This window comes from Lytechinus pictus, chromosome 13 (genome assembly GCF_037042905.1).
Source record: "Lytechinus pictus isolate F3 Inbred chromosome 13, Lp3.0, whole genome shotgun sequence".
In the NCBI taxonomy this organism is placed as follows: Eukaryota; Metazoa; Echinodermata; class Echinoidea; order Temnopleuroida; family Toxopneustidae; genus Lytechinus; species Lytechinus pictus.
Window position 1 is genome coordinate 8,860,376 of NC_087257.1, and position 72,089 is coordinate 8,932,464.

At 37.4% G+C, this 72,089-nt stretch overlaps 1 protein-coding gene across 1 annotated transcript; it reads left to right on the forward strand.

Annotated features, from left to right (window-relative positions):
* Window positions 1-2,894: 2,894 nt before the first annotated feature.
* LOC129274971 (mucin-2-like) lies at window positions 2,895-46,012 on the forward strand. The gene is made up of 13 exons (XM_064108961.1): window positions 2,895-3,395; window positions 6,589-6,831; window positions 7,510-7,615; window positions 8,572-8,694; window positions 17,546-17,774; window positions 19,776-19,855; window positions 21,516-22,077; window positions 23,160-23,360; window positions 25,469-25,570; window positions 29,531-29,788; window positions 31,928-33,412; window positions 35,420-36,906; window positions 43,558-46,012. Exons 1-13 carry the CDS (start codon window positions 3,376-3,378, stop codon window positions 43,576-43,578), a joined length of 4,917 nt encoding a protein of 1,638 aa, XP_063965031.1. The 5' UTR covers window positions 2,895-3,375; the 3' UTR covers window positions 43,579-46,012.
* Window positions 46,013-72,089: the final 26,077 nt, after the last annotated feature.

Here is a 72,089-nt window from a genome sequence, read left to right on the forward strand (position 1 = left end):
TCAAATCTTACCTCATTAAGCAGTCTTCTTAATTCCATATCCTGTTCTCTCTCACTGTATTTTGCTACTTTTTTTTCTTTCCAATGCGCTTAGAAACTGTTGTATTAAGCGCTATATAAATGTTAATTATTATTATTATAATTATTATAAAAACAAGTGATATGAGAATAATATTGAGAAAATCAGATCCAAATTAAAATTACTGGGGGATGCAATCAAAGTAGAAGTACATCGCAGGCAAATAAGATAATGGTAGGAAATGTCATTCATATAGGTAAAAGTAGAATATTAATCACTTTGAGATAGCATTATGAAGATTATTATCTTGTAGACTTTGATAGGCTCTTACCAACTAATGTGTTTTAGTGACGCCAATCTGTACTTTGAGTCAGTTTGTGTTCCATACGTTAGGGTAATAAATTTCAATTTTTGGCCAGAAAATAATTTCTTCTTTTTATTGAATAAACAACTGAATTTGTACATTTTCTTCTTTGATTGGATTGTTATATGCTTGAGACCAACTGTCTAGACCAGCTGCAGATACATGTAGGAACCAGTTGGAATCTTGATGTAGATTTAAATTCTTAAGATTTAAATAATAATGTGTAAGATTTATGTCTTCAAATCTAAAATGATTCAAATCTCTTTGAATAATCCATATCGAGAGTTCAACTTGTCACTTGTCACACTTGATATGGACTGATCTAGACGGAACGTATTATGGTATCATGCTCGGTGTCCGTCCGTCTGTCTGTCCGTCAGTTAACTTTTCCTTGTAAACACGATTACTTCAGTTTGACTTAACCTAGGCTCATTTAATTTGGTGTGTATGATACTAGCATGGATCCCAGGAAGCCTATTGATTTTGAGGTCAAAAGGTCAAAGGTCAAGGTCACACTGACATGTTTTCATCTTACCCTTCTGAAGTCCTTGTTAACGTGATAACTTTAGTTGAACTTCACCTAGGCTCATATAATTTGGTGTGTATGATACTAGCATAGATCCCAGCAATTCTATTGATTTTTAGGTCAGAAGGTCAAAGGTGAAGTCGCCACCTTCCACTTTTCTTGCTTGACCAATAACTCCATTTTCTACAGGCTGGCGTATTATGTGCTCACATTAGCGACACTCTTGTTAAATATATGTGCATATCATTAGGCTAGGGGCACCTCCAATGTTTAAGTAGCGATATTAATAAAGATAAAATAACCTGGGGAAAACCACAAGCAATATATTGTGATTGTCATTTTAGCAACGTAGAGCAAGCAATCCAAAGTCTGAGTCTATACTTCTTTTCTTTCTCTGATTGCTTTTCCGTCTTAAACAAATCCATGTATTGTCTTTTTGCTTAATGGTTCAATTGTTTAAAATTGATGAATGAGATTGAGAATGATCTTTATGACTTGATGAGCTCTACGTGACATGTTTCACTCTAAATTTCAAGTCGAGTATTGGATTCTTTAAAGATTAACTTTTAAATCTCCATAGATTGAAAATGAAATTCAATTCTTTTAGTTATATATTCAAATCCAGAAGGTTTAATTAAAGGGAAAGTTCACCATGACAAAAAATTTGCTGTAAAACAAAAGAAAAAGTAAAAAACAAATATTGGTGGAGACGGTTTGAGGAAAATCCATCAAATATTACAAAATTTATTGTCGACTCTTTTTTTTATTTGTGATGTCATATGCAAGCAGCTTTCCATGATGTAAGAAAGTCAATGAAATGTAAGTTTCTCCCCCAAAATGGTTTTGATTGTTCCTTCAGTATATCAACAGACAAACCATTTCATACCCACTCCTGAAAGGAAGCTTTAGTCAAACTGAAATTTATGTAGGCCAATTTTATAATACATAACATATGAGGCAGCTGTTCATTTATGATGTCAAATATCATAATTTTAGGATTTAACTTATTGGATTTTCCTCAAAACTTCACCAATATTTTTTTTTCTGGTATTTTTTTCAACAAACTCTTTGTCAGGGAAAACTTCCCCTCCCTTCAATATTTTTTTTCTTCCAGTAATGATAAAACTGCTTTGAAAATCCAGAAGTAACTTGATGTACATGTATTCTGGGAAGTCATGTAAATACAGTCACCGTGAATAGAATGAATAGAATGAATAGAACAGATTTTAGATTAACGGTAGGTGAGTATGTGAAGTGCTGTGGCATGGTTTATAATTCTTACCAAGCTTTCTGCTGCAGTATGTAGATTTGAAGCTCAAATACTCAGCAACCACTAGCAAGTAGGGGAGAAAACATTAGGTGGTTTCAAACCGCCTCGATCATAAGAATCCCCGTTAAATTACGAGAACTTTTTAAGGCTAAAAAATACCCATTAATTATTCCTGCATTCACACCGCCCCGAAACACACCCTTCGGGATAAGTTCCTGAAGTTACGAGCATGCGCAGTATGGTCTGTATAAGCAGGCAAGGCGCGAGATTCAAAATCACTAGCCCAGCAGCCACCCACGGCACCCGCGCCCAACAACACGCTGGGCTCAAAGTTCCCGTAAATTGCTTTCACATTGCCAAAATACCTGCGACCTTGGAAAAATCCCTGCGAAAGTTCTCGTAATTTCGCCAAGTACCTACTATTTAGCGGGTATTTTCTTTCGGGGAAATTACGCGTAGTTTGCTTTCACATTACCAAAATACCTGGTATTTTCTGATCGGGGTAAATTTCCAGATCAGAGAATACCTGGAACTGACGAACTTCGAGGCGGTCTGAAACCACCTATTGAATTGAAATCCCTTCTTTATTTGGTCTTTTGTATTTGAAGACCAGTCGTTATTGTTCCTGTCTCGTTTGCATTCTCTATTGTTCAGTCCAGCTCTTTTCCTATATACAAGTCAATAGAACTCTGTACTCCTTCGGAGCTGCTGTATATATACACAGGCCCTGCATTGTTCTGTGGGAGGTGTATTCTTTCGGGGTCTTAGACTGATCTCTTGATCAGAGTGGGCAGGGCAATAGTTTTCACTATCGACTGGCTCTCCACCATGTTGTTTGCTACGGATATATAAACTTGTGGATTTCTGCTTGTGTTGTTGGCAGTGCAGGAACATTCTTGAGTGCTGTTTTTCACCTTCAGCGAAATTGGTTGGATAGGGTTTCCAACGCTCTACTACGCAGTATCCCTGCCAGAAGGTTTCTTGATCTTGGTTTATATTTTGAACTAGCTCACGGCACTTGGAAGCATGGGTGACATTCTAGACCGGGGTGTCCATTACAGGAGTTGTTGAGACAGGGGAAAGTTCAAGATTGGGCTTGATGATTGCCTGTGTTGGGTGCGGACCTCCTGCAGCGTGTATTGAGTCGTAGTGCAGCATGTTAGGAGTGACTGAGAATTACAAGCATTTTTAGAAACCATGGAGTGCTGCTTTCCAAGGTCAGTATTTCGGTATTTGGTTATAATACCTGTGTCCTGAAATGTAAAGCTCAGCGATTGATCATAGCTCTGATTACTATGATTGATTGCATTGATGATTGTGTATAATCAATTGTTAAAATCAGTGCCACAATCAATTGTTAAGTTTAATGTTACTGGGGTTTGGTGTTGTTTTGTTTAAATTACATTATTGCTTTTTACTTTTGGTATATGCATATGACATTCGACTTCATACATGTATATCCGGTGCTGATTACAAACTTTGGCATGTTATGAAGTTTACATAGTTTTGTTTTGAGAAAGTAACCAGCTCCACATGACTTTCTATGAAGCTAGACTGATGACTTGTCTGAGATATAACCAATTTTCTTCTCCCATGTTGAAACATACTTGGGAGCGAATTTCCCAGAACTATGTCTTATCATCAAATTTGACTATAAACACACAATGTACTTTGCATCCAGAAGCTTGTTTACAATAAAGAGATTCGATCTTCAAAGATTGGACTTCAAGATTTGCTGATCAGTGGGAATAATAGAAATGATTGAGAATTGGATTATGTACCCAAACAGGTATGTTGCATATATTTGCAACTTTATGAAAACAAAAGAACTCTTGAGCTTACTTATCTCATACTACTACATGTAGCTATAGAAACTTCTCAGTGAGGATTAATAATGTCTGACCTCTTAAAAGGATAGGCCTATTGTATATTGGATACATGTGTATTTCAATGTGGTTCAAACCAATAATTGAATTAAGTGGCCATGCCTCAATTCATCTTCTTTATTGAAAGGCATCGTTTGCATTAAGTGTCATATTGTGATTAAAGATACATTGTGTTAATCTTATACCAGGATTAAGGAATTAGGATTAAGAGAAGATAAGTCCTCCACATGAATGGAAAGAGTTGTTATGTATGTAATCAAAGCATATAGGCCTATATACCTACTGTGTATTGTTTACAACATTAAAGACTTGTAGGTCAAGTGATATTGATCAAACCTTCTTGAACTTGTTTCTGTACACAATACAATACTACACATTGCATCACATCGATGCATCACATCAAGTCTATGTCAAAAGAGCTCTTGCTCACTGCACAAATGTAATGGCATTATTAAAGTCAATAACGTAGATCTTGTAGTAACCTACAAAATGGGTGTATAGGCCTGTAGCTTTTGGTTGTTAGTATTTGATATAGGCTTACATGTACATATAGTTCTAGTATTTGGACCTTTGACCAAGAATTATACTGAGGTATGTAGCCTTCTATAAACTATCCAGGTATATAAATTGTATCTGAAAGATAAGACTTTTGGACGTCACATGTACATGCAAGTATTTTTATTGGGGAGGGTTAAAATAGGAGCCAGGGTATGATTACCAAGTATCAAGCGCAGTAGAAATACTGTACAGCTGTCCTATATTATAAATGAACCATAATATTATTATTATATGATATAATGGTATGGTATGTAACTGACATTTTAGTCCTTTCTCTGAACATTCTTCTTCCCTATCTTTGAAATAATTTTGATCCCTTTTGGGGTGGGGTCACTTGAAAAATAATTGGAGGAGCCGCCCCCCCCCCCCCTCCCTTGGCACCGGCCCTTGTGTAAAGTTATATAGAAAATTCAATTTGCTTGGACCAAAACAAAGTTGTACTCAAGTCATAATTTGTGCAGGAATTTTTCAAAACAAATATTATTAAAGCAATTTTATGCTACATGTAATAAGGTTATCTGTTTAGGGCAGGTGTATTTGCTATTCATACAGAATACAGGTCATCATGTATTAAAATGTCCATACTGAATTGGAAATGATCCAATTGACATTAATGACAAGTGAGTGTCACTGTGTAGAACTAGACATACTCCACCTCTATGTAAATGTTTGCACAGTCATTTCACATGCCAAAAAAGAGTTATTTAAATGCATGTGATGATTAGCAATGATTTTTTTTGTCTGAAATTTACATTTCAAAGCTGGCATCATACAATGTATAGTTACACAAATGCAAAAGTGAAAATTGATGCTCAAATTTCTTCAGACTATTTTCAAGTGTTTATACATTCATTTAAAAAACTTGACATTTCTGAATGTTATTTCAGATATACTTCTAGAGCTGACTCAATATAATACTAGCCTCCACATTGTCTCAGAAGTTTTGTTAAAATATTATTTGCATTGTCTGAAAAAAAATAGTCAGCTAAGTGACCCTTTGTTTTTCTGTGTCTTTTCTTAAAAGAATCACAAATTTTATATGATTTATCTAGATATTTACCTGATTCATGAAAATGATGGCTATTGATTTTTTTCAATTGGATGTTCTTGTAATGTTATGATTTTCTTTTTACAATTTAGCTATTAATATGGATACTACTGGGTAATTAAATCTTATTTCTTTGTGTTCAGGTCCAAGAAGTATATTCCAAAGCATCGCTCATTAACAACCCCCCATGGCAATGGAACAACTATATCTAATAATGAGGTGTTTAATTATAATGCATAGAAATTCATTGTTCATTGTACATATATCTACATGTAAGTGCTTATAGATTTATTACTACATGTACCCCCCCCCCCCACCCCGATATAAAAATTTAATCAGTCATTCCCGCACACAACTATGCACATCCTCCACTTCCTGGGAAGTATTCCAGCCAGTTGCCATTGTGGCGCTCACGATGCTAGACAAGCTACAGTGACCATCACATACCAGGTACCCATTTAGCACCTGGGTGGAGAGTGGCAAAGTGTGGATTAACGCCTTGCCAAAGGATGCTAGACCGCAGTGGGATTCTAACACACAACCTTCTGATCACAAGGCAAGAATCAGAACTGCTATGCCACCATGCTTCCACAAAGTCACCTGTATAGTTTAAGACGAGCAGAGTAGTATCTATTAATAGAGCCCAGCAATGGATCATTTACCGAATCTAACGTGGCCACACCCTCCCCCTCGAATAGTCGTACCATATGCCTTATTGGTTAAACCATGTACTATTCCTTTTTTTTCAGGTCCAAGAAGTCTTTTAAGACACACGGTATCCCTGAGCCTGCGAGTCATACCAAACCATCGACCATTACCAGAGCCCCGCCCAGCAATGGATCTACGACCCAGTCAAACGTGGCCCCACCCTCCCCCTCTGCATGTTTATTAAACCACGTACAATATCTTTTTTTTCAGGTCCAAGAAGTCTTTTAAGACACACGGTATCCCTGAGCCTGCGAGTCATACCAAACCATCGACCATTACCAGAGCCCCGCCCAGCAATGGATCTACGACCCAGTCCAACGGAGCCCCACCCTCCCCGTCTAATAGCCATACATCGTCCGGTAGCGGAGGGGACGTATCCCGGACTGCGGGGCAGAGAACACTTGAGATAATCTTGCCAGCCGGTAACTCGGTCACAGCAACAGTTGATGCAAAGTAAGTTTAAACCATTTTTGTTTTTGTTTTGTTTTGTTTTTGTTTAAACCATGCTTTTGTATAAAGTAACTTTCAAAATGATTAGATTTCAGAAGAATACCATATACATGTATCATAAATAGCATTTTGTGTGAAAGAAACCATCTCTTATACCTCGGTCACATTTGTTCTACGGCAGCTGTACGGCGAGTTGGAAACAGCCATTTTAACATTTTTTTGTAATAGCTAATATACGTGATCTGAATAAAAATGGATAAAACGACTGTTTTCGACTCGCCGTACGGCCCCCGTCGAGCAAATGTGACCGAGGTATAAGCTTGCAGTAAAGTCGGGTTCAAGAAGAAATGGGAGGGGATATGCTTTTTTTATTTGCCATAAAATCATTTCTCTAGCATTGTGTGGAAGTAAAATTTCTGGATACATCTATGACTTATGATCGCTTAATAAACAAATATTCAAAGCGCCTTATTCGGATGTAAAAACAGAGTAAAAAAAAGGATGCAAATGCTGAAAAATCAAAATATCATACAGAATCAATCATTTAAAATTGATGTGTATACAGTCAATGCATATAAGATTTCATGAGAATAATGGTTTTCCATTGTAATTCACGCCACTGAGCCTTTATCAAAACTCTAGACGGGCTAATCTTCAAATATTTCTTCCGATTGTGTGTAGATTACAAATGATGGACCTGCTAGTGATGATAGCAGCCAAGAACAAGCTGAACCCGACAGGTCATGTGATCATCTCAGCCGCCGCAGACAGAACAGATATCTCATTGGTAAGGATTTGACCTTTGACCCCCAAGCGATCCCTTGGCCTGGGCACAGCTGGTAGTGATGGAACACTCCGAAACATGAAACATATCCAGGGATATAAATAAATGTTTGTAGATGTGTGGTTGAGGTCTGGGGTTTCTGAGGTTTCCTGAAACAAGATACTGTAGTGAGTGGTTTTCACTGAAAAGTGTTATAAGCTACTGGAAATACTTGCCTCTGATTGGCCGAGAGCAAATTTGTAAAAATCATTTGTTTCTTGGAACCCCCTCCCCCCCAAGTTCTCTTTTGGTGTGTAGTAATTAGAAGTGATTAAATGGCTCTTTAGGCTTCGAACTCGGACCACTTTTCTCCATATTAAAGTTCCCAATTTATAAAAATCACTAAATATTTGTTTCTTGGGAATCTCCCCCCCCCCGCCTTCCAGTTCTCTTTTGGTGTGTTGTTCTAAATAGAAGTGATTCATTGGCTCTATAAGCTTCGAACTCATACCACTGCTTAAGGTTCAAGCTCCCAATTCATTTCAGTACTCATTTCAATGCACATGAAATATATGTAATCTGGCCACCAAGAAAAAAAAATAGTGTGGGGCCTTGGAATATGGGTTGTGAAAAATCACCTTTATTTCCTTTAACTTGGTTTCTGCATTAGAGATAGATATTTATATAAGGACAGTTATTTTCTATGTCAATTAACATTTTTTCCTTCATTTTCTGAATTCCTGTAGTTCTTTTTAAAACTTGACCTAAAATGGAAATTCCATTTGGTCTTAGAAATTGTACACAGCAAAAACGTAAATTCCATTTTTGCTAAGGTAATTCAATGAATTTTCACACGAAAAGCAAGGAATCAAAACACATTTTCCATTTTGATTCACCAGTGAATGAAAAAACACTATCCCTATGCTTGTCAATTAAAAAACGATGTGTGTAATGCGAATATGTGTTGTATTTTTATTCAGTTCAAAGCAAGCCAGCGGATCGGTGAGCTTGATACAACCAAACTGCAAATTGTTCCTAAATTAAGCAGAGGAGAGATCATGTCCATCCGAACGTCAGATAAAATGAAAGCTGCACAATTTGAGGTAAGGACAACACAATTTTTTTTAAGGCGATTTTTGAAGTAAAGTGTAAAATTAAGTGGGAATAGGCAGGAATGCCTTTGTGCAAATATGTATGCAAATGGCCTTCCTACATGCATAGGCCCACATTTTGAGAAAGAGAAAACAAGAGGAAGAAAAAAAGTTCATCATTATTATTATTATTTGTTTGGCGTCACCTGTGCCTGGGAGGCGAAAAGCGAACTGAATCACTATGACCCGCAGGTCTCTCCTCCCGATATAACTGATTGGGGGGAATGCAGGTGGACCACTACACCGGGGTTTCCCCCTACTCTTATACGAATAGTGCAGTGGGTTCTTAACGTGCAAAGGTGGTGAATCTCCTCTACATGGGGCTTCCATTTAACATCCTATCCGAGGGATGGAGTGTTTGCCATTGTAACATAACCTGCATCTATGAAACATGGGAGAGATGTTTACACACAACGCACTGACTTCAGTCATCCGCCCGGGGTGGACTCGAACCCACGATCTTTGGTTCGACGGGCAGACGCGTTACCGACTGAGCCAACACCGCTCTAAAATTTTCTTCCTCTTGGATCTCTACACAAGTCCTGTCCAGTGGAGGGTACAAGATCTGGATTTTGGGTTAAAAGACTCCAGGGCCCGTATTCTAAACTCAGGTTTAACTTAGACCATAGTCTGACTCTGTGCTAAAATTATGGGAAGCCAAACGTGTCAACATTTGTTCACATGGTGATATGTTTCCTATTTTTACTATGATTTTCCTAATTCTGTATGATGGTGAAGGCAATTATCTTTTTCATCCTTCCCAAACAGTTAAGAATGATTCGTGAGTCAAATGAGCTGATGCTATGAACCTTTACTGTTAGAGATTTATGGCACAATTGGCTATCCATAGTTAAACCACACAACTTTAGACCAGAGTTTAAATTAGACCTGACTTCAGAATATGGGCCCAGGGTCCCGTTTCATAAAGGACTTGCAACTGTTGTTACTTTGCCATTATGGCAGCTACCATGGCAACCTTGATTCTGATTGGCTGCTGAGCCCTGTTGCCATGGTAGTTGCCATTATGGCAAAGTTACAACGGTTGTAACTCTTTATGAAACGGTCCCCTGATCTCTGGCAGTGCGTGGCTCTGGTAGAAGGGGGCAGACCAAAAGTTGTTGCAACCTCTCGTCCTCCCCCACAGTTGCAGGCAGTGTCTCCATCCCTGCTGTTGCCCCATTTCTGCATAAGGACTTTGCACCGTCCTGTTCCAGACCTTAGGCAATGAAAGATCTTGCCAGATTGGCCATTCCTCACTTGAACCAGTGGGAGTGATTCGCTAGGTCCATAGGAAAAGATAAAAGTTCATCATTCTGATTATTGATGAAGTAGTGAGAAAATACAATCATATTCTGCTTAAAGAACTTTGTACATGACTAGTATTCAAGCCAGGATAATAATTTCCATGTCATTTGGAAGCATACTGTAGATGCACTTTATGTCATGCACTATGCGAGATCTGTGTTATTATTTTACTAAAAGTAGGTCTCTTTGTAAAAATATAAGTGTATCACGATTGTTATCATTGATTATCAGAGCAATTCACTCATTCATCAATACATTACAATAGTTGAAAGAAACGCGGTTACAGTATTTCAAATCAAGTGCATGTAGGCATTAAGGCAAAAATACCACCATGAACTGTTTGCCATGTGAAGTAGGTCAGTTAATATTTGCCTTTATCATCAGTAGGTGCTCCGTTGAATATAATATTCAGGGCAAATTGAAATTCAGTGTTTGCTATCCTGGTCGATTGAAATAATAATGATAAATTGAGAAAGAGAAGGAGGTGTTCACTAGTTTCTGCCCCCCCCCCCCCCCGCCCCCAAATAATATTTAAAAAATAATGATAAAAAATGAGAAAATGAAAACTGAATGCAACTTTGGTGAAAGGCCTGTATTGAATTACAAAATGTGAGGGTAAACATGGTTATTTATATGCTTACAGTTAAAAAAAAAAATAATTATGATAATAGACATTTATATAGCGCCATCTATCTAGAAGTATTCTATTCCTAGGCGCGATGATATTATTATTACCCCGACTTTAGCTCGAGCTGCCTTTCAGCGCTCATGCATTCAAGGAATTAATCCTGCCGGGTACCCATCTACCTCACCTGGGTTGAGTGCAGCACAATGTGTATAAATTTCTCGCTGAAGGAAATTACGCCATGGCTGGGGTAAAATAAGTACATGTACATTAAAATTGAAATATGTGTTAGATCTCCTCCAAGAGACTCGGTGATTTTGTTTTTCTCTCTCCTTACTTAGTGCATGTGATGATGATGATCCACAGCATTTACATTGCACCATATTTCTGTTAAAAACATTCATAGGCACATGTGACTGCTTAGTCTAATTAATTCAGAATATTAAAAAGACGACTGCTATTAAAAGAATATAAAATACAAAAAGAAGAGTATAAAGATAATTTAGGCTACATGTGTGCTGTAAATGTTCCCCCTGACTTGTCAACAACAATAACAAACATATTTTCTTTGGTGCATGAATAAAGACATTTCCGATTTGAAGAGGAATGTCACAATTTTAAGAGCATGTCCTTGATGGAACACTGAATAAAATATTTTTCTTTGGAATATGTTCTTTACCCGCACGTTAACTGATTTAGCAAGCAATGACAAACCTGTGTTTACGTACCAATATCAATCTGTTTCTAAATTTTCACCAATCTATTTTCCTCATGGGACTGGAGCCTGGCAAATTCTATAAGCCATTTTGTTTTGAAGGATATCCTAGCTAGTACAATGGCATTCCAACACACCCCGTAGTAGAAGTTTAATGAATACTGAAAAATTGTTTAATAGTAGAGGAAGTGGAAAGGGAAATTTGGAATGGGTAATTGTTTCATTCAGTAGAGGAATTATGATATGATGATGGATAACGAGAAAGAGAAAAAGAGAGGGGGGAGGGGAGGGGAGGAGAAGGGGAGGGGGATAGTGTACCAGTAGATAAAAGGAAGATAGGGAGCACTGGCGAATCCAGGGGGGGCACAGCCGGCCCGTGCCCCCCTCCCTTTGAGAAGCAAAATTAAAACTTGTAATGTAAAAATGCCGTTAAAATAGAAGTGTGCTATATATGGAAATATGGTAGAGACAATGATACAGTGAAATTAACCCCCCCCCCCTCTAAATAAAGGAAGGGGAAAAAATACAGGGACATAGAGACAGACAGTCATTTAGAGACAGAAAGACACAGAAAGTCAGAGAGAGAGAGATGATAAAGTAATAGAGAAAAAGAATAAAACATACATACATTAATTTTATGGAAAGACATACGATTAGGAATATAAAGAGAAAGAAAGAAAAACTTGACTGGCAGAGATACAAAGACATAGGAAAGGATAGTGTAGTTATTATATTATCACCATTTTTATTTTTACACCTTTTTTTTTTGGGGGGGGGGTTGATAACTTGCACTTATGAGAATAAAATGTTTGCAGAAATGTTGATCATATGTGTTATTTGCCTTTTATTTGGCATTGTATTCTTGCCAATAGTCAAGTTGAGTAACACCTAACTAATGATATGTGCATAGGCCTATATGGGCCTATAGTCTCACGCAGTTTGTGAACGTGTTTGTTGTGTGCGGCTTGTAGCTTTCAAGGCTGTATTAGGCTAGTCCAATCTGTCATTACTATGGATTGAGGACAATCAAGATTAATTCGGATGATCTCTTTCATTGCAACATATAGACGACAAATGCTCATAGATCATATATCCGGGGGGGGGGGGTTGTTTCACAAAAATTTAAGTAGGAATTATGGGGCACTGCAAGAAACTTGCGATCAATTGTCACATTTCTATTTTCGGTCCCTAAATCTGATCTGTAGATTTTAAAATTGCAATAGAACATTTGCAATTGATTGCAAATATTTCCTTGCAACACCTTAAATTTCCAGTTGCCAGCTGTGAGGTATAAAACGCATCTCCGCATCGGCCAAATCATGCTAGGTGAGGACACACACTACTGGGCAATTCCATAAAATTTTCAATATTTTTGTAATGTACATGTATCAGACCCCCATTTTTCTCAAGTCTTACTTCACTTCATAAACTGACCAAGTCATGGTCCTTTGAGAACATTACAGGCTGTCAAAAGAACAAGAAATCAGAGACAGAAAAATTTCTTGAAGGTCCCACATATAGGGGGTCGGACGTACATATTTATGGAATTGTCCTACTGCATATTCAGCCATAAGGTGGTGCGTTACGTATCGTTCCCGTCGGCCTTTAAGCACGACTTTAAGTCACACTTAACTCTTTGTGACCCCCCCCCCCCCGATTGCCATGACCATGCTGACGTACATGCACAGTGAAGATCATATCTCTCCCCTGTACTACTGCATTTCATTTGATTAATTCATATCTCAAGGTATTTGTGTTTAAATACATCACTATGATTGTAAGGCCAGGCATTGAATCTATTCATAATGATGAATAAGACCCATAGCACTCGATAGATATCAACATATACAGTGCGTCCCATAAAAAAAGAAACCAGGATTCCCATGTCCTTTTTCTTCAAAGACAAATGAATTATGATATTTTATTTTTTACATAAATTTATAATCATATAATTCAATTATTCCTCTTTGTATTGATACCTAATATGAGACGAACACTTCACACATTAACAAGCAAGACGAGTTTGACATTTTTTATGTCAAAACCAGGTTGCACAGAAAAATTGCACAAGATTGGTTTGTGATACGACGACTGTGCTCATTCAACAATTGGCTCATTAGCATTTCTTTTGTATTCTTTGTTAAGTTTCTCTCACTGATCCCTGAAATGAGAGCGGATTCAGATTCACATGTGAGTTTCTGCGCAAATCGTTTCTGATATGCCTCAATATCTATTGTTTTTAATCTGCCATGTGTAAACGATTTGCTAAGCTGTTGGCTTCAAATTAGAGATGAGATTTCACTCTTGCCATGAGTATCAGATTTATAGTAAAAAAATATTTGATAATTGTGAAATCTATCTTTGAAAACGGGTTTCCTTTTTTATGGGATGCACTGTATAGGGGAAGCTGAGCAAATGTACAGTGAGATTGAATGAATAAAGATGCACCGAGAATACAAATAAAAATCTTTCAAACTTTGATTTTGTTATTTCCCCAAACACATTAATTCATAATTTCAATTGAGTAGACCTTATTATTCATGTATTCTTTTTGTTGTGTATTTATCTAGGCCACCATACTATAAAGTTTACTTTCATTTGTAAAGTAATAAAAAAGAACTATCTTTATACACAAAAACATATTTTAATATGTTGCAAATTCTGGCAGTAATATGAAATATCACACATGTAGACAGTCATTGTGATACTTGATCTGCATTTGTTCCAAACAAAAATCTGGTTGATATTAATAAAAAAAAACATATTGCCTGATTAAACTTGTCTAAAATTGTCTGCTTTTGATGAAATAATAGTATTAATTTCCAAGCAAACTTCAGAAATTGGTAAAGGATATAACTCATATCATGGTCAAGCTATACATCAAGGTTTTGTTTCATATAGTGGGTTCCATTTCACAAAGACTTTATAATGACAAATGCACAATTTCTGTAACAAATTCACTTTCAGCCAATCAGATGGATGGATTTCAGTAGCTCTAAACTGTTATTGCAGATTTGTTATTTTATAACGAGTTTTATGAAACAGCCCCAAGTGTAAAAAAAAGTCCTAGACTTTGTCAAGGAAATATTAGACTAAGCAACTTGTATTAATGGCCTTTGCAATGAGGCACTCGACAAACCTATGTTCACACGTGACCATCCCATCATAGATTTTAACATTTGACATTTGATAGCTCTCAAGTGAGCAATAATCAATATTGATGGGCATTCAATGCTACATGTAGGTTTAATGGAATTGTGTGCTGTTTTTATTATTGTTAAAAAAAAACAATTTACATACAAGAAGCAGTGTTTGAACCAGTACACTGTAATGTCTGCAAAAAGGCATTTTGAGCTAGATATAATACTAATTGCTTAATTTAATATGAATATAATCAATATTAGAGGGCCTTCGATGCTACATGTACATGTAGGTTTGATGGAATTGTGTGATGCTTTTATTATTGTTAAAAAAAAAATCATTTACATACAAGAAGAAGTGATTGAACCAGTACACTGTAATGTCTGCAAAAAGGCATTTTGAGCTAGATATAATAGCTTAATTTAATATGAATATAATCAATATTAGAGGGCCTTCGATGCTACATGTACATGTAGGTTTGATGGAATTGTGTCCTGCTTTTATTATTGTTTAAAAAAAATTCATTTACATACAAGAAGAAGTGATTGAACCAATACATCGTAATGTCTGCAAGAAGGCATTTCCAGCTGAATATAATTTTGATTGTGTCAGAATGAGGACACCCCCCCCCCTTCCATTGATTGCATCGACTTACAGCTGATCTCTTTTGTTAACCAGGTCTGTTTTTCAATTGAACTTAGAATTTTTTATACTGGTATTCAAGTTGCAGTCTCTCTACCAAAGTGTTCATTTTAGTGTTTAAGTACATGTATATATATATATCAATTATATCCTTATAGAATAATAATATAAATCAAGGGCCGTGGAATGGTTTTGAAATGGGGGGGGGGGTGGGGTTATGGGCTAACCATATAGAAAGTCACAATAAGATGGTAGCTTTTACGTTTTGATAGATATTTATTATAAGAAAGAAGGCGGGGGTGGGGGAGGTAAAGCCCAGCCCCCTCCCCACACTGTTCCACTGCCCCTGAAAATGACAGTTGTGTGAACTTCACTCTAAACTGTGTTAATCACCCATGGGATTAACTGAACTCGTAGGGCAAGTCCAATCCCTTGTTTGTATTAGGTTGCTACGGATATCACACAGGGGAAGTTTAATCTCACACTTGATCTTGAGTGATTAATATATCCCTTTCGAACTTAAAGCAATCTTTTAAAGGGTCTTTCGCACCAAGATCATTGTTGGATAAAGAGAGCATCAGCTGTAGACTGCAATGAGCGGATTTAATCTGAGGCGATGAGAGTTAGAGCTCACATTGTCTTCTCTGTTGTAGTAGTAGTATGTAGATCTGTGAATGTCCTTTAATTGAAGATATTATAGAAGTGGACTCTTCAGACTTGAAAGTGTGGATACATTTGACTTGTATTGTTTGGAAATTTATTTCCGAGAATAGACAGGCTTGTAGAAGACGGTGGAATTTGAGACTGCTTTCTTTGAAAAATTATTGGAATTGCACAAGTAACTCACACATGATCTTGAGTAATATCCCTTTCACTTTATAAAGCAATTGCTAAGGGGTCTTTCGCACCAAGATCATTGTCGGATAAAGGGAGCCGGCTTTATAGATTTCATTGAGTGGCTTCAGTCAGAGGTGTTGAAAGTTGGAGCTTACATTATCACCTACTTTTAGTAGGTCTGTGAATGTCTATTAGCTGAAGATTTATTTGGGGGGACCATATGTCTGAGAATAGTAATTGTGGATGAAAACTGGAATTCTCACGTTTTGTAACTACTGGACTGTAAAGGCTTCAAAGTTGCTGCCTGTGGATTCTATAAATTTAACTTGTATTGTTAGGAGATTAATCTCTGGGAATAGGTACATGTGTAAATGTGACCTGCGGCTTAATCGTCACCTCATCGTATTAGCGTCTGTTGAACAGATCTGCCACTTTCAAGCCATATCTTTGGACATAGATTATTGGACTTTGAAAGTCCTACACTGTGGCCATTGGAATATATATTTCCAGATTCATTTGACGTCTATTGATCAACTATGAAGAAGATTGTCTTGTGTCCCTGTGGAGATTTTATGGGAGGAATATTAGCCCATCCTTCTTATAGGGTAATATTAATCTGTGAATTCAATTCTAATTTACATGAAAATGAAAATAATGAAAATCTGTATCTTATTGTTCGAAATAGAAATCTGAAAAAGAAATACTTCGAAAATTAATTTTGTCCAATTGATTATGGGCCTGGCAGCCACTGAGCAGCGCCAGATTGACGTTGCTCTATCCCGTAAATTGTTAAACGCCAAACAGGGTAGCAGCAACTCCCATCTTTTAACGTCTTTTTTGGTCTGACGTGACCGGGCCTTGAATTCCCACCTCCCAGTTGTAAGAAGGATGCTCTAGCTGAGCCAACACAATATATACATTGTTTGATTCATCTAGTTTGTTTTTATTCTGATGTTAATTGTGGGAGGGGGTCGGTCTTGACTAAAATCATGAGGATTGTTTTCAATGAGCTTTCGACTAACCTGAATGTACAATTGTATATGTACATGTCTTTTGGCAAGACATAATTCTACATATTCCACACTTGACACAGGTGAGGTAAATGGGAACCGGTAGGTTTTAATTCCTTGCATGAAATGCTTGTGCGCTGTAAGAGACTTTCAGGGCTAAAGCCAGGGTAATAATATCCAAAATCCTTTGGAAGCACCCAGAAATGCTTGATGATAATATGATATTCTCTATAAAAGGCCTGGGGGGTGTTTCACACCAAGTTAAGTATGTTTTAAAGTCTTGGTTAGTGCTGACGCGCACATGATATGTACATGCAATCTCATTGATTAATATGCAGTAGCGCGCCCCCTCTTAGCCTAATTTGACCAATATGGTGATACCTTTTTTCGGCACATAACTAGACATTTAAGTGCAACTCCAAGTCAATACTTACCTCTTTTTGAACCTTCCCTCCCCTTGGATGTTATTGTTTAGTGCTGTATTGATACTCTTTCTGACATGCCCATTTCCATTTGTTTTTTTTCCAGCAAACTGTACGTTTAACAGTGCTTTCTGGGAAGAACCACAAAGCCTTGTTTCGAGTGAATCCCGAGAAACCTATCCAAGACTTCTTGCCGCAGGTATATGAGGAGAGGGGTATCGAGGCCCACGAATGCAGGTTACGGCTCGTCAAAAATCCGGACGAAGATATCGATTACTCAAAAAGCCTCAATTACTATGGTGGGGTCAACGAACTTGTCCTTGTTGATTTAAGACGTGAGTACTTTCTTTTTCCTTATATCTTGTTGTTTATTTGATTGTAACTTGACCGAATCTGGATCCTGTTTAATGAAGGCTTGTTATAGTAACAAATGGACACTTTCTATAACAAATTTACTATCAGCCAATCAGAATGAAGGATTTCAGTAGCTTTTAACGGTTATACAAATTTGTTATTATAACAAGTTTCATGAAATGGGTCCCTGGTTACTGCTATTTTTTCTTCATAATTTTATTGTTTACTATTTATTATAGTTATTTTTCTTGTTATGTTTCCTAAATAAAATGTATATAATGATACAAATATTTGTAATTCTGTTAGAAATGCTTTTCCTTCTGTTTTGGAATTGTTGCATTATTGATTCACTCTATACACTTGGTTTGACATGGTCAGCTTTAAATTTGCATTTGAATATATATCTTGAAGTTGTGGATAGAAAGTATAACAATGACACTGCACACCCAGTGCCCAGAACATACGTCATTTACTTATCAGTAATATATTGTCCTATTCACTGTAAATTATTATTATTTTTTTTTTTTTGGGGGGGGGGAATAATAATAATAATTACTGATGTTTCTAAGTGCACTGTGTTCTGTTTATGGTTTATACTTGGGATTAAAAGAAAAGAAAGAAAAAAAAATGTGGCAGGGGAAAAGGGCTAACTCTTCAATAACCCCAATGGCAATACGTGTAAGAAAAGAAAGGACTAGATTATTCATTTAGTTTTTTTTTTGCTTTAAATAAAATACACTATAAACCTAGAAATGTATAACTGTGACAAATGTTATATATAAAATTTGAACAAAATCAGTCTTTTGATTTTACTACTATAATAGCAGATCCCCCCCGAAGAAAAAAATGAATATGACAAAATTATTTTTCTACATTCAAATGTTTATTAAAGTTAACCTTCCTTTTATATAAGAGGAATAGGAAAGCTGACAGTCAGAATTACATATTGATTAACATTCAATTTCATTCCCCTGTCTTGTATAACATAACGACAAATCCCTTTAGAGAGATTAGATCTGAAGTGCTTCCCTCACAGAATCCTCTTGTCTTGACTCGGCTCTGATACTTGAATCATGCATGGATACAGTACCGAAACCCACGCTCAAATTGCCATGGCAACGGGAGATTGTATTCATCTGATCAGCTCAAAGCACCTGCTGAATCTGTCTCTTTCTATGTCTAAATCTATTTGTTGTAGATTGGAATCCATGCTGTGTTACGTGATCTGAATGATAGAATCCATGTTTTTCTCTCCTTTACAGTATATGTTTGCATCCAGAGCCCTGTAACAGAAACCTCAGCGATTAATCGTGGGGTTGATTTCTACGATTGATTGCGTTGCTTTACATTGTGTATGATCAATGATAAAAATTGGCCCCACTATCAATTGCTAAAATCTGTTTCTCTCACCTCTGTATATAAAGGGAGTTCTCGCTCAGGGATGTACGGAGGATTTCAGAAAAGAATAAATGTTAATATTTAGAATTCCCGTCAAATGACAAATAACAGCTGCATGGTCTTTGTCGAATACTTGGCAGGTATTCAATTTGATACTTAAGCCAGAATATTAAAGGAAACCAAAACCCAAGAAGAGAATCGATCTTATTGGAAAGAGTAAAATGAGAGGAACAATTAAAAAAAGTTTCATCAAAATCGGTTATGAAATAAGCAAGTTTTGGATGTTAAAAAGTCTTGTTGTACTTTCTATGGGGATCCTCAAATTGGCAAACATGCTTCAAAATGGCTGATTTTGTGGACAACCCTCCATTTGTTTTGTACACAAATTTTCAGATTTTCCTCTTTATTTTACGTATTTCACATTATCTCCTCCTGACCTTGACATATGTGATGTGAATTATATTTTCCCAAGACATATGTTGTGCTCAGAAGGAGGCAAGATGCAATTTGAAAGATTATGTTTTAAACAGATTATTAATTTTTTTATTGATTTTGTTGGGATTGCTTGGGATTTTTTTTCACAGCGCCGCCCCCACATGAGCCAGAACCTGTTCCTATGGAGAAAAAGAAAAAGAGTGTGTTTGGGAGGAAAAGCAAGAAAAAGGTAAAATCAACTAGACAGATGAATCTCTGTTTTCATAAAAATTTTATTACAAATGTGATTGTGTTAAAGGTATTGTTTAACTTTGTGAGCAGCCGATTTAAAAAATTCTCAAACCAACATGAAACATGTGTACCAGTGCATGTATTAGAACTAATAAACTCTGAAAACAACCATTATTGAGAATGAAAAGCTAAAACTACAAGGCAAACCCCGATTTTGTAAATAGGTGTCTTATAGACGCCTAAATAGTACACATAAGTGTATGGGATGAAATTAAGATGGTGTTTTTGGTCACTTTATATTTCAATTTTTGAAGCACTTAATAATTATTTTCGAACGCAATTTTTTCTGGGCTTCATTTTTGTAACATATCACAGACACAGGTGACAAGTGTGACCTTCTAGCTCAGATTTTTTAAAAGTAAAACCAATGTTAACCAATCACTTTAATGATTTTATTGTCTCATGGGTGTTCACAATCATAATTATACATTAAGAGTGATACAAGAATATCATTTAAATTAAATTTACAATCTATTATGTAAAAAAAAAATAATAATCTAAAAGTAGATTTTTTTGAGCAACAACATCAACTCCTAATTAATCATTCAAGAGTATAGTGCTACTTAGGAGAACAAGTTTATTGCTTCATTAAACCTGTCACAAAATATACAGAACTTCATTGATGTTAAATGTATAAGTGTACTGTGGCAGTTTAATAATCAAGGTGTAAATTTGTTTCTTAAAACTCTAATAACCATCAAATTTGCTGCAGTAGTACTGTCACAAAATATACAGAACTTCATTGATGTTAAATGTATAAGTGTACTGTGGCAATTTAATAATCAAGGTGTAAATTTGTTTCTTAAAACTCTAATAACCATCAAATTTGCTGCAGTAGTACTTACAATATATATGGGGCTCGTTGTATAAAACTTTTGCCATAAAAAAACTCTGGCAAATAAACAAAAACTCTGGCAAACAAAATTATGCCATTGAAAATTACACATTAAAAACTGTGGCAAAAAATTTGCCAGAATTTTTTATGCCAAATGATTTAGATGCCCTTGGAGTGTACACCAGCTTTTGAAAGAAAATTGAAGAAAAAAAAACTCTTAAAAAAGAACCAATGTAGACTGACCAATGGCAATTTTATGTCAGCTCAGTTATTACATTAAAAGTATCATGAATATGCAGGTTTTTATTAAAACTTTTCAAACAGTTGTCATTTTTTTGTTTTGAATCACTATCACATAAGTTTATCGCTTCCGGTCGGGTAATTGCATAGCCCGATCATTCCTGAAAATGGCCCCCTAAATTCCTGAAAAGTCGGGTCCAGTTTACCCGATGTTTTGCGTCAATTATCAGTCAAATATACGTGAATGTTGGGGTCCAATTTACCCCTTGCTTTTTTAAAATTATGAGCAAAATATACAAAGGGTCGGGCAAACTTGACCCGACCTTGCGGGAATTTAGGGGGGCCTTTTCTCAAATGGTCGGGTTACGTAATTGCCGACCAGATGCGATAACCCGATGTGATGGCTTAAGCCTCATAAAAATATCTTAAATTTATTCTACAAAACATAAAAGTTTTGGTATCACTGTAAACATGTGTATTTAACAATTGTTTGTATGATTAATTCAACCTTTTTCCATACTAGGGAGAAGGGGATCCGGTAACTGCATCACCTATAAAGGAAGCACCACCTCCAGAACCCACTCAAGCACAGCCACCGGTCAGACAAGCATCAGCAGACAGTACCGAGAGTGCAGAGAGCAGTACCCTTAAAAAGCGGAGACCTGCACCGAAACCTCCCGGTGTCAAGAAGGAACCCGCACAGGATGGACACTTACATGTAGTCAAACCCTCCGTGGAGGGGGTGTCGCGCTCGGCTCACGGTGTGTCCAAAAAGAGGCGAGCGCCTGCACCCCCTCCGGCAGGGGGTCCGCCCTTACCTCCGGTAGCGGAACCGACTCCAGAGGTAACCATCGATAATGGAAGCGAGTCGCCTGCCCTCGCTGATCAGCATAGACACATCTCATTCGGAGCCGCTGAAGTCATTGAATCACCCCAAGACACGCCCACTTCCACACCAACTGCCACGCCCACAGACACGCCCTCAGATACGCCGTCATCCACCTTAGAGAGGAAAAAAGATGGTGGTGATGCAGCTTCGAGTGAGGATGTCCAAGTAGAACCTGATTTTTCAACACTGGATGAAGGTAATTACAACCAATCTCATGATGAGCACACATGAGCATCTAGACAGTTACCAGTTTTTATGAACCAAATTTCAATTTCAGCATTAATAAAGGCATAATACATGTAACTTTCAATTCTATGCTTTGTTAGTTCTGACCTTAGAGATTAAAGAACTTGTACAACTCTAACTTCAATGAACTAAAATAAAGCAGTTGATATTAAAAACAGCACTGACTCTTGAAGATTACACTAGGCGATATTAAATAAAGTTATATGTAGCTACAGTATATTTAGTTGCTTGATTATAAGTGCATGTTGCTTACAGCTTTTATTTTGTACTATAGTTATACATGTAGTCAATGCATGTAATTTGCTTTTAGTATATATCGGGCCTTTGGTGTTAATATGGGATTATAACGTGTGTCTCATTTGATTATATTCCACCCAGATGCGATCACAAGTATACATAGCCCTCATTTTCGGCATGTTGCTGTATAAACACATCTTTTATTTTACTTTCATGGCCTTTTTGGTATTTTATGTATTTCTTACAATTAATTTATGATACCTGTGAAGTAAAAATTGAGTTCTGGGAAAGGTGAAAAATACATGTAAATTGTGAGCTTTCTCAATTTTTCATGAAAATAAGGAAAATTATTAGAGTAAAAGGTCCACTGAGCAAAGAAGTTTCCCTTATAATGGTAATATATAAGAAGAAACAGCTGATTACGCTTGGAAAATTTGGGCTGAAAATTCCAACAAGAATCTTTAATATAAAGTCCAATATATATCCTTTTCCATAAATCTGTTTTGTGAAAATAACAATTGGGGAAAGTTTGTGAATTTAAACTTTAAAGTAAAATTTGTTCGTCCCGAATTCTCACACTGGATACATAAACACTGTGTAATGATTCTGTTAGTTCACAATTAATGACCAGAACTTCCAGTTTATCTACAAGCCTTGCTATTTGACCTTTTGGCAGATTAAAAAAAAAATGGAATTAAAGATGTCAAATCAGAGACAGGTATTTATTTTCTGAAGTTGAAAGAAGCTTCCCGTTCAGGGCCCATTTGCATGTGCATGATTATTTTCATTTCCCAGTTCTCGACGAAGATATCCCACCACCCCCCGCCTATGCCCCTCCACCACCACCGGTGTTTGACCCCCCTCCGCCCCCCGAAGAGCCCCCCTCTCCCGGGGAACCCAAGGAGGATGTGGAGAGGTTGATCCAGGAGGGGCGCTTGACGCTGTCCCCGGGGGTGGGGCTCGAAGGCAATGATACGCCCAGTGAGTGTTCCTCAGGTGAGATGGCAGTTAATCTCTGTTTGTAAACAAAGTTTGTTTGTAAACAAACTTTAATCTCTGTTTGTAAACAAACTTTATCTCTGTTTGTAAACAAACCCCAAGTCATTTCTTCCAAATTATTCCACAAGTTATTTTTTTTCATCACCTCTCTTAAAGTACTGTGACTCTTTATTTAACCTTGCATAGTTGCATTAACTTTGCTTTAATATTGATATACTTATTGTTATACTTTCCTAACACAGCTCATTTTATTATGCATGAATGTGTTTAAAAGATTTTCCCTATTATGCCCTGCGTCTTTGATGTGTGTCCTCTTCATGATTGTAATCATTCTATTGTGATGTAAACTGTGTATGATATGATGTGACGTTTAATTTATCATCGTAGCCCTCTAAGACTGTCGATGTTTCATCTCTTATATGTATATTTATCGTAGCCCTCTATTAGGATGAAGATGTTTACTCTCTTCCGTGTCTATATATTTTTTTATTACAAGATACCTTTTTAAAGGAAAATGCCTCTTTTATTTTTAAGTGTTATGTGTTTCCTTCAGATCACTCAAAGTGAGAAGAAAGATTTTATGAATAATATCTTTAAAAAATAATGTAAATCCCTGAGGCATGATGCTGCTTTCAAAAACATTTTGTTTTAAGATTTGTGTTTGTATTCAGAGGCTTAAAGAATGGATGAATACCATCTATTATTTTACTTACATGTAGTTATTCTTAAGTTGCATTAACCGCAATAGTGTAGTTATTTTCAAGTTGCATTAAACACAGTATGCATGTTCTAATTATTCTTTTTAAAACTTGCTTCTGTTTTAATACGTGGTTGCTTATCATGTATGTTCCCACTTCTTGATGTTGATGTAACCTGAATGAGAAGCTACTGCGTTAGTGTAGAATGCTGTCAATATTTATTGCTCTACTGCTGCTCCAAAGTTGATGGCTACTAACATGAATATCAACAGTGTTTTCTGTAATCTTCCCTGATAACTATTCCCTTCTTTCTACTTACATTATAATCATAACCTTGTCATAACCATACTACCCTGTAATCACAACCGTTTGGCGATTTCAAGTTTGGTGCTGACCTTTTGGTGTTGGTGTCCAAGCTCATAGCCAGGGGTTTGATCGATCCCCGTAGAATTGGCAGAAGCAAGGAAAATTAGGGGATAAACAGGAGAAGAGACCTGTAAGAGAAGGGATTGTGACCACCCATTACCAACCCATCTTGGCCACACCCATTACCACCCCATCTTGGCCTCACCCATTACCACCCCATCCTGGCCACACACATTACCACCCATCTTGGCCCCACCCATTACCGCCCATCTTGGCCCCACCCATTACCACCCCATCTTGACCATATCCATTCCCACCCTTGGCCGCACCCAATACCAACCTATCTTGGCCACACCCATTACCACCCCATCTTGACCACACCCATTGCCAACCCATCTTGGCCACACCCATTATCAACCCATCCTGACCACACCCATTACCACCCAATCTTGGCCACACCCATTACTACTCCATCTTGGCCACACCCATTACCACCCTATCTTGACCACACCCATTACCACCCCATCCTGGCCATACCCATTACCACCCCATCCTGGCCACTCCAATTACCACCCCATCTTGGCCACACCCATTACCACCCCATCTTGGCCACGCTCTTACCACCCCTACTGACCACACCGATTTAACCATACCTGCACAGACATACAACAATTCACTGGCGTCACTGCCATCTTAACCAAACCCCAATAACTACCCCAATCTACCAGTAACCACACCCATTACCAACTATTAAAACTGCACCCATCTTGACCACACCCATAAATCACCTAATTGATAGGTACCTTAACAGAAGGTGTACATGTGTCCATTGACTTGTCCTTACAATCAAACTATCAAAGCAGCATTTCCTATCCCCTCATGGTTTCTTTATGAAGAGACTGGGGGATTCAAGGGTAAAAGGCCCTGAGACGGAAATTGGCAGCGAAAAAGTGGCTCAGAACTTTGCTAAGGTACCTACAGAACCCCCCCCCCCCAACAAATCCTTGCTAACCCCCCTCATGACTCTTGCACCCCCCGCAGACCTTGATCTAGCCAGTAGCCTTGGTGCCTCCGCTACCACTTCCAGCCTCATAAAAAGCATGGAGGACGCTTTTGAAGAAGCCCTAGCGATGGGCCAGGAATGTAAGTTGTGTGTAGACTGCTGCTTGCTGTGTGTTTACATTCAACTTTCATGTATGGGGCCCTGTTTCACAAACACTTGTAATTATGGTAACTCCCACTGTACCCTTGATTTTGATTGGCTGCTAGGATTCGCTACTATAACACAGGCAAAATAAAATATTATTTTTGGGGGCTACTTTGCACAACTTAATGCCTAAATCTGCAACACTCCTAAAACATTACAATGAATGGGGATTTCCAGGGCTTCTTTTTTGTGCTCTTTTGAGCATTTCGGGGGCTGAAGTGCCCCAGCCCCAGTGAAATTTCCCCCTGCTATAACACATGACAAAGTTACCACAATTGCGAGTTCTTTATGAAATGGCTACCTGTAGTTTGTAGTTTTTTGTCAAACCATCTCTGTGTTTTCTTGGATTGCAGTAGATTGTGTGATATATATTTGTTTATTTGTTTTACTATCAAAGGGCATATTGTTAAGAGGCCCTGTGTTTACTGCTCTAAAATCTGTGTCAAGTATCAAAAAACAAATAATGTTTATACCTTTTGCTACATATAGGAACTTGATTAACCCTGTTTTTTTTTTAAACAAATATATATTCAGGTGATGAGTAGGTTAAAGGAAGATTTTTGAGACGGGACAGGTCTTTCAGAGTTCTAACATTTTGATGATTTATGATTAAATTATGGAGTGATAGCTGACTTATATTTTCATATTGATGAAATGACGAAGGGGATTATTCTTCTTCTTCGAAGTGAGAGAATAAAAGCTAGAGAAAAACTAGTGATTAATGTGTCAAATCTGTGCTTTCTTTTGAGTAGGTTACTAAACATGACGGTTTGATTTATCTGCAGTGCGCTTGTTATGCTTTTTGCTTTAAGATTGTTGGTTTAAAGTCATTTTTAGTTACACAAATAAAATAAAAACGTAAAAGTTAGTAACTCCAAGTACAGCCAGGAGGCACATTGGTAAATCGGTTATGTTCAAACCTTCATAACGTTATACATGTACTTCAGAACGATTTGAACAATTCACATGTTCAATCTTGATAGAGATGAATCGTATTTTGTTTTTAACTTTAAGCAAAATCTCACATGATTCTTGTGCTTTCCACTATATTGGACTGTAAAAAGAAACAATTATTTTTAGCCATTCCAACTACCTGTTTCCCTCAGGACTACCATTATTTTATGATTATGTATCATATAACCCACCCAGGTAACAGAACTATTATTTGATCTAGGGGATGTGGTATTATTTGAACAGTAGTGTGATCAAAGACATTGCCTGGTTAAAGTCCATATATGCTGCTGGCATGGATGGCTCTTTGGACTTCTTTATTGACATTGTTCGTATGCATTATTTACTGGGGAACATTTCTTTCAGAATGCATACACTTTGGGTGGATCAACACTTATTCATTAGAGTCATTTTTTTTCTCTCTCTTTTTAACGAAAATTCAATGCCTTTTCTAATTTTAAGCTCGTTAGGCATTTTATTGACATTGTTCTTACTCAATGCTTACTGTGGAATGAATATTTCCTTCAAAATACATACATTTTTGAGGGAACAACACTCCTTTTCCTTTTCTTCTTTTTCTCTTAAGAAAAACTTAAGATTGTTTCTAATTTAGGTCTTTGGACCCTTGTACTGGCACTGCCCTTACATATTACTTAGAAGGATATTAGGATAATTCCGACAAGATGTATATATCTTGGGGGGGGGGGCAACATGATCGTTAAACAGTCTTTGGGCTGTGTTTCTCTTTATATTATCTCTCTCTCTCTCTTTAGACAAACTAAATGTTACGCCTACTTCAGACATGAATGAGCATGATTATTTTTGAGATACAAAATTTTCATAAAAGCGATTGGAAAACTAGATTGATGAAATGAAACATTAATCATTACATAGTTTGTGTCTTCAGAAGTTTTAACTTAAATACGTTTTTCTTCAAGATAATCATCTGTATGTCTTTATCTACTTTTAGAGCAATGCTATATGTTTTTCAGCGAAGAAAGATTGAATGAAATGAAACGAACTGAACTGAAATCTTTGCCAGAAATTTGGTAGTCACATTCAAAATGACTATCTTACAATGTCCATAAGATTATATGCTTGATGTCACATGATACAGAACCAACAAAATTATTTATGAGGGAATTAATTGATTAATCTTACAAAGAGTTACTATTGATCAGATCAATCATAACTCTATGGAAATCCATCAGTGTCATAATTTTTTCTACAGGAAATTTGCAAAATTTCCTTTGTAAACAAATGTGATCACACCAAATTGTCAAGAAATCAATGAATTTATGGATATACATTCATATCTAGAGTTTTTTTTTTAACAAGCATGCATTTTACATGTTGACTCTGCTGGCTTTCCATAGTTGTGATTGATCGGATCAATCGTAACTCTTTGTAAGATGGGGCCCTGGAAACATGGAGGATTGCTGTGCTCTCCGGGCCTCTATAACATAGAGCATAGCGATTGATCATATAGAGTCGATTTTTACAATTGATCATATACAATACTCTCAATGCAATCAATCGTACAAATGAGCCTGCCGATCAATCGCCAAGCTGTATGTTGCAGGGCCATGTTCAATAGAAATCCGGTAGGCTTTCATGAAGTTTTGATCGCTGATTTTTCACCGACAAGTGTTATAAGCTTCTAAAATGCTTGCATTTCATTGGATGATACCAAATTTGCCAGCAAAAACTCTGTTCGGATGTTCATAAATTGCTCCACTGTTCACATGGTTTGGCCATGCAACATCAGTTTCGGAGAAGAGGTATCCTCTGCCCTCCAGCTTGTATAGACCTTATGCATATGACATCATAATCTCATAGCGCCCTCCCTCAGAGGATATAGGAATATGTGTAAAGGGAGTTGTCAGAGATGTGGCAGTTGCAGATCACCAACGCATGCAAGGCAATGGCTTAGCCTCTAAAATGACGGCACAGTGACTGCAATGCATGAGGTTTATTGACAATATTGTTGGTTTGAATCACCTTTTAGTACAGTTAATGCATCATTTACCAGATTGTGAAACTTTACAATGAAAATTGATTAAAACAAGTTTTGTGTGTAATTGATGTGCCGTTTACACCAATTGTGTCACTTTTGTTTATTTGTTATGTTTGCATGTGTGTGTTTGCATGTTTTTAATCAGCATAGCACCATTATGTATCCACTGCATGTAAACCATTTGCTTTGCCAATAATCCTTTGCTTGCCTTTTAACACTTTCATTTTAAGGTGAGTGATAACTACTGCTTTATTTGTAGAACGTTGACATATAATTGATTAAAGCTGATATGCAGCTCCTAAATAATGTAGTGTTCAAATTTGTCTGAGACATGTTTACTGGTTGTTGAAAGGGATTGTTCAAGAAAATTGTTTAGCTCTTCTTTTGTTGAATAAAGTGAACAAAATTTCTCTCTGACTTTTGATGGAGGATGTGATTGATGGCTATATGTAGATATTAGGTAATTATAAAATAATAAATTGCATTTTATGTTATGAGTGAATCAGTTAATGAATACAATACATTTTAGTTTATAAAATGAATAGATCTAAAGAAAAATGTAATTTACAAAAATCAAAGGAAAGATTGACCAGAAATTAATATTTTTTAATATACATGTGAAAGTGAAGGAAAATACACTAAATTGAGTATGGTATATATCTGCCACATTTGGCACCTCATATCAGAGCACATAAATCACTTTATTTAGGAATCCATCAAGTTATGTGAATATAAACCCTTCTTCATGAACTTTTGTTATGGTGCTAAGAAAAGAAAACTCGATCCCCTTGGAAAATGAAAGAGTAGTGATGAAATGCCAAATCTTTTGTATCATTTTGAATTGTCAGACCTTTCAGATCATAAAGAGCTTTACTCTTAACCCCAAACATATTTGTACCAAACAATTACCGTTCTATTTTCCCCCCAGCCTTGGCTAGTGATGTCACAGCAGAACAAGAGGTCAGCGTGTCGGAGGTCAGTGTGGCCGAGGTCAATGCACCAGAGGTCGACGTGCCAGAGGTCAACGTAGCAAGTTTTAACCTATCAATGCCAGAGGATCCCGAGTCGGGGGAGAAAGTTCAAATAGATTCTACTCTGACCAATGAGATTGAGGATACCACAGAGCCTAGCTCAAACGATACACCAACCAACCAATCAGAACAAACGACAGATGACAACAAAGAAGGTAAGACAAAAACATTCCTGATCATGTCAAGCCCGATTATTCTAGCAGTGGCTTCCTTAAGTGTGTCAGTCTTGGTTATATCTGTATTTTGAAGTGGTTTTGTTTTGGTGTTATACTATACTTTGGTGCTTGTGAACTTTGTGATATTCCTATTTCCTAACAATCCTGATTTGGCTTAATAGTTTTTATTGTGTTTGGTTATCCCTTGTGTTGCCGTCATACTAATTTCTATCCTCATCGTTCATCTAATGTATGCTGTGAATAACATTTCTTACTCAAACTTTGCAATTCTACAAATGAAGAGCACATATTCTTAAAAAACAATCTCATTCATATCTCTAGATTTTCTCTGAATAGAATTTCTCTCAACTCTTTTCGCAGTGCACCTTTCAAATGAAACTTCCCTACTTATATTTCTTTTTGCAACATGAGAGAGATGTTCAAACCAAAACAGATTCTTCAAATAAGTGATAGGTTATATGAGAAGTAAACATTGATTTCATAAAGGGGAATAAAACCTGAAGTCCTTTAGATACATGTAGGTGCTTGTTCAACAAAGTTTCTTCAAGAATAAGAGAATTTGATTGAATTTCAAGCTGTACGGTGACTAATAGGATAATACATTTTATTATTGATGCATCCTATTATGAGATAAAAGCAACAGTCCTCAATATTACTATTACCAATCTCTTTACAAACATGAAAACAAAATATTACTGATGTGAAAATGTTAAATTTAATTCAATATTTGTTATGTTTGTTCACACTAAAGATGTAATATATCTAGAATATGTAATCAATATTTTTTTTTAATTTGATTTTAAATGTCGGACAAAAATTGAAATAAAAATGAATGCTAATAATAGGTAGGGCAACATGTATAATGTGCATGTTTAATCAAGTGTGATCTTTGTGCGTTAATGGTACATAATGACACAAAATACCCTATTAAAGATATTTTGTTTTAGTTGAAATACCTTTAAGTTAATGTTATTGTCAGTTTCATTTCTTGTTCCCTTTCTTCAAACCAGTATTAATGATTCCTTGTTTTTCACTTTCTCATTCCCTCCATAGATTAATGTAGCTTAAAGTAGTTGGGGCATTAGAATATCATCTACCATAGGAATTAGTATAATGGAACACAGATCACTTATAATCTGGCCTGTAAGGGTTGAAGCTAAGCTTGATAGAATACAAGAGTATATTATAAAGCACATTTATGTATCTAATTTAGGATTTATAACCATAGGACAGATCACATTTAAAACAAACGAAAAGATTACATTTCCTCACAGTCTAATAACTTTGAATTAGCAAATAGATATTTAATTACACATTTACTCTAAGAATAGAGAAGTTTCCATTGAAAAATAATTTCATGAATTTTAGAGCTTAAATGAATCTTAATAATGTAGTAACTTTAGGTTTTTGCAACACAACTAATCCATGTGTACATCACATGCAGATTGTTAGATTGATAGTGTGCAACGCTTAGAAATATTTGTATTAAGTGCTATATAAATGTTGCATATTATTATTGTTATTAGTTCTTTGGTGCACTCTGTATGCTGTTGTGCAGTAGAAGTGCCTTTTGTTTTGTAGATTAATATAGAGATAGGGCAGTTTATGTGCACCCATATGTCTTTGGATTGCATTAACGGTATCTACCTCTGAAAAAAAGCATGTGAACCACCCTCCCCCCCCCCCCTTCGTGAAATGATCTGTATCAAATAGCATGTTGTAAGTGATATCGTTAGGCAGTTTTAGTAATCCTATATGCATGCCATAGTCCATGCATGCTCCTTTCTTAGGGTACTTGTTACACCAGTGAAACTGACTCCGTACCGATCAAAGCTTTTATGTCCTTTCCTATGGCATACCATTAGTCGGTTTGGTGTCGGTTTCATCGTTGTGACGGAAGCTTTGATGTGATCCCCTCTCATTCTAAGGTTTCACCTACACCTCTCTTGATCTAGTCCTGTGATATCGATCATCACCACTATGTTTTCCTCTGCTTTCCGTTTTTAAGCTCTTTCTGTTGTGATTATGTTATCTCTTTTTTTTTTCTTTCTGGCATGCCTCCTTCCTCCTGCCCCTCCTCCTGACTGCTTTTAACCCTTCGCACCATCCCCTCATCAGCCCTCTCACCGCTTCTACTAACCTCTAACAACAAGCTTGATAGTGGGTGCGGTCTTACTAAACCATCACCGCAAGAAACGGTACAACTAACCACAGAATCCAGTAATGGACCTGTGAAGCCTGTTCCTAAACCTAGAAGTCTTCTGACTCCTCAGTCGTCCAATGAGAGCCTGTGTGGTACGTCAAGGGATCGCAGCGTGAGCGATGTAAACAAAGATCCAGGTGTCCCTGTACCAAAGCCAAGGATCACTAGGTTCTCCTCTGATCCGCAGCTTGGCTCGCCCAGCGAAGAGAACAATGATGCTCCTAAAAAGATCACCAAGCAGATTTCTGTTGATCAGATCAGTGGGCGATACAAGAAGAGAAAAGCTCCAAGACGTCCACCTCCGTTGACTCTTAGCTTGGACAATGGAGATTCTTCATTGAGTTCTCTTCAGTCGGCTTTCTTGGAAGCATTTAAGAAGCAGCATGTCAGCAAGGTTGCAACTGCCCCGGTTCTGAGACACAGACCCATAAGACCTCCTCCGCTGCCTCCTACGTTCAGGAAAGATAGAAGTTCATCCACCACTGATGTAAAGTCTGTCAAATCAGTTGAGATCACTTCCAATCTGAAGAAACCACCTGCAACCCAGCAAGTAGAGACTAGCAATAACCCTCAAGAAACGTCCAAACCAGTTGCTCCTGCAAGAAGAAAAAAGAAGAAATCCTCGGGTTCTATGAGTGATCAGGTTTCATCACCACAGAAGGTGGCAGTAGAAAGTGCACAGATGTTGCCAACCCCAGCCATTCGAACAAGAAAGTCTTCAGAGAAGGCTCAGAGTGAGTCAGACAATAAAAAAGATGGCAAACCCTCTCTGACGAGTCCAGGCTCTCATCAAAATCCAAACATCTTTGAAGTTGAAGTGGAGATTGTGGCTCCCCCTCGGCAAGCGAAGGAAGATGAACTCTCTCCCGTAGCCCAGGGATCGACTGGAAAAACAGCTGGTGAAGAATCAACTCTCGATCTTAATACCAGTACAAAGGACAGAGGTGCAACATCCAGATCAACAGAAGAAAAGCCTGTAGAAGTCAAATCTCCTGTTGATCAAACCGTGCCCGACTCAGAACCTGATCAACCAAACTCTCTCAGTGGTGAATTGGAAGGCACACTCAAGAACCGCCTGATGCTCCTTCACCAGTCAATGAAGTTTGATGATAGCTTTGACACCATCGATATCAACGATGATGTCTTCCTCAATGACACTTTCACCGACCCTCCGTCCGAACCAGATGCCCACAGTTCAGAGCAATCGACCACTTACCCGGAGTCTGCAGATGCACAAGACAAGAAAAAAATGATATCCTTATGGCCAGAGGATGTGAAAGAGAAAGGGATGGAGGACGAGATATCTTCAGGTTTCAGGAGCGAACTCATCTCGTCAGAGGCAGTGGTTGTGGAGAATATCCCCAATCTTTCTTCATCTCCTGTCATTCCTAAAACCAAAGGTCAGCCTCTTTATATCATCTTCTCCTAATTATTTTATTTCAATTATCAGTCAAACTCTTTTATCCTTGCGCTCTCCAAATCTCTTCATTCATTCGCACAATGGTCTGTCCGCAGTTGTCATTTAGCATAGAAGATGTTCTCACTTTCAAGTTTCTCATTGATTCTTTCTTTTAGTTTCGTGAAAGCAATCCGGTATTTATTGAGAGCCCTTGTTAAATATCTCAGTTTCTAGTCATATTATATCTTCCCTCTTAAACTATTCAATATATATTAAGATTCAGCTTGATAATGATCCCGCGATATGCTTCCTAACTCTTATATTCAATTCTTATTCAGTCTTCATCTGCATGCTATTCTGTAATCAATCATTAAATGTTGTATGGGATTTCAGGTTCCTCTAATCCTGCCATTAACAATTTTGAAATTTTTGAGCTTTCAAATCTGTATCCATTTTTTCCTGCATGCTTTTGATTATAATTATATCAATTATTTGTATTTGCATTATATCATCGCATCTTTTAGGGTGGTGGTGGTGGTGGTGGTGGCGGAGATAGAATATATACAAGTACACTCCAAAATATACAAATATTCATGGTGTATAGTATGTTGTGAATTTTAGACATAATGGTTGAGCTATACATGTACTTTGATTAATTAATTAATTGACGAAGAATTTATTTCATTTCAAATTTTCAACAATGAAATTTGCAAATTAAGACGAAATTTAATACAATATAATGAAATGAAATGGCTACCTCCTGGAAAGCATAGCTTGTTAATGAAGATTCCCTTCAATAAAAGAGTAAGTTACATATTAATACAAAATTCAATTATACAATATACAAGTCAATGATATTTTGGTTCATGTATGACAAAATATAAATGTTTGTTACTTGTATTGATAAGCTTTTCATCATATTCTCCCCCAAAAAGCGAATGGTGATAAAAAAATTATTAGACAATGTGGGTGATATCTTCGTTGAATCCATTTTGATGAACATGCACATGCATATATCTTTGATTTCAATTTCAATTTTCAAATTTCAATGTCGATTTCAAATCTAATTTCAATTCCATTTCAAAGTCCAATTCCATTTCCAATTTCAATGTTAATGCAAATTCCAATTTCAAATTCAATTTCAATTCCATTTTCATTTCCTATTCCAATGTCAATGTCAATTTCAATTTTACCTTCAGTTTGATTGGATGCTTCTGGCTGAGGGTACTCTGTAGCAGTGAATTTTATTCGAAGTGTACTTAAGAAAAATGATAGAAAATTTGGAAATACCAGATTTTAACATTATTCTCTTCTATCTTGCTATTCTATTTCCTCTATTCTTGCTACATGCATTACAATTGCTACTTGCACTTTATGCCCATTTTGAAGGATACAAATTTAAAGTGAATATTAGATCTGGCAAACATGAAATAAAGGTTCTTTTTTATTCTCTGGAATAAAAAGGGGAAAAAAAAGTTTGACTAGCAAGCAAAAAAATAAAAGAGAGAAATTAAAAAAGAAAGTGATTTTGGTCACTGAGAAATAATTGCAAAGTAAACAAAAAAGGTAATAAAGGCATTTCGCTTCAAAATGAAGGTGATTTGGGCCAAATCTCTACACAATAGTTATAGCTCAGTCACATTTCCCCTACGATGGCCCTACGGCGAGTCAAAAACAGCCGTTATAACATTTTTTGAACCAGCTACATATAGGTTTGAATAAAAATGAATAAAACGGCTGTTTTCGACTCGCCGTAGGGGAAATGTGACTGAGGTATTATGTAACTCTATTTCAAGTCATAAATAGAACAATAAATGTTAGTTGATTTATTTAGTCTCTCTGAAAATGTTAGATTCCCTCGTTCTTTATTTTCTTACTTTAATGACTTCTTCCAAAAATATAATTTAACATTTAAGCATAGTCTTACCATTATTATAAGGCTTGCAAGTTAAAACCGTCTAGGTTAATCTAACCCATTAATGTGTGCCTTATTTAATTTGCTTTACAGATGCTTCTACTACTGACATAACAGAGAAAAGGGCGGCCATGACTAAAATGATGAAACTAAGTTTGGACGAGGATAGTAAAGAGACTACTAGTTACTCCCCAACCCAAGGGGAGGAGTCTGAGAGTATGTTGGAAGAGAAATCTTTGGTTGCCTTGTCAGGGTCGGTCACGAGAGAAGTACTTAATGATCAAACGTTGCAGGACAATGATGATAAGGCCGAAGATGCTGTTGAAGAATCTCTTAGTTCGGATAAAGAGAAAGATAAAGAAGAGCCAGGGGATGTTGAAGAAAAGAAAGTGGAAAGGAAAGAAGATGAGGAGAAGGTTGTTGGAGAAGAGAAGAAAGAGGAGAAGGAGACGGAAGAGACAAAGAAACAAGGTGAAACGATAGAGGCAACTGCCAAAGTGGAACAGCCCACCATGGAACAATTGACTGAACAATATAAACAACTCCAGCAACAGATGGCTCTGTTGCAGCAACAGTTGGCACTGAATCCTACCTCAGCATCTCCTGCTTTGCAGGTGAACCCGTACCAGACGCAGCAAATGCAACAGATGCAACAGCAGATCATGTTGCAACAGCAGATGCTGATGCAGCAACAGGCGATGGGTGGGTACGTCATGGTACCCCAGCCCAGCGGGGGCGTGATGATGCCTCCGCAGCAGATGATGTACACTCCTATGGGTATGCAGCCCATGCCGCTCTATGGACAGGTCACACCGCCTCAGGTCGCGCCCACTCCTGCCGTTGACCAACACGATTCCCCAGCTATAGGCTCCTCGCCTAAGACAGTTGGAGATGAAACCGATTCTGGCACGAAAGAGGAAACTAAAGAAGGTGATAAATCCACTGAGGTTTCCCCACAAGAAACTCCATTAAAACCTCAGTCTGATACACAGGCTGCTCCTAGTGGCAGACGGAATGTCTTTGCCGATATCCTCAAGAAGAAAAGCGCTCCTAAATCCACCTATGTCCTGTCCGCTCAACGAGAGGCTCAAAGACAACGTAGTGACTCCAACTCATCCCTTACCTCGACATCGTCCAAAGAAGGCACGGCTTCGGCATCTCTCTCCGCCGACACCACTAAGCTTGAACTTAGAACTGAATCCATTCCTCCTATCAACGATTCCCCCGTCACCAATGGTCTTTCACCCACCTCATCCGAGCCTTCCTCTTTAGAGGATACCCCAACCTCCCCATCCATAGCATCACCCTTGTCTAACAACACTTCCCCTAATGAAAGCAATAACAATACCAAGACAATGACGTTAAATACCGAGATGTCGCCGTCCGTTTCTACGAAGGAAGCGACTTCACCACCGGTCGGTAGCCAAGGAAGCAAGAAACTGCCTCCGAGTGTCATGCCCAAACCTCAGAAAGGACCGCGTCCGTTCAGACCAGCTTCCATGTATGCAAAGGTGCCGGCACCAGAGACTCAGGAGGGATACTCTTCGTCGCATGTGAGGAAAGTCACAGATCTCAGAAGTGTAAGTATTCTATCTTGTTGACAGTGAACCCTAATACAAATGCTTGTAATAGTATATGTAGTGATGGCTAGTGCATGATAATGATAGGCATTTATATAACGCCATCTATCTAGAAAAATTATCTAGTCTCTTCAGAAATATTCAATGTGAAAGCCTATCGTAGCTGCAGCGTATGCAAAATGTTGAATATGTCAAAATACAATAACAGATGATATTTAGTGATAAATCTCCAATTGATAGAAGAATAAATGAAGAGAGAAATTCTTCAAAACCACTAAATTGAAAATGCTATGAAAAGGAAATTTTGTAACAATAGTCAAGGATTCTGAGTTTTTACTTCCTTTCTAAGCTATTCTGAGGCAGGCTTTAAAAATCTGTGATGAAATACCCCTTCACAAGTGACGGAAAAAAGAAATTGATAGGGGAGCCCCTAACATTCTGGCATGTTGTATGTTTCCAAGAAATTACTGAAGGAAAAAATCCAACAATATTGATGCATACAATCTTATTTATGCTTGTAGTATATTGATAGTGAAGCTGCTTTTGATGTCAAAAGTACTAAGCTCTGTGCAGAGCTCACAAATACATAATCCTCATATATATTTCTTTACATATAGATGGATATTTTCATATGTTTGCATGTTTTTTGTATGCATTAATACATTCTGATAGTACCATCATATTCAATGAGTAGTCCTCGTTATCAAGTCCTCATTCTCAATCAATAAATCACCAGATGCATGAGTGGATTTGAATATTAGAGAAGCAGAATTTTAGTGCTTTTCCGCAGAAAGATTCTATCATATTAATGAAAAAAGTGATTAATGCTAAAATTTTGTTCATTTTCACATATTATGGAATATGGATTATCCATCAGCAGTAAATTACTATTTATCTTGCAGAATTAAAATTAAATTAGACTTAAACGAAAATGCTTTTCATCACTCCTAGATGGATTTTTATTATTACTCTTTTTTTATAGAATTAGTGAATTATAATCTTCCATGACTCCTTATTGAATTATTATGTATAATAATATTAGTGAATTATACTCTTGAATATACATTTATATCCATATTAGATGATGCATAAATTGTTGTGGATGCAATCAATACTGTAGCAAATAGAATATTGCAATTAATTGCATGAAACCATTTATCTTACATGTATTCAAAATGACAAGTTTGTTCATTTGCAGTAAATTAACAAGCCACTTTTTCACTTTTAATCTAAATTTGAAGTGCATTGCCTTTTTTAAAAAATCATTAAAGAATGTTTATATGCAATTGTTGGTACAGGGATTTGAATAATGGTGAAGACAAGTCTGAAAAAGGGTAGGTAAATAAAGAGTTTTTTAAAGCACTTTTCGCCTGCCATCTTTTCTGCTAGACTCAAGCAAAGCTCTCATTTTCAAGCTGAACATGTCATCTCTTAGAGCAGATTGTTTTTATTTTATTTTTTGGGAGTAAGGGTAGGTGTTTGGGTTAAAGTAATATTAGCTGCATGTTTGTTTAGAGATAGGCTTAATATCTTGAAGATATTTTCAAATGAGTACTTTTCGGGAGCTGTATGACACGATTCAGAAATTCCCTGTATTCAAAACATGACAATTACTCCGCAGAAATCACTCGAGTGTTTATATCTTTGATTTCAGTCTCTCTAAGAATATTCTGCCATGACCTTTTGGAACTGAATGTTCCCTCTACAAATTCTATATGTATGGCAATCACAAAATTCCAACTGTGAAGAAACAGTTATCATTAGAGCGTTATTTTTGTCTTGATTTTATTATTAATTAGTAATTTTCAGAGACTCTTTCGGAACTTGAACGGGAAGGTTGTGGAGCAATGTCATATTTTGAGGAGTAGATATTCCTGGATTATTCTTGGTTTAGTGGCAGATCCAGGGGTGGGGCACATCCGGCACTTACCCCCCCCCCCCCCCCTTTGAGAGCCATAATCAAAAATTTAAATGTAAATATACCATACTTACACAACTGTGCCCCCCCCCCTTTGAAATTGTTTTTTTCTTTTTTTTTGCTTGTCAGATTTTCCTGTTGAAAATGTGCTCCCCCTTTTTGAAAATCCTGGATCCGCCCCTGTGTATGTTGACTGCTTAATGAGTATGACAGAACTCTATTTGCTTAACTGATTGAGAAGGCAGAGGGGGGGGCACTTGTCACATACAATTAAACTCGCCATAATATTGACCACACCTCATTAGGTAGTACACACCCAAAGAGATGCATATTATTTCCCTTTCATATCCACAACCTAAAAGGTATCAATCCCATCTGAAACCCTGTAGATTCATATCAAGAATACTCTTTGGTTCATTCAGCAAGACTATCCATGATTTTTTGTGACTGGAAATGGGGGGGAATTCACTTTTCGAAATAGTGTGCTTATAATATTCCTAGTGCTATTCTTATAACTGAACCTTAGCACACGTGCAACATTCTCTTAAAACCAAACAAAGAATTATAGTCCATACTTCCATCAAATGTTATCTTGTATCTGAATTATCCAATCTTCATTTAAAGAAAAATAAGTGTACCACAGTTCAGATTTAAATTCATTCTATGCTCATATCATTTACTCTGCATTTCTGAACAAAATGAATGTTTGGTTAATTTTTCGGGAAAGAATTATCTGCAGGTTTAAAACAAATTTGTAGTTCATGAGTTTGTGATTTCTATTCCATGAAAGTGTTAAACTAGTCACTGCTATAAGTATCTCCAATACAGGGAAGGCTTATATTTGATACCTTAAAAGAATCATAGTTGTTACCTGCATGCGATAGATTTCGTTAGTGAGAAATTTTTGTAGCAGATATAGGAGTAGTAGAGGCTCAAGTAGAATGTAGTCAAATGGTGATGTAAATGTAGATTTAGAACAAAATATTTGATCTATAGTTAAGAGACCTAGTCGACTTTGCATGATTCAATCTTTTTTTTGTTAGTCAAATTTTCTGGTCAAGTCAAAAGAATATTTACACCGGGGAGGGAGGGGGGTGGCAGCGTTTCATAAAGCTGTTCGTAAGTTAAAGAGTGACTTTAAGAACGATTGGTGATTCTTTTTTGTGGTAAATGATATTCACCATCAAATGTTTATTGGTGATTATTTAGTGCGTAAGAACTTAGGTTTTCCAGTCGTTCATAAAGTCACTCTTAACTTACGAACAGCTTTATGAAACGCCCACTAGCTAGAGCAGGGAAAAAATTAATGATTTCTTATTTCTGGGGCTAATTTCAAGCTCACAGCTCAATTTTGCTACATTGTATTAGAGTTTGCAATGGACCATATGTGAATTTCAGGGGCTCTCTAAGTTTTCCAGGGCTCTTTAGGGCATTCGGGGGGGGGGGGGGGGTTTGCCAAGAGTCCCCGTGTAATTTTTCCCCCGCAACAGAGTAAACCAGACCAGGGGAGCGTTTCATGAACATATTTGTCTGGCAGGTTGTCAGATCCTTCATCTTGCCTTGATTTTGATTGGCTGAGAAGCACTGTTACTATGGTAACTGTCGGATAAAACGGGACTTGTCTGATAAAATGTCCGACAATCCGACAATTCCTCTTGTGAAACGCTTCCCTAAAATCATTTTATTCTTTTGTTCCTTCTTAGATAAGGCCAATCAGATTTCTCTGATGCTGAGAGATTTGACCAAGGCAGAATTACCTGTAACTTAATTAGACTGTATAAAATCTCCTTTTTTCAAAACTAATCCATTGGTTAAGAAACCAGAAGGTCCCTCTGTTAAGTTTATAGGATAAATCTTCATTACTCCTATTGTATAAATTTTAAAAGTACTAGTATTCCTTGCTCAGATATTGAAGTTTAACTATAATGCCAATATATATACATATCTTACAATAAAATGTTAATTCTAGGGTTTTCATAAAGCGCTTCCATGGCTCTAATTCATGCAAAAATTAGATATTACACTTGCATTCCATCTTATTTATAGGATGTGGACGTCAGTGGACGGAAAATAGCATATAAAATTGCATTGGCATTTTTTCTTTCTTTAATACTAAAAGGCTATGGGGATGAATTTGATAAGTGTTGTTTAAAAAGTGTTTTACAATTTGGGGCACTATATCTTGATCACTTATTATTAATTTCCTTAGGTGTTGAGTTGCAATTGTTTCCACGTTTCTTCAAGCAAATGATATTATTTTTTTTCAGTGTTGTGGTGTGCATTGAGCGATTTCTTATCAAGTTCTTGGTTTCATTCTATTTTGAATTTTTTTGCAAATTTGATATCAGGATCAAATTTCTGTTTGATGCATGTGGCCTTTTCCTTTTCTTTCCATAAACTTTAGTAATGTTTGCATGGTACAGAGATTAATTATTTTTTTTGAAGTGGGGGATCTTTAATGATACTTTTTGTCAAGTTTTGCATGACCTTATAAAAGACTGCATAAGACAAGTCAATTGCTCTGAATATTATTTGCCTTTTTATTCCTTTCAAGAGTTTTCTTCGGCTTTATATTTGTCTTCTGTTCATATTATCATTAAATTTGGAGAAGTACCAATCAAAAGCTTAAAGCATGTCTGCAGTAAAGAGCTGTTTTTATATATCATTGCATTAAATTAAATTGCACCACAATTTTTCCCCATCTTTTGTATTAAAAATATACCAATACTGTAAATTGGAAACAATATGATCTTATTTCTTTTAAAACATGGTTTATGGTTAAAAGAAAATAATGTACAGTAGTAAGGTGAATTCAAAGCAAGTTGTTTCTTAAGTGTAGACCCCCCCCATAGGCGGCGGAAGCGGGGGGGGGGGACGATCCCCCCCCCCCCAATTTTTTGTTGATTACCTTTTTTTTTTTTTGCTTGTCAAAATTTGTTTGTCGGCCTCCCACTAAAATGTTGGTTGAATATATAACTTTTTTTTTTTTTTTTTTTTGCTTGTCAAAAATTTTTGGTGGTCCCCCCCTAAATTTTTTTACTTCTGCCAATGCCCCCCCCCCTCCACCTTAATATACATGTAAAATGCACTGAGTTAAGGTTCTAACATTGAATTATATTATCAAACAAAGTATTAATTTGGCAGTATCATTAGGAGCGTATAAAGATTACATTCAAAGAAGAAAGTCGACTTTGATTATTCATTTGCAAGGCCAATCGTGCTGTAAACATGTTCAAAGACTACATGTATATGTGCTATAAACACGTTCTTATTTCAAGGAACATACATGTAATTTTCCCCAACTTGTATCAGAGAGATGAGTGTTCATTTCCTTTTACAAGTGGAAGCAATTCATGTTTTGTTTTGAATTAAAAAAAGAAACGGTGTTCAAAACTTTTCCTAAAATGTTAATCATAGATCCCATTGTACAATGGAAACTCAATGTAAATGATTCTAATACATGTATGCATGTACAGTATATTTTCTCAGTAAAAAATTACGGAAGTATTAAAAGTATAAGTTATTTTTCTGCCATATTTGTTTTTTTTTACTGTATATGCAACAATATATTTGTTCTGAGAAAAGTGATTTTTAAGTCAAAGATAAAAAAAATTATTTCAGAATTTGATAATAAAAAAATGATTCCAAGTATGTGGACCAAGTGTGCAATTTTTACAGGAATATTGTACTATTCTTAGAAAAATTTTGTTATTGAGTTTCCAGTGTGTAAAGCCTGCTTATCCTTTAAAACCTGCATGCAAATGCTCATTGATATGTCACCATTCACATCTCTAGATGCACAAGTCATAGATCTCAGTCTGATATCATATTTTGGTGGAGTCAATTTTAATTTGTTTTTATTTGAAAAGTGAAAGAAATCATGTTTTCTTTCATAATTTTTTTTATTTGGTTTTATATGCAGCTTTAATAATTCTGATTTAACTGCTATCATTTGATGTTAATGGTAGGTGAACGCAGAGGGAAAATGTGAGCAATTAATATTTAGGACTAGGAGTTCATTTGATGTCATCTAGGCTGGGTTTTTTTTCTCCAGGCATCAGTATTATGCTATGCGCATGCAAGATTTTTTTTTTTCTATTCTAAATTTGGTGGATTCATTTTGCATTTACAATTAACTGAACATGCATCCTTTTCAATAAGCTATATAGTAGGCCTACAAGTGAATCATTTTTTTTATATACAGTCTTTTAATAATAACAATATTCTTACAAAATGAAATTCGCTTTCGAAGTTGACTAGGAATTTAATTATACAATATCATACATATTTTTTCAACGAGCATGCCTTTGGTAAGTATATACAGGAAACAAAATTTAGTTCATTCTTTGCAGTGCATGACCACATTTGCAGTGATTTGCTCTTCTTTTTTTTACAATCGTTGATAAATTAAACATTTTTTATTTGTATTTCCTTCTTTGAATTTGCTTTAAATATTTTGATCGTTGGCATGAAATGGAAGATAGAACTAGCATTAATAAGAGTTTTTCTCTATAATAAATAATATTGTTTTAAGTTTACAGCCAGTGCATAAAAATATAATTGCTAGCATTTCATTTTAGATTTTGGCAATGGGGAAGGGGAGGAAGGGGGGGGGGGGCGAGGTTATAGAAAATAAGTTGACTGGGAGCTCTAATTGTATTTGCTCAGAGTAAAAGATCATGGATGTATTTTTAAATCTTCATTCTTATTTTTCTTTCAATGCTACCATACAGATGTTCATGCTTGGGAAGTGAAGATGCTGCCTCTCATAAGATGTGAGCAAACGGAAACCACAAAATTCTAGCACCACATTTCCTTTGGAACTTGCCTTAGAAAACGGTTCATTGACACTCGTAGGAGATACATTGCTATTGAAGAAGAAGACACTATTGACCTTATGGATGTCATCAGCAGCTTAACAACCGGTCAGGACACCATGTTAGAGGAAAAACTATGGTCGTGCCAAAGCACCTTTTACCTGTAACGCCATCGCCGGGCAGGCCACACGGCCGTAGCATCCCAGTATTTGCTGCAATTTTTTCAAAGGCATGCATACATTTATCATATGTATACATTCATTAATTTTTGTGAGATTATGTGAGTTCATCCACCACGATTCTGCAAAACTGTCTATACGCATTAGAAGAACAAGTCTTTGTCTCTATTAAATCTCACAATGCAGCAAAAATGCATTATTTTAGAAAGATTTTGAGAAGTATATAGTCTGAACTTGATAAGAATTACACATGTAGCATGTGAATGAATATCCTCTAGCAACTACTTTTGTCCTCTAAGTGAGGGCGCACTTCGGTCTCTTAGGCTGTGTGATATCATGTGCATAAGCTGTTTTCAGAGAATGATTCCCTTGTGTGCATAGAGATTTCTGATGAGGTTCCACTGTAGCATAACCTTCTAGCAACGGAGGTTTCCCTGCAAAAGCTGGGTCCCGGCAAAAAGCTGAGAAAACATTGCTCATATTGATGTTATACAGACGTTTCAATTAATATAAAGTTGGTAAAATGTAAATGTTGGTGTCAATGTTATATTTTGAAGTCTATGGCATATTTTTTCTCCCATTTCTTAAAAAAAAATCTGATTAGATTATAAAGTAATCTAAAGTTGGCAGAATTCTGAAATATCTATCATTTGGAATCTAGCTGAGGTAACATACATGTAACATATGTCAAAATTTACTGAATCTTTAAATGTAAGTACAGACTGTGTATTGTCTGACAATCTAGGCTTTAATTAAAGCCAGTTTGGCCTTTTTACAATGCAACAATTCGTTTTCAAAAGGATTTCTTGTAAAGAAATGTTTACATCGGATGTAATTGGCATTTTTTTCACTGATTTTTTTATCAAAGTGGCAAAACATGTCACCTCCGTCATTCCTTGTTTCGTCCATGTTTTCATGCTGGTGCAGGGATGCCAATTGTTCCTTTCTTTGCGTATTTTTTGTTGTTGCTATGAATATGACATTCCTTTTTGGGGGGATTTTCTATCTGTGTTCCTTATTTCGGCTATTTATCCAAGGCAATACTTTTTAAACAATTATTATGAAGTATGTGCCGTATTTATATATTATTCACGACCTGCTTTTCATAGCATCAGAAATTTGTTCGGTTTTGGGACCTGCACAGTCCTTGAGAGTGACCAGGCACATGGATCGATCTTGCCCCATACCTCTTCTGTTGCTAGCTTTGCGGCTTGCAATTTTGACAGAGAATTTAAAAAAAAAAAAATCTGTCAGTTTCTGTCAGAATTTTTTTTTTTCCTCCTATGAAACCTTTTTTTTATTTTTTAAGAAGGTCGGCATCTCTGCTGATGTCTTATTCCCCTCTGTGCCGTGCATAATCTATGAAGTCGGATGATGGACTCCCAGAGACCTTTTACACTAAGAAATGGGTTTGATCTTAACTAAAAAGAAATAATTTGCAAGTCCCTAATATACACTTATCATTTGTTGTAAATCGAGTTGCGATTGATTTTTTTAGTTGCGTTTGATAGCAACTCTTTATGCAATGGACCAATCAACTTTACAATCTTCAGGGCTCCATAACACAAAGCAAAGTAATCAATTGTAAAGCATATATCTACGATCGATTCCATTGACTTTAGTGTACAATCGATTGTAAAAATTAATCGTGGAATAAGTCACGTAGCTTTATGTTACAGCGCACTAGTAATTTATGAATTCGTGTGCAAGTACTTGGACCCAGATGAAAATGTTCTGATGCTAACAAGTGAGAAAAACACAAAACAAATTTGTGCAGATATTTCTTTTTTGTTATTAAGCGAGATCTTGAACATTGTAATCATGTCTGTGGAAAATACAGTACAAAAATAGATGTGAAGAATTTATATTTCTTTATTCAGACGAGATGTATTCATTCTATCTGTATAATTTATCATGAATGGTGTTTTTAACTGAGTATTCCAACTATAAAATATAGTTAAGACTTTTGTCTTAAAGTGATTCATTGATGAAGATTGTTGTCAGAAGGCTGCCTTGCATTTATGAGAGTAGATTGAAATCAAGCATAAATCATTGTTTTTTTATAGAGCATTGAGTTAAATATGAATGTTTTAAGCACCTTGATTTGAGAGAGACCAAATTGAGTTTGATAATGTGGCCTTTTTTGTATTCATCCTAGAGTAATATAAAATACAATTGAAAAGCCAGCCCCCAAAGAGAAGAAATATGAGATTGCAATGAAGTGGATCTAACTAGTTCAAATTTGTTGTGTTGGTGCAAGAACGCCTTTAACACCACATGATGCATGTAAAGACACCCTTAACAGCACACATAAGTGCATTGCATAAGGGCATTTCTTTACCGATGCAATGTGCGAAAAAAATTTGCTAAGGGTGTTCTTGCACCGACACGACAAAGTGTGGATTCATTCCAAGTTAGACCCCTGTTACACATGCATATCAAAGTGGACTGAGGCTGCCTCCAGAGGCGACTTAATATATGTGTATTTAGTGTGAGACTCCAGAGCTGACTTTGACAGCCGTCACTTGTGTAAAAGGTGTCCTTAGTTGTTTCTTGAACGACCAATTGTCATGTCGGATAAGAATATCTATGAAGACAAACTAGTGAAATCGCAGTTGTTTCAAACGGTCACGGATCCAGCTAGATTTTGAGCTGCCGACTATTGTGCAAAAACAATATGGCCCCCAAAATGGTATGCTATTCCGGCTGGATCCAGTTTCAAGTGGATTTTGTAAAGTAAGAACTACAGCTGGATTTTTGGAGGTGTGATACCTGTTTCAGTGGGCCAACAGCTTGACTGCTAACTAAGGTCGATGAGAAACTACTGGGATTGCTTCACAAAGATTTCAGTTACTAAAAATTGCTCTAAAATTCCCAGTTGCATGGGGTGAATAACACTTCACTATACTGGTCAGATCATGCTTATATTATAGGATACGCTCTACTGGGCACAAAACATTTAAATTGTGTGTTAAAATATCATATGCATGTTGGATAGAACAACAATGCACTACTGTATTTTGAGGCTATCAGAAACACTAAAGAGTTATCCAAAAGGTCAAGTGTGCTCGAAGTTACACACTTTTCTCTTGTGTGTGAGTGTGCATGTGCGTGTTGTTTCTTATGTGTTTGTATGGTCCAATATACTTTTAATTGTGTCATGGGGTACTTTTCCTTTAGCTACAAGGTCGTGTGTGTGGCAGTATACAACGAGCTCTATCTAGTTCTTTTATGTCCATGGTTAGCACTTGCGCATGACATTGAGTCGGACTTATCTCTGTGAAGCACCTCCAAAGTGAATTTTTTTTTTTTGTGAAATGTGAATTTGGATTGAGCTGCCTTTTTAAGACTTGTATTCTATAGGCCTTACTTGTGTATTCTTGATTTTTTAATTATTCTAGTGAAAAAAAAATCATTTTAAGTTTATTTCCCTTGTAATTCACATGGATCTTTCACAAATTCAATACATAAATGCTGTATTTTGATCATTTTTGTAACACGATTTTGAGTGGTATTTGCGCAACAGTATATCTTTGTATATGATATCACTGTGTGATCACTCCAGGACAGATTTGAGAAATAAATAAATAAGGATTGTTTTTTTAATTTTATTTGAAAATGAAATGTACATTTGAGTGGGTGCTAGATACATGTTTCGACCAAAGGAAATCGCTTGCAAATCAAAAGCAGTTGATCGGAAAAGAAAAGGGTAATTTTATTTTGAATTGATTGGCTCATTTATACATAAAATACTTCTGTTCAGTGTATTTACTGATAGAATGTGTTTAAATCCAAAGCAAGTTTGAAAATTTATATTTTTTAACATTTTCAAGTAGAGCAGTGAAAACCATCTGCATTTGTAAAAACATTTTTGTTCAAATATTATTAACTTTTTTGTGAGGTACAACATGTGTATGTTTAATGCCCAGAATGCAGTTCAATGTTCATATTATATTTCTTTTGGTGGATATAAGTTCATTTCAGAGTGAAATATGTGAAATGGATTTCAAAGTTAGTCTGTTTGTAAAGTATCCAGTGATAGCATATTTATGCTTTATCAAATTTTATAATTGAAATATTCTCAAATTTCTTATCTGTGTGTTTGTTTTTATGTTGGTGCTTAATGTTTTCTTCTGCTTGAATAAATCCTGCGATGATGAAAAGAAAATATCCATAGTATGCAAGCCATTAATTGCAAATAATATATGGGTCGTAGTGATTAGCTAATACATGATACTAAATTGGTAACTACATATTCAAAATGTATGTTGACCAATTTCCGAGATGTATTTAATGACTTTCTTTTTATCATTAATCAATTTTAACAGTACTGCTATTTTCCTCTTTGTTTGTATAACATATTTCTTTAAAATACTTAATATGCTTCTCTATCCTTATTACCTATATGTGTTATCATTGTTTTTGGCATGAATAATTAATCATGTCAAACTGTATTATTAATGAGCTATCTTTTGTGAATATTATTGAATATTTTAAACATTTTCTTTTATATTTAAAACAAATATTTTTATCATATTTATGAAAGATTATACTTTGGAAACCATTTACCATTTCCAACTGGAAATTTTATATGAAATAAAATTTGTATTATTGTTATTATACTAATAATGGCATTAAGGAGATCATGGAACATGAAATAACAAACTGGATACATACATGTACATATGCATATAGCTATGATTTTAGAAATATATCTGGCTGTAAAGATATACATGTATGCCCCCAATATAATAAAGAAAATATATTTGAGTTTGCATACATAGACTAGTAGTAGCCTATTTTTGTGAGACTAAAAGAGTAAATGGAAGATATTTTTCCAAGATTTTTCCCCCAAATTCAGGTATAGTCTTTGCATTCTGGGTCCAAAACTAGTATCTGTAACTCAAGAGACTATTCAGAAATTGTATAAATATTCTAAAGTTTGCTCATAAGTTTATTCATAAACAGATTTATTATGGCCCTTTAAAAAAAAATTCTATGATTTTTTTAAGGACAAACAATCAGGCAAGCATGTACAGTTAAAATTCATTCTGTAGAGCATAAATAAGCTAATTTCTGATAAAAAGCACTATATATAAAGCTAAATATCATAAAGTTATTCAATGAACAACGGTAAATTTGTATGTTTGAACATTTTACTGTACTTTCCACTGCATATGTCATTTTAGCTCTTAACAGACGTCATGTTACACCCATTATATCTGGTGTAAATGTCCAGTCAGACGAAAGGGACAAATTCAGTGCATCTGTAGGTTCTTTTACACTTCATATGATTTTCGTATGAATACATGTATCATACTTGGCATGTATGTGATATTGAATTTGTAAGTATGGAATATGCATTTAAAAGAGCAAATAAATTGTTCTGAAAGATTTCGTGAACTTGATGATTTTTGTTGCAATATCTTGCACAACTAGTTTATAATGTATTCTGTATATCCATGGAATTTACTTTTATTTGTTTATGGCACTCACATGTATTTTATTATTCTCCTGTGAGGTACCGGATAAACTATGTATTCATTTATTCGTAAGAAGTGTATTCCAAAAAATTCCGTTTATCAATTCCAAATAAGTTTATTTCACCCAAGCCAATATATTCCAGAAATATATAGATCTGAATTAAATTATATATTGGGTTGGTTGGCTATTCATATGATAATGAGTATGTTTATATGATTTTTATTACAATTGATATCGATAGTCATAGAATTGTTTCTATTTCATGTATGGTGAATGGGACAGAAAAAGAAAGTATTTTATTTATGTTATACAGTGTATTAATTCATGTCCATTCTTGTATAATATATATACATGTATATGCTAATAAAATAAAAAAGAGAATTCATACCTATTTGTTTGTGTCATAATAAAGGAATTATGAGATTAGCGAGTGTTAATATCAAATAATTCCATGGCCCTATAGCACAAAGATTTGCAATCAGACGCAAAATGGCAGAAGCGAATCCAGCATTGTTTCCACATTTTTGCTTCAACACACTGTCAACCTGTCAAAATTTTCTAAAATTTGACTTTATTGAAATTTTTGTGTTTGGGGTCATGGAGATTATTCAGAAGAGAGGAACGAGGGTGATGATGATGATGATGGTGGTGGTGATGGTGGTGATGGTGGTTATGTTATGATAATGATGATGGTGGTGCTGATGGCAATGATGATGATCGTGATGATGGTTATGATGGTGATGACGATTTTGATGATGGTGGTGGTGATGATGGTTTTGATAGTGATGATGATGGTGGTGATGATGATGGTGATGATGATGGTGGTGATGATGATGGTGGTGATGATGATGGTGATGATGATCATCATGATGATGATGATAATGATGGTGATGATGATGGTTATGATCATGATGGTGATGATGGTGGTGATGATGATGGTTTTGATAGTGATAATGATGATGGTGGTGATGATGGTGGTGATGATGGTGATGATGATGGTGATGATGATGGTGGTGATGATTATGGTGATGATGATGGTGATGATGATCATCATGATGATGATGATAATGATGGTGATGATGATGGTTATGATCATGATGGTGGTGATGATGATGGTGGTGATGATGGTGGTGATGATGGTGGTGATGATGATGGTGGTGATGATGGTGATGATGGTGGTGATGATGATGGTGGTGGTAATGATGGTGATGATGATGATGGTGGTGATGATGATGGTGATGATGATGGTGATGATGATGATGGTGGTGATGATGATGGTAATGATGATAGTGTTGATGATGGTGGTAATGATGATGATGGTGGTAATGATGATGGTGATGATGGTGGTGATGACGATGATGGTAATGATGATGATGGTGGTGATGATGATGGTGGTGGTAATGATGGTGATGATGATGATGGTGGTGATGATGATGGTGATGATGATGGTGATGATGATGATGGTGGTGATGATGAAGGTAATGATGATAGTGTTGATGATGGTGGTAATGATGATGATGGTGGTAATGATGATAATGATGATGGTGGTAATGATGATGGTGGTGGTGATGATGGTGGTGGTAATGATGGTGATGATGATGATGGTGGTGATGATGATGGTGATGATGATGGTGATGATGATGATGGTGGTGATGATGATGGTAATGATGATAGTGTTGATGATGGTGGTAATGATGATGATGGTGGTAATGATGATGATGGTGGTAATGATGATGGTGGTGGTGATGATGGTTATGATCATGATGGTGATGATGGTGGTGATGATGATGGTTTTGATAGTGATAATGATGATGGTGGTGATGATGGTGGTGATGATGGTGATGATGATGGTGATGATGATGGTGGTGATGATTATGGTGATGATGATGGTGATGATGATCATCATGATGATGATGATAATGATGGTGATGATGATGGTTATGATCATGATGGTGGTGATGATGATGGTGGTGATGATGGTGGTGATGATGGTGGTGATGATGATGGTGGTGATGATGGTGGTGATGATGGTGGTGATGATGGTGGTGATGATGGTGGTGATGATGGTGGTGATGATGGTGGTGATAATGATGGTGGTGATGATGGAGGTGGTGATGATCATGATGGTGATGATGGTGGTGATGATGGTGGTTATGTTATGATGATGGTGGTGATGATGATGGTGGTGATGATGGTGGTGATGATCATGATGGTGGTGATGATGGTGGTGATGATGATGGCGATGATGATGGTTATGTGATAATGATGATGTTGATGATGGTGGTTATGATGATGAGGATGATCGTGGTGATGATGATCGTTATGATGGTTTTGGTGGTGATTAAGGCGATGATGATGGTGGTGAAGATGATGATGGAATTTTGGGGAATAACAATGATAATGCTGATGATACTGATAATGATGGAATTGGTAATGATGGTGGTAGTGAGCTAGTGGCAGTGTTGTTGCTGTTAATGGTGAAGGTGGTGGCTGTAGGGATAAGTTTGGTGGTGGTGGTTTTAATGTGTATGGTGATGGTGGTGATGTGGCTGGGGATGATGCATTACCTCATCATCATCACCACCACTATCATTACCATCCTCATCATTGTCACCACCATTATCACCATCATCATTACCACCAATATCATCACCATCATCAATATTTACATCACCACCACCACCACCATAACCGTCGTCATCACCACTATCATTATCACCATCATTACCACCATCATTATCATCATTACCACCATCATCATCATTACCACCATCATCACCACTACCACCATCATCACCACTATCATCATTACCATCATCATCATCACCATCATCATCACCATCATCATCATCACCACCATCATCATCATCACCATCATTACCACCACCATCATCACCACCACCATCATCATTACCACCATCATCATCATTATCATCATTACCACCATCATCAACACTATCATCATTACCATCATCATCACCACCATCATCATCATCACCATCATCATCACCATCATCATCACCACCATCATCATCACAACCATCATCATCATTACCACCATCATCATTACAACCATCATCGTCATCACCACCATCACCATCATCATCATTACTACCATAATCATCACCATCATTACCATCATCCATCATCATCACCACTATCATCATCATCATTACCACCACCATCATCATCATTACCATCATCATCATCATCATTACAACCATCATCATTACCATCATCATTACCATCATCATTACCACCATCATCATTACCATCATCGTTATCACCATCATCACCACCATCATCATTACCATCATCATTACCACCATCATCATTACCATCATCATTACCATCATCATCACTACCATCATCATTACCATCATCATTACCACCATCATCATTACCATCATCATTACCACCATCATCACCACCATCATCATTACCATCATCATTACCACCATCATCATTACCACCATCATCACCACCATCATCATTACCATCATCATTACTACCATCATCACCACCATCATCATTACCACCATCATCACCACCATCATCATTACCATCATCATTACCACCATCATCATTACCACCATCATCACCACCATCATCATTACCATCATCATCACCACCATCATCATTACCATCATCATCACCACCATCATCATTACCATCATCATCATTACCATCATCATTACCACCATCATCATTACCACCATCATCACCACCATCATCATTACCATCATCATTACCACCATCATCACCACCATCATCATTACCATCATCATCACCACCATTATCATTACCATCATCATTACCACCATCATCATTACCACCATCATCATAACCATCATCATTACCACCATCATCATTACCACCATCATCACCACCATCATCATTACCATCATCATTACCACCATCATCACCACCATCATCATTACCATCATCATCACCACCATCATCATTACCATCATCATTACCACCATCATCATTACCACCATCATCACCACCATCATCATTACCACCATTATCACCACCATCATCATTACCATCATCATCACCACCATCATCATTCCCATCATCATCACCACCATCATCATTACCACCATCATCATTACCATCATCATTACCACCATCATCATTACCACCATCATCACCACCATCATCATTACCATCATCATTACCACCATCATCACCACCATCATCATTACCATCATCATTACCACCATCATCACCACCATCATCATTACCATCATCATCACCACCATTATCATTACCATCATCATTACCCACTGGGCATTTTACCCGATATTACCCGGGTTGTAACAGGTAATAACGTAGTTATTACCACGGTAACACCAGTGGGTAGTAACGGGGAAATAGTAGACCAATCTTTCCCCGTTATTACCCGGACCCGATATTACTCCATTTACCCAGTATGGTGTAACCGATATTTCCAGCATTTTAATGATATCACCACCTCATATTACTCTGTTTACCCAATATTACCCAATTAATGTCGGCTCATTAAAAAAACAATTAGTGTCATTAGGGTCATTGAAGCACATTTTTACAACTCCATACTCTAAGCCATATCATCTTATCCTATCCTAAAATCCTACATCCTAATCCTAATCCTATCCTACACCTATCCACCAAACCCTGTCATTTACTTCTATATATTGAGCGAGTTTACAACACTTGACAAATTATGGTTAACAATTATTCAACCCTAAAACATTTTTCTAAAATTAATGTCATGATTATGACTAATATGATATATAAACTACACATTTTTCTGAAAATTTTCTGGGTGGAATAATTGCATAAACATAAACACATTAATTATTACAGCTATATTAGCTAAAATTTTGGCCATTTATTGTAGTAATGAATATTCATGAGTAACTAATATTCCCAGCATTTTCCTGATATTACCATCTGATATTACTCCATTTACCCAATATTAATGGGTTCCGCATGGGTTGGAGGTCTCGTTTCCATCTGAGTCCTATCTGGGCACCATGTGGGTTCAAGTATATGTTTTCATCTGGGTTCCATGTGGGCCCATATGGGACCCAGATAAGAACCGTATGTGATCCAGATACTTTGCTGTCTGGGAATGGAAGCGCTTCAACATTACCCATTACCCCTTATCAACCTGTTTGTAACTGGGTAAAATGTTGGTTTCATCAGGGTGATAACAGTAATTTTTTGGACTTTGACAATTTCGCTGGGATTGCTGTAAGATTACTGTTATTACTAAAGTTTGCAATGTTATAACCAATCAAAGTCATTCAACATTACCCTTATTACCCATCGTCACCCTGTTGTAACTCGGTAAATGTCGGTTTCATCAGGGTGATAACAGTAACAGGTATCAACAGGAATTATAATTTCGGTAATAGCATGGTAATAACGGTAATATTTGGTGTTACTCAAATTTCCGGGTGATATTACCGGTAATAACCGGTAAAATTGGTAATCGGTAACAAATTGCCCAGTGGGTACCACCATCATCACCACCATCATCATTACCATCATCATTACCACCATCATCACCACCATCATCATCACCATCATCATCATCACCACCATCATCATTACAACCATCATCGTCACCATTACCATCATCATCACCACCATCATCATCACCACCATCATCATCATCACCATCATCACCACCATCATCATCACCATCACCATCATCATCACCATCATCATCATCACCACCATCATTACCACCATCATCATCATTATCATCATTACCACCATCATCATCATTACCACCATCATCAACACTATCATCATTACCATCATCATCACCACCATCATCATCATCACCATCATCATCACCATCATCATCACCACCATCATCATCACAACCATCATCATCATTACCACCATCATCATTACAACCATCATCGTCATCACCACCATCACCATCATCATCATTACTACCATAATCATCACCATCATTACCATCATCCATCATCATCACCACTATCATCATCATCATTACCACCACCATCATCATCATTACCATCATCATCATCATCATTACAACCATCATCATTACCATCATCATTACCATCATCATTACCACCATCATCATTACCATCATCGTTATCACCATCATCACCACCATCATCATTACCATCATCATTACCACCATCATCACCACCATCATCATTACCATCATCATCATTTCCACCATCATCATTACCATCATCATTACCACCATCATCATTACCACCATCATCATTACCATCATCATTACCACCATCATCATTACCATCATCATTACCACCATCATCATTACCATCATCATTACCATCATCATCACTACCATCATCATTACCATCATCATCATTACCACCATCATCATTACCATCATCATTACCACCATCATCATTACCATCATCATTACCACCATCATCATTACCATCATCATTACCACCATCATCATTACCACCATCATTACCACCATCATCATTACCATCATCATTACCATCATCATCACTACCATCATCATTACCATCATCATTACCACCATCATCATTACCACCATCATCACCACCATCATCATTACCATCATCATTACCACCATCATCATTACCACCATCATCACCACCATCATCATTACCATCATCATTACCACCATCATCACCACCATCATCATTACCACCATCATCACCACCATCATCATTACCATCATCATTACCACCATCATCATTACCACCATCATCACCACCATCATCATTACCATCATCATCACCACCATCATCATTACCATCATCATCACCACCATCATCATTACCATCATCATCATTACCATCATCATTACCACCATCATCATTACCACCATCATCACCACCATCATCATTACCATCATCATTACCACCATCATCACCACCATCATCATTACCATCATCATCACCACCATTATCATTACCATCATCATTACCACCATCATCATTACCACCATCATCATAACCATCATCATTACCACCATCATCATTACCACCATCATCACCACCATCATCATTACCATCATCATTACCACCATCATCACCACCATCATCATTACCATCATCATCACCACCATCATCATTACCATCATCATTACCACCATCATCATTACCACCATCATCACCACCATCATCATTACCACCATCATCACCACCATCATCATTACCATCATCATCACCACCATCATCATTACCATCATCATCACCACCATCATCATTACCACCATCATCATTACCATCATCATTACCACCATCATCATTACCACCATCATCACCACCATCATCATTACCATCATCATTACCACCATCATCACCACCATCATCATTACCATCATCATTACCACCATCATCACCACCATCATCATTACCATCATCATCACCACCATTATCATTACCATCATCATTACCACCATCATCACCACCATCATCATTACCATCATCATTACCACCATCATCACCACCATCATCATCACCATCATCATCACCACCATCATCATTACAACCATCATCGTCACCATTACCACCATCATCACCACCATCATCATCACCATCATCATCATCACCACCATCATCATTACAACCATCATCATCACCATAACCATCATCATCACCACCATCATCATTACCATCATCATCACCACCATCATCATTACCATCATTACCATCATCCATCATCATCACCATCATTACCATCATCATTACCACCATCATCACCACCATCATCATTACCATCATCATCACCACCATTATCATTACCATCATCATTACCACCATCATCACCACCATCATCATTACCATCATCATTACCACCATCATCACCACCATCATCATCACCATCATCATCATCACCACCATCATCATTACAACCATCATCGTCACCATTACCACCATCATCACCACCATCATCATCACCATCATCATCATCACCACCATCATCATTACAACCATCATCATCACCATTACCATCATCATCACCACCATCATCATTACCATCATCATCACCACCATCATCATTACCATCATTACCATCATCCATCATCATCACCATCATTACCACCACCATCATCATCATTACCATCATCATCATCATCATTACAACCATCATCGTTATCACCATCATCACCACCATCATCATTACCATCATCATTACCACCATCATCACCACCATCATCATTACCATCATCATTACCACCATCATCATTACCACCATCATCACCACCATCATCATTACCATCATCATCACCACCATCATCATTACCATCATCATCACCACCATCATCATTACCACCATCATCATTACCATCATCATTACCACCATCATCATTACCACCATCATCACCACCATCATCATTACCATCATCATTACCACCATCATCACCACCATCATCATTACCATCATCATTACCACCATCATCACCACCATCATCATTACCATCATCATCACCACCATTATCATTACCATCATCATTACCACCATCATCACCACCATCATCATTACCATCATCATTACCACCATCATCATTACCACCATCATCACCACCATCATCATTACCATCATCATTACCACCATCATCACCACCATCATCATTACCATCATCATTACCACCATCATCACCACCATCATCATTACCATCATCATTACCATCATCATCACCACCATTATCATTACCATCATCATTACCACCATCATCACCACCATCATCATTACCATCATCATTACCACCATCATCACCACCATCATCATCACCATCATCATCATCACCACCATCATTACCATCATCATTACCATCATCATCACCACCATTATCATTACCATCATCATTACCACCATCATCACCACCATCATCATTACCATCATCATTACCACCATCATCACCACCATCATCATCACCATCATCATCACCACCATCATCATTACCATCATCATTACCATCATCATCACCACCATTATCATTACCATCATCATTACCACCATCATCACCACCATCATCATTACCATCATCATTACCACCATCATCACCACCATCATCATCACCACCATCATCATTACAACCATCATCGTCATCACCATTACCATCATCATCACCACCATCATCATTACCATCATCATCACCACCATCATCATTACCATCATTACAATCATCCATCATCATCACCATCATTACCACCACCATCATCATCATTACCATCATCATCATTACAACCATCATCGTTATCACCATCATCACCACCATCATCATTACCATCATCATTACCACCATCATCACCACCATCATCATTACCATCATCATTACCACCATCATCATTACCACCATCATCACCACCATCATCATTACCATCATCATCACCAGCATCACCACCATCATCATTACCACCATCATCACCATCATCATCACCACCATCATCATTACCATCATCATCACCACCATCATCATTACCACCATCATCATTACCATCATCATTACCACCATCATCATTACCACCATCATCACCACCATCATCATTACCATCATCATCACCACCATTATCATTACCATCATCATTACCATCATCATCACCACCATCATCATTACCATCATCATCACCATCATCATCATTACCATCATCATTACCACCATCATCACCACCATCATCATCACCATCATCATCATCACCACCATCATCATTACTACCATCATCATCACCATCATTACCATCATCCATCATCATCACCATCATTACCATCACCATCATTACCATCATCATTACCACCATCATCATTACCACCATCATCACCACCATCATCATTACCATCATCATCACCACCATTATCATTACCATCATCATTACCACCATCATCACCACCATCATCATTACCATCATCATCACCACCATTATCATTACCACCATCATCACCACCATTATCATTACCACCATCATCATTACCACCATCATCACCACCATCATCATTACAACCATCATCGTTACCACCACCATCATCATTACCATCATCATTACCACCATCATCATCACCATCATTACCACCATCATCATTACCACCATCATCATTACCACCATTATCATCACCATCATCAACATTACCATCATCACCACCACCATCATCATCATTACTACCATAACCATCGTCATCACCACTATCATCATCATCATCATCATCATTTCCATCATCACCATCATCATCATCATTACCACCACCATCATCACCATTATCACCATCATCATCACTGACATCTTATTTTTATCCAATTCTAGCCTCACACACAGAACAACATCTTCCTCTCTAAGGGAAACATAGAGCTCTACACATCGCTCGTAAAATAAATAAAACCAATTATTATTTTGAACCAATTTTGCAAAATAACATTCTCAATTCTTGTAGACAAAGCATACAGTCTGTTACCAACTCTAGGGTTGTGAAACAAAAGAAAAATAATAAAATCATTTGCATGATTGATTTAAAGGAATTTTTATCTACTACATCAAGTTGTAGGTATTCACTGATATAAAGGAAAACTTCAATCTAATGATCAATGGTTTTAATGAAAGCAGGAAAAATATTTGTGAAGATTTGATGAAAATAACAATAAAGAAGTCATATTAAAAAAAAATATTTTTATAAATCACAGACAAGCAGCTCTTACATATGTCATGTGCTATAAATTCTACAAAATGTGATTTTCTCAAAAAATTCAAAGTGATTTTATCTGTGCGGTTGATATATCATCAAAAACATCATTTTAAAACCTGATCTTATCAGGTAGATATTATTCATCATGTTCTATAATAATACTAGAATTTATGGAATTCATACTGCATGGTATATGGAGGAGCTGTTCGCATATGACATCACAAACAAAAATCTTTTAAAATGCATAACCATCTTGTTCATAGATGGAATTTAATCAAACCTTGGCAAACAGTTCTCTCTAATTTATGCTTGTATTAAAACCGACTTATCGTTACAGTGAACTTCCCTTTCAAAGGAATTAATAAGTCACCCCTGTTGGTACCCCCTAAATGGGTTATGTTGACAATTTTTGACGGACATACCATAAAAACACCATGAAACATCACAATGCATATATCTTCAATTTTATGTCAACTTTATTTCTTCAAAAAGATATATATTAATTCATCATACATACAGTACATGATCGGTTATATACAAATTCAACTGTAAATGTGATGAAACAAATGCACAAAGCAGAGACCGGCATGAATAGGACCAGTCTTGTTTAATACTCAGTATATACAAGGCTTTTGTAAGGCAATAAATCATTAATGGTACAAGAATTATAGAAAAACCTCCCGGGCCATCTTCAAAAAGTTTCCCTAATTTCAATTTTTTTTTACATACATGTACAGATTGAAAGAAAGGATAATTTAATTGCAACAAACTTTGTACCATATAAAATGTAATCACTTTCCCTGGAAGCACATTTGTGCTGCCATGTCCTTTGTATAAAAGAAAGAAAAAAAACACTAACTACTGTAGGAAGAATGCCTTATTCCATACCTCAGAGGGACTAAAACATAGGTGAAACTAATAGTGTTCTGGGCAGGTGTTTAAAGTGATACTTTAAGCCAGAATTTTAAGATTTTACTTGGTATTCTGCTTAAGTAAAATATGTAACCATCTTTGCTGTTTAAATGTCTTTTTTGGCTAAGTATTTTGCTTAAATCCAACTTGAACAATGATGGGACAAATCCATAATCACAATGTAAACTTATACCACTATAAACGTTCCTAGCTCTTAGGCATTACAGTGAGTCTAAGGATGCTAAATTGCTGATGTGCAATACAAAAAAAAAGTTGCCCCTTGAAGAAAAAAAATGGCCCTCAAATATTCATTAAAAAAAATCAATATTTTTTTTTTTTTAAAGGAGAATGAAACCTTTGAAACAAGATACACTGTAGCTTGTGTGAAAACAGAAAAATCAAAGAAACAGATCAACAAAAGTTTGAGAAAAATCAGACAAATTATGAGAAAGTTATGAGCATTTGAATATTGCGATCACTAATGCTATGGAGATCCTCAAATTGGCAATGTGACAAAGATGTGTGATGTCACTGGTGAACAACTCTCCCCATTACCTTAGTATATATTTCACTTAAATTGCCTCTTTTATCACATCTATCAGTAGATCATGTGTTCTTTCTATAGGAGGGCATGTAATACAGATTTTTAAAGAATACATCATGGATAAAGAGTTTGTATCACCACAAGAAAAAGCAGAAAGAGACATTTTGAGGGTATTTATAGTCCATCACAATGAAAGTTGTTCACATGTGACATCACACATCCTTGTCGCATTGCCAATGGGAGGATCTCCATAGCATTAGTGATTGCAATATTCAAATGCTCATAACTTTCTCATTATTTGTCCGATTTTTCTCCGAACTTTCTTTGTTCTTATTCTTTGATTTTTCTGTTTCGACACAATTTTACGTATTCCAAAGGTTTCATTCCCCTTTAAATACAAATCTGAAATAGAAATACTGAAAATTATTTTTGTGCCCAATTGATCGTGGACCCAGCAGCCAATGCGCAGCTCGCCAGATGACGAAGCTCTATCCCTTAGATGTTGAACGCCAAACGGGGTAGCAGCAACTCCCATCTTATTACGTCTTTTGGTCTGACGCAGCCCGGGTGTGAACTCCCGACCTCCCCGTTGTGAGGCGGACGCTCTACTAACTGAGCCAACACACCAGTGGTAGCCCCAATGTTTAAAAAAAAAAATGAATTCCTAGGCTGGTATACTGGTAATCTTGGTAAGAACCCTGTATTCATCATTGATTTTTGCAATGCTTTAGTATATAATATTTCACAATCTCAGTTAGATCGCCTTGGGAATCTCCAACATAATGCTGCCCGTATCGTCACCATGTCCCCCAAGAGGAATCACATAACCCCCATTCTCAAATCTCTTCACTGGTTACCTGTTGTACAGCGCATAACATTTAAAATGCTCCTACTTGTTTTCCACTCAATACACAGGACTGCACCTCAATACAACTCTTCCTTGATTACTCCTTACAATCCCTCTCGCAACCTTAGGTCTTCTAGTTCATCCTTACTCGCTGTACCACAATCTCATAATTCATGGGGGGATCGATCATTTCAACATGCTGGGCCATTCCTATGGAATAAACTTCCAAAAGAAATCCGCTATATTTCTTGTCTCACCACTTTCAAAAGTTCTCTGAAAACCTGGTTATTCACACAAGCTTTTAGGTAATTGTTATTCGCCCCCTCTTTTTAGTAGGTTTTCTATCTTCCTTCCTTTCTTTTTCCTTTCTTTTTCTTTTCTTTTCTTTTCTTTATTGCGCCATGAGCATCTTTTTATGATGGATACCGGCGCATTACAAATGTTCATATTATTATTATTATTACCAGGTCAGAGGACACAAGTATTCAAACAATAATAAAATACTTCAGACATGACTTCATCCAGGGCAGGGCCCGGACCCTCCCAACAGACCTGATATCCTCAGAAGCAGGTGGGTGTTTCATAAAGCTGTTTGTAAGTTAAGAGCGACTTTAAGAACGACTGGTGATCCTTTCTTATGGTAATTGGTATGGACCATAGGCGATGGTTTAACGTGTAAGAAAGGATCACCAGTCGTTCTTAAAGTCGCTCTTAACTTACGAACAACTTTATGAAACGGCCCCCAGCTATGCAATGAGAGACATATAAAGTGGTCATCTCCAGGAGGAATATATTTCTAGGGGGACTGGACGAATTTAGCGCAGAGAGCTACAGACCACGTCTCCCACTTGAAGTGTGCTTTATGGGGGTTAAGGGATAGGAACTAGGAGGCATCTGGAAGGAGTTTCTCCGCTTAGCCCTACAAGAGAGTGATTATCTCTAGGAAAAATATATTTCAAGGGGGACTGGACGAATTTGACGCAGAGAGCTTCAAACCCCGTCTCCCACTTGAAGTGTGCTTTATGGGGGTTAAGGGACAGGATCTAGGAGGCCTCTGGAAGAAGTTTCTCCGCTTAGCCCTACAAGAGAGTGATTATCTCTAGGAGAAATGTATTTCAAGGGGGACTGGATGAATTTAGCGCAGAGAGCTACAAACCCCGTCTCCCACTTGAAGTCTGTTTCATGGGGGTTAAGGGACAGGATCTAGGAGGTCTCCGGAAGGAGTTTCTCCGCTTAGCCCTACAAGAGAGTGATTATCTCCAGGAGGAATATATTTCTAGGGGGACTGGACAAATTTAGCGCAGAAAGCTACAAACCCCCCTCCCACTTGAAGTCTGTTTAATGGGGGTTAAGGGACAGGATCTAGGAGGCCTCTGGAAGGAGTTTCTCCGCTTAGCCCTACAAGAGGTCCAGAGCTGCTTGATGAATGAGGAAAATGAAACCCTTGCCGTAAGAGAAAACAAAGTTATGATGGAACAAAAAGCATAGCTTACAGCAGGTATCGAGATTGGTAAGTTTCTTTGAGCAGGGAGTCTGTATTAAAGTTATTGCTATTTCAGCTTTTACAGATAATTGAGAAGAATTATAGAAATACAATACAGTGTGTTCTCGAAAAAGAAAGAAGAAGGGTTTAATCATTTTTTCATGGGGAAAAATGGATTACGTAATATTACATTGCAATGAAATTCAAATTATCTTTTGATGGACACCTTACAAATGCATAATGCATCTACGAGCAAGACAAGTTTAGAAATCACATGTCAAAATCAAGTTGTTGCACAGAATTAGTGGTCAATATTCATAAGTACAGAAGCACCATCCTGACCTCAATGCTTTAAAGCCTTGGCCATCTGTTAATTGTATTGCGAGGGGGGAGGGGTTCCCCTCTCAGCCATCTAAATGACCCTTTTCCTAAATATGTTCAAATTTAAAAAAAATACACAAGTCTTATCAAGAAAATCAGGTCCAGTCAAGGTAATGGTAATTTGGGGTCAATAAACTTTAATTATGTTGCAAAAACTAAACTCAAAGGTTATGTCTAAAAAAAAATCTCCCTCATTCCATAAGTGTTATTTCAATTTTCATAAAAATGTGACACAGGAATGAACAATTATAAATGAATTTCAGGACACTAAAGTCAAGTTTAAATGTCATTTGAGGTCAATAAACTTAACTTAGGGAGCAAAAACGCAGCTGAGCTGTCAAGTTTTTGATTTGCAAATATGATCATTCAAGGTGAACAGTATCCTCTACTCTCGCTCCAGTAACGCACATAAAAGAGGTTGACGTGTTATTGAGCACATCTCTGGCCGTTGGAAGAGGAGATTCCCTTGTCTCAATGATTTGCGCGTGAAGGAAGGCACTACATTTACAATTATACTGGCTTGCTTGGTCCTTTGGAATATCTCTCCCGAGTGGTGCGAGGGAAATTTTAAAGGACCAGAGCCAATGGGATGCTACTGTACCTCTTTCCTCCTGACTCTGTGATGCAGTTGCTGGAAGCCTCAGGAGAGAGCAAATCATTGAGGACCATTTTACCCACCATAAGTATATCTAAGGTAGTCACTCAGTAGGCGGACTGTCTGCTCTCGCTCCAGTAACGCACATAAAAGAGGTTCATGTGTTATTGAGGGCAACTTTGGCCGTTGGAAGAGGAGATTCCCTTGTCTTAATGATTTGGGCGTGAAAGAAGACATTACATTTACAATAACAGAGGCTTCCTCGGTCCTGTGGAATATCTCTCTTGAGTGGCACGAGGCAGATTTTACAGGACCACCCTTACGAAAATGCTGTGTGGTAGTCCTATGGTATGTGGTACTACATAATACCACAGACAATATGGTACCACACACATTTTTGTGGTACTACAAAAACACACTGTGTGATATACTTGGTGTACTATAAGTACCACAGGGAAATACCACAGGGGAAACATATGCAACAAAAATGACTGATGCAGGTGTATCTCCAGGATGTGCTGCCTGATATGAAGGCAGAAGTCACATCAACCTTTGGCCGCATCCTGAAGATGGACAAAGAAAATCATTGGCAAGGTGGCAGGCCCCGTCGTGGTCTGGTTGATTGCGAGGGAATACAGACCTGGCGAGGCGCTGCTAGCACAGGAAACAGAGGCTTCAGTCTTGGAAGATGTTCTCGAGATTCAAATTCAAATGGGGAAGCACATCTTTACTTGCTCCCAAACTCACCGAGGGAAGTATCTCAGTGTATGCGTGACTTTATTCAAAAATTCAAAGGAAGGAAACAGTGTGCCAGAACCCTTATCATCTCACATTTTGATGTTGAATGTACACAAACTTTCAACCCACCACGAAAATGCAGGAAAAATAAAAAGTGCTCCAAGAGATGCACTTGCCCAAATGTGCTCTTGTTTTGTTTTTTGCCGGGAGTTATGTGAATGCACATGATTAATAGGCATTAGTGTTGTCAAGTGTATAATAATACTTTTGCAGGATAATTTTCGAGGTAACCCGGTACCCACTGTTCTCGCTCCAGTAACGCACATAAAAGAGGTTCATGTGTTATTGCGGGCAACTTTGGCAGTTGGAAGAGGAGATTCCCTTGTCTTAATGACTTGGGCGTGAATGACACAACATTTACAATAACAGAGGCATCCTCTGTCCTGTGGAATATCTCTCGAGTGGCACGAGGCAGATTTTACAGGACCACCCAAACGAAAATGCTGTGTGGTAGTCCTATGTTATTTATGTAGTACTACATAATACCACAGACAATACCATATATATCATTATGAAAACATGTTGTAAATAATTACATCTCATGGTGGTATAGTCTGACAAATTAGTTTCATGTCATGTAATTGAGATGCTAGATTTCTTAACAATTATGTTTTGAATTAATATTGCAAATGTGGATCTCTACTGAAAAAATGTGGAGAAAAGATAATGCTCTGAAATTTGTATGTGTTAATATTTTTAAGTTCGTGATTTACAGCTTCAAAGTCAAGCTAATATCAAATAGGCAGCATTAGTATTTACCTTTAAGAAAAAATCACTCACTGTTTTATTTCTTTCAAAGGTGTAAACTTAAATTCCTATCTAATGAGGTTTCAAGATGTCAGAGAGACATCAGTCATTCCAAATGATGTAGTGCCTTTTGTCATCATTGGAACTTACAGATTGACCTGTATGTATGGCTGCAACACGCACCAATGTGCAGAAAGGAGGAAGAAAGCTGTTGGAGAGGGAAGAACTTCAGGTAAGTCCATAGTCTGTGGGGAGGGGGGGGGGAGAATGGTAAGTAATGTTTGTACACAAAATATTGGACATGTCGGGAATTTTTTTTTTTAATTATGCAACGTTTTCTGTAGAAAACTTCCGCTCTGGAATCCATACAGCGAGTGAAACCGGACATTTTGGCAATTTTCGTAAATAAAGGAGCCTAAAAGGGACAATGGGACAATCTCTTGTTCCTTGAACTCAGCTACTTCCACATCATCACTGTCACCATCTCCAAAATCAATGACCCATACTTTAAGTTTCATTTTTAAAGACTTTATTCCCTTACTTTGATATCCTTTGAACTTTTTTTACAGTTTAAGGAAAGGGAAATGTGTTATGTGGTTGGAATGTATTGATTGAGCATGTTTATTAACTCTTGTAATAATTTTTAATTTACAAATTGATATGATTCATTTACATCATTCTTCAAAATGCTGCCAAGTTCTCATGGAAGGGCCAATTGATTTTTTCAATACATCTAATCGCTATTTGCAATTGATCTATGTGCAGTAAATGTACATGTGTATCCCTCTGTTCTTTTCTTTTATGCAGGATCTCATTTCTCCAGGGTAACGGAAAATAGTCAACACTAGCGCAGCAAAATTCCTAAAAGATCTAATGACATATGGGGTGTTGCAAGAAACTTGCGATTGAACGCAAATCGAACGCAACTCCCAAAATTGAGCGTAAGTCCTCCGATTAAACGCAAATCTGCAATTGAACGCAAGTTACGTTCAATCCTGTTGCAAGAAGAAGTTGCGTTTGATCAATTGAACGTAGATCAAGCGCAAGCTTAGCGATTGATTGCAAATCGAACGTAACTTATGTGAGATTTTGGAGGACGCGCAAAATTTGCAATTGAACGCAACTCCTCCTCACAATCATGAAAATGGCTGAGGGTGAGGCAAACCATCGCCATGTCCCAGAGTCGAGAGTGGATCCCTTGGTTGATTTTACGGATAAGCAGTTTTTAAAAAAGTACAGATTTAGAAAGAATGAAGTGTTAAGGATCATGGACATGCTAAATAATCAGGAGTTGCCAAGGGATCCATTCTCGACGAGATCGCCACCAATCACAATGTTGATCCCGGAACTGTAAGCCGGTGCATTCATTCTGTTGCCCAAGCATTGTGTGATATCAAGGGCCAAGTGAGTACATCTATTTTTATTCCGAACTTATTAATTTTTAATTTAAGGCCTGGCTAGCGTAACTTTCTTGCAACACCCCATAAGACTCATGGGGGGGTGGGGACTTCAAATGCAAATGCGAGGAAGAAGGCCCACCCTCGGATTAACCCCGAAATAATGCATGAAATTTTCAGTAAGTTGATCGATGGATTTAAATGGGCCTCATATGATGATGATGATCGATCAATCATAACTTTTTTGTAAGACACGGCCCAGGAAATCCATTCAATATCTAAGTTCATCCCAGGGAGATTCATCCAGTACTATTCCGTTTTCCCCTTCAAAGTGCACCTCACAAAAGACGAACGGATCTTGTGGTATTTGGACCAGCATAAGAAAGGGAACGCTACATCTTGACACCACCGGGTCTGTTGTGAAGAAAGTTCTGGGACAAGATATTAAAGCAAGTGTTGTATTATGCCCTGGTGATGCCAAACAAAATAAGAGCTGGTATTTGGACCAGCGCAAGAAAGGTAACGTTACATATTGATACCACCGGATCTGTTGAGAAGAAAGTTCTGGGACAAGATAAGCAAGTGCTGTATTACGCCCTGGTGATGCCAAACACAATAAGAGCTGGTATTTGGACCAGCGCAAGAAAGGTAACGCTACATCTTAATACCACCGGATCTGTTGTGAAGAAAGTTCTGGGACAAGATAAGCAAGTGCTGTATTATGCCCTGGTGATGCCAAACACAGTAAGAGCTGCCACCCCAGCAATGGAGATGTTATCAACTGACCAACACTCCTCAGAAATAAAACATTTCCTCGTCAGATTCATCAATGCAATTACAACAAACAGACATCTCATGAATATTGTACCAAATAGAGTTGAAGCAAATTTCTCATGGGTACTGATATAAGGTGCATTATCACCCTCAGATAACAGCAGAGACTACGTAGAAAGAACATGGGTTACAGTCAACAAACAGCCAAACAGCTTTAAGGGGAAGACATTCCAACACCTGTGTGCAGCTCATATGCTTCATACTATCTCTAGATGAATAACCGAGCTAAGCTCGGATAAGGGAAAGAAGTTCATCTTGTACTGCTTTGCCGTACTGCAACCAACACATAGTTCGGAGGTATACAAAAGCCTAAGGAAACCGTACCAGAATTTGTAGCAAGACTAAGAGAAAACATTGAGGGATGTAATTTTAAGGAATTAAACAATATGCCTAGGGATTGATTGGTGGCAGGATGCAGAGAAGAATACAAAGAAAACAGCTTAGTAGGACCAAACGGTAGAGGAACTGCAAAGGCGACGAAGGCATCTACCAGGGTAGTCTCCAAGCCGATACCAACACCAAGAGCTGCCACGCCTGCAGCTGCCAAGACACCAACCCCAACGCCTCCGGTAGCCACATCGCCAACAGCCACACCACCAGCAGCTATGCCACCAACCCCCACACCTCAACTCCACCAGCGATTTTGTCTTCAGCGACTTTTTTCACTTGAGCGAAAAATCATCTTCCACGGTGGACCACCCAACACCCCCAGACGCTTTACCACCAAGTGGGCCTGCCGTGCCGATTCTACCACCAACTGGGCCACTCAGCCACCCCCCAGCTCTACAAGCTCACCCAACCTCATGCCCACCAGTTCACCAGCAGCATAGGCGGCCGTTCGTCCACCAGCCCCAGCCTATCCACGCTCCTCATCAGACCTTTTGTACAGCTGCGAGTCCGGATGACATGCAGATGTTTTCCTACCTGCAGGCCCAGAACCAACGCCTGGAGATGGAGCTTGCGAGGATTAGAATGAACTTCGATGAGGCACACGGGACGGCCGATGCTGTGAAGCCCCCTGCGAAGTACGTCGCCCTTGTCGATGGCAGTCAGGTGGTGATTGGTTCCACGACCGATTCATGGAGGATGGACAGGAGTGTTTATGAGAGGTGTTATGCTGCCTGCACCGGCCCGAAGGACCTGGTAGTTAAACTGATGGACAAAGTCATTGCATCAGAAGAACTCGCCAGGAGTAACTTTTAAGGAGGGGAAGTGTTCAATGCTAGGTTGCCATTAAGGAGACGTGTTCGAAGCCAGCGTTCCGTGCACTGATTGCACAAGCAGAGATTCAGTTTCCTGGCACCACCTCGAGCTCTTAATACCACAGGATCTGTTATGAAGAAAGTTCTGAGACAAGATAAGCAAGTGTTGTATTACGCCCTGGTGATGCCAAACACAATAAGAGCTGCCATCCCGGCAATGAAGATGTTATCAACTGACCAACACTCCTCAGAAATAAAATATTTCCTCGTCAGATTCATCAATGCCATTACAACGAACAGACATCTCGTGAATATCGTACCAAATAGAGTTGAAGAAAATTTCTCATGGGTACTGATATAGGGTGCATTATCATCCTTTTACTCAGATAACAGCAGAGGCTACTTAGAAAGAGCTTTAAGGGGAAGACATTCCAACACCTGTGTGCAGCTAATATATCCTAAAAGATCTAATGACGAAGACTTTAAGTCTAGAGGGAATGGCAAGCCAATCCCTCACAGGGGGGGGGGGACTTTAAATGCAAATGCGGGGAAGACGGCCCACCCTCAGATTATCCCCTCGAAAATGGATGAAATTTTCAGTAAGTTAATCGATGGATAGGAATTGAGCCTCATATGTTAATGATGATCGATCAATCATAACTTTTTTGTAAGACACGGCCCAGGAAATCCATCCAATATCAAAGTTCATCCCAGGGAAATTCATCCAGTACTATTCCATTTTCCCCTTCAAAGTGCACCTCACAATAGACGAACAGATATTGTGGTATTTGGACCAGCGCAAGAAAGGGAACGCTACATCTTGATACCACAGGGTCTGTTGTGAAGAAAGTTCTGGGACAAGATAAGCAAGCAAGTGTTGTATTACGCCCTGGTGATGCCAAACAAAATAAGAGCTGGTATTTGGACCAGCGCAAGAAAGGTAACACTACATATTGATACCACCGGATTTGTTGAGAAGAAAGTTCTGGGACAAGATAAGCAAGTGCTGTATTACGCCCTGGTGATGCCAAACACAATAAGAGCTGGTATTTGGACCAGCGCAAGAAAGTTAACGCTAAATATTGATACCACCGGAACGGTTGTGAAGAAAGTTCTGGGACAAGCTAAGTGTTGTATTATGCCCTGGTGATGCCAGACACAATAAGAGCTGGTATTTGGACCAGCGCAAGAAAGGTAACGCTACATCTTAATACCACCGGATCTGTTGTGAAGAAAGTTCTGGGACAAGATAAGCAAGTGCTGTATTACGCCCTGGTGATGCCAAACACAGTAAGAGCTGCCACCCCAGAAATGGAGATGTTATCAACTGACCAACACTCCTCAGAAATAAAACATTTCCTCGTCAGATTCATCAATGCAATTACAACAAACAGACATCTCATGAATATTGTACCAAATAGAGTTGAAGCAAATTTCTCATGGGTACTGATATAAGGTGCATTATCACCCTCAGATAACAGCAGAGTCTACTTAGAAAGAACATGGGTTACAGTCAACAAACAGCCAAACAGCTTTAAGGGGAAGACATTCCAACACCTGTGTATGGCGCGCCGTTTGACCAATAATTCAGATAAACACTGTTTATCGCCGATAAACAGTGTTTATCGCCGAAAAACACTGTTTATCGAGCGATAAACACTGTTTATCGAGCGATAAACACTGTTTATCGAGCGATAAACACTGTTTATCGGCGATAAACACTGTTTTTCGGCGATAAACACTGTTTATCTGATTTATTGGGCAAATGGCGCGCACTCGTACTCTAGATCATGCAGTGCCGTATCACCGTATGCACTAGCTACTCTAGATCTCCACGTGCGTGCGCCGGCACCACGTTTTAAATTATTAAAAATACTGCCCTGTTGTTGGGATGGACCTGTTTAACTAGATTCTCTTGATCTTGAGCAGAATTTCAGCCAACTCCAGGTAAGTCCCAGATCTGATTTTCCCATATTTCTGCTACATCGTTCTGGCGCAATTCCGAAAGCCATCTGGAATCGTTAATCAAATGGTCAATCGGGTACGATTCTGGGTCTTGACTTGGTCTTGGGTTGGGGCCCCTAATCCCTATATCTATGCCGTGCTATGGCATGGGCTGGCGCGGCCACGCCCGTCTGCAGGCCTGGTCCTGGGAGCGCAGGCAGCCCGGTCGGTCGTTCAATTCCGCAAGCGAGACGCGATCGCGACTGCTAGCTAGCTACAGTAGCTAGTTAGATATAACCGTCTGGTATGATATGGGTCATTCTTTAATAAAATTGACATTTGCTACCCTGGCCCTATGGGGGAGGGGGGGGGGGTATGGGGGATCCGGATGGTACCGATCTTGTAAGTTGTACTTGTAGTTGTACCACATAGACTCTATATC

Coding starts and splice junctions, on each gene's coding strand:
- LOC129274971 (XM_064108961.1), top strand. CDS start 3,376: ATGGAGTGCTGCTTTCCAAG. Junction 22,078..23,159: donor TTTTTCAACACTGGATGAAG/GTAATTACAACC, acceptor TTCATTTCCCAG/TTCTCGACGAAGATATCCCA. Junction 23,361..25,468: donor GCCCAGTGAGTGTTCCTCAG/GTGAGATGGCAG, acceptor CACCCCCCGCAG/ACCTTGATCTAGCCAGTAGC.